At 45.8% G+C, this 72,089-nt stretch overlaps 2 protein-coding genes and 2 non-coding genes across 4 annotated transcripts; 1 reads left to right on the forward strand and 3 right to left on the reverse strand.

Annotated features, from left to right (window-relative positions):
• The first annotated feature begins 5,253 nt into the window (after window positions 1–5,253).
• On the forward strand, window positions 5,254–5,786 carry LOC123157000 (histone H4). Its single transcript, XM_044575248.1, has one exon. The coding sequence runs from the start codon at window positions 5,331–5,333 to the stop codon at window positions 5,640–5,642; it is 312 nt and encodes a 103-aa protein (XP_044431183.1). The 5' UTR covers window positions 5,254–5,330; the 3' UTR covers window positions 5,643–5,786.
• A 32,080-nt stretch (window positions 5,787–37,866) lies between these two features.
• TRNAG-GCC (transfer RNA glycine (anticodon GCC)) lies at window positions 37,867–37,937 on the reverse strand. The gene has a single exon. It is a non-coding gene; the product is annotated as a tRNA-Gly (tRNA).
• A 3,266-nt stretch (window positions 37,938–41,203) lies between these two features.
• Window positions 41,204–41,274, reverse strand: TRNAG-GCC (transfer RNA glycine (anticodon GCC)). Its single transcript has one exon. It is a non-coding gene; the product is annotated as a tRNA-Gly (tRNA).
• A 78-nt stretch (window positions 41,275–41,352) lies between these two features.
• On the reverse strand, window positions 41,353–42,266 carry LOC123059798 (UPF0098 protein CPn_0877/CP_0992/CPj0877/CpB0906). Its single transcript, XM_044482300.1, has 2 exons — window positions 41,696–42,266; window positions 41,353–41,603 (listed from the first exon to the last, which is right to left on the reverse strand). The coding sequence occupies exons 1-2, from the start codon at window positions 42,116–42,118 to the stop codon at window positions 41,529–41,531; spliced, it is 498 nt and encodes a 165-aa protein (XP_044338235.1). The 5' UTR covers window positions 42,119–42,266; the 3' UTR covers window positions 41,353–41,528.
• Window positions 42,267–72,089: the final 29,823 nt, after the last annotated feature.

Genomic DNA, 72,089 nt, shown 5'->3' on the forward strand with positions numbered 1-72,089 from the left:
TCAATATTAAACTTTTGTTTCGAATCTTATGGATCTGAATATTCTTGCCATAATAAAGAAGATTACATTGATAAATATGTTATGTAGCATTCCACATAAAAAATTCTGTTTTTATCATTTACCTACTCAAGGACGAGCAGGAATTAAGCTTGGGGATGCTTGATACGTCTCCAACGTATCTATAATTTTTTATTGTTCCATGCAATTATATTATCAATCTTGGATGTTTTATATGCATTTATATGCTATTTTATATGATTTTGGGACTAACCTATTAACCTGGAGCCCAGTGCCATTTTCTGTTTTTCCTTGTTTTTGAGTTTCACAGAAAAGGAATATCAAACGGAGTCCAAACAAGCTAAAAAATTACGATGATTTTTTATGGACCAGAAGAAGCCCCTGAAGCAAAAGAGTTGGGCCAAAAGAGCCACGAGGCCTCCACAAGGGTGGAGGCCGCACCCTCCGTCCTTATGGTTGACTCGTGTACCCCCCTGACTTGTTCTCGACGCCAAAAATTCTTATAAATATAGAAACCCCCAGAAATAAACCTAGATCGGGAGTTTCACCGCAACAAGCCTCTGTAGCCACCAAAAACCAATCGGGACCCTGTTCCGACACCTTACCGGAGGGGGAAATCATCACCGAGGCCATCTTCATCCTCCCGACGCTCTCCATGACGAGGAGGGAGTAGTTCACCCTCGGGGCTGAGGGTATGTACCAGTACCTATGTGTTTGATCTCTCTCTCTCTCTCATGTTATTGATTTGGCACGATCTTGATGTACCGTGAGCTTTGCTATTATAGTTGGATCTTATGATCTTTCTCCCCCTCTACCTTCTTGTAATGGATTGAGTTTTACCTTTGAAGTTATCTTATTGGATTGAGTCTTTAAGGATTTGAGAACACTTGATGTATGTCTTGCATGTGCTTATATGTGGTGACAATGGGATATTCACGTGATCTACTTGATATATGTTTTGATGATCAACTTGCGGGTTCTGTGACCATGTGAACTTATGTATAGGGGTTGGCACACGTTTTTGTCTTGACTCTCCGATAGAAACTTTAGGGCGCTCTTTGAAGTTCTTTGTGTTGGTTTGAATAAATGAATCTGAGATTGTGTGATGCATATCGTATAATCAAACCCGCAGATACTTGTGGTGACATTGGAGTATCTAGGTGACATTAGGGATTTGGTTGATGTGTGTCTTAAGGTGTTATTCTAGTATGAACTCTAGGGCTGTTTGTGACACTTATAGGAATACCCAATAGATCGGTCAAAAAGAATAACTTTTAGGTGGTTTCGTACCCTACAATAATCTCTTCGTTTGTTCTCCACTATTAGTGACTTTTGAGTGACTCTTTATTGCACGTTAAGGATTGTTATATAATCTAATTATGTTATCATTATTGAAAGAACTTGCACTGGTGAAAGTATGAACCCTAGGCCTTGTTTCGAATCATTGCAATATCGTTTTTGCTCACTTTTGTTACCATTACCTTGCTGTTTTTATATTTTCAGATTACAAAAACCTATATCTACTATCCATATTGCACTTGTATCACCATATCTTCACCGAACTAGTGCACCTATAAAATTTACCATTGTATTGGGTGTGCTGCGGATACAAGAGACTCTTTGTTATTTGGTTGCAGGGTTGTTTGAGAGAGATCATCTTCATCCTACGCCTCCCACGGATTGATAAACCTTAGTGAAGGAAATATGCCCTAGAGGCAATAATAAAGTTATTATTTATTTCCTTATTTCATGATAAATGTTTATTATTCATGCTAGAATTGTATTAACCGGAAACATAATACATGTGTGAATACATAGACAAACAGAGTGTCACTAGTATGCCTCTACTTGACTAGCTCGTTGATCAAAGATGGTTATGTTTCCTAGCCATAGATATGAGTTGTCATTTGATTAACGGGATCACATCATTAGGAGAATGATGTGATTGACTTGACCCATTCCGTTAGCATAGCACTTGATCGTTTAGTTTGTTGCTATTGCTTTCTTCATGACTTATACATGTTCCTATGACTATGAGATTATGCAACTCCCGTTTACCGGAGGAACACTTTGTGTTCTACCAAACGTCACAATGTAACTGGGTGATTATAAAGGTGCTCTACAGGTGTCTTCGAAGGTACTTGTTGGGTTGACGTATTTCGAGATTAGGATTTGTCACTCCGATTGTCGGAGAGGTATCTCTGGGCCCTCTCGGTAATGCACATCACTTAAGCCTTGCAAGCATTGCAACTAATGAGTGAGTTGCGAGAAGATGTATTACAGAACGAGTAAAGAGACTTGCCGGTAACGAGATTGAACTAGGTATTGAGATACCGACGATCGAATCTCAGGCAAGTAACATACCGATGACAAAGGGAACAACGTATGTTGTTATGCGGTCTGACTGATAAAGATCTTCGTAGAATATGTGGGAGCCAATATGAGCATCCAGGTTCCGCTATTGGTTATTGATCGGAGACGTGTCTCGGTCATGTCTACATTGTTATTGAACCCGTAGGGTCCGCACGCTTAAGGTTTCGATGACAGTTATATTATGAGTTTTGATGTACCAAAGGAGTTCGGAGTCCCGGATGAGATTGGGGACATGACGAGGAGTCTCGAAATGGTCAAGACGTAAAGATCGATATATTGGACGACTATATTCGGACATCGGAAAGGTTCCGAGTGATTCGGGTATTTTCGGAGGTACCGGATAGTTACGGGAATACGAGGAAGAAGCAATGGGCCTTAATGGGCCTTCGTGGGAAGGAGAAGTAGCAGCCAGGAGGTGGCGCGCGCCCCTCCCAAGCCCAGTCCGAATTGGAAAAGGGGTTTGGGGCGCGGCCCCTCTCCCCCTTCCTTCCCCTCTTCCCCCCTTTCCCCCCTTCTCCTAGTTGGATTAGGAAAGGAGGAAACCTACTCCAACTAGGAGTAGGAATCCTACCTCCTTGGCGCGCCCCAAGGGCCGGCCGGCCTCCCCCCTTTGCTCCTTTATATATAGGGGCAGGGGGGCACCTCTAGACACAACAATTGATCCTTGAGATCTCTTAGCCGTGTGCGGTGCCCCCCTCCACCATAATCCTTGATAATATTGTATCAGTGCTTAGGCGAAGCCCTGCGATGGTGGAACATCAAGATCGTCACCACGCCGTCGTGCTGACGGAACTCATCCCCGACACTTTGCTACATCGGAGTCCAGGGATCGTCATCGAGCTGAACGTGTGCAAGAACTCGGAGGTGACGTAGTTTCGGTGCTTGATCGGTCGGGCCGTGAAGACGTACGACTACATCAACCGCGTTGTTATAATGCTTTCGCTTTCGGTCTACGAGGGTACGTGGACAACACTCTCCCCTCTCGTTGCTATGCATCACCATGATCTTGCATGTGTGTAGGAAATTTTGAAATTACTACGTTCCCCAACACTTAGGTCATCCACTTGAGGGAAATTTGCTACTGTCCTACAAAACTCTGCACTTGGAGGCCCAACAACGTCTGCCAGGATAAAGTTGCGTAGTAGACATCAATGCGTTATATACTTGCACCTTCAAGCCCAACCTAGAGAGCCGAAGGACGAGCGGGCCGTTGGGAACGATCTTATGATGCCGGCGAAGTAGTCCCAACCCCTCCCGAGCGCATGGGGAGAAAGAGGAAACTAGCTCTTTCCCACTCACGACATGTGTTTTGATGTGATTTTCAGTGCCCGGACGTCTGAAACCTGATGCACACCTTTTTTCTAAATATTTATTTATTTTACTAAAAAACCGGTACACCTTAAAGACCAGGCAAGGCACATTCCTGGTTTTTTCAGTCAGACTGCCGGTCCGGTCCATTTTTAAAAACTATGGCTGAGAGAAGGGAAAATTGGTCATATGCCTCGCGATCCCTATGTTTTGATGTGATTTTCAGTGCCAATACCTCCGACACCTGATGCGGCGCCGCGAGAGACTTGGGATAGCAGGGCGCATCCCTAGCGCCGGATGTCCCACTAGCAGCTTGGGCGTCCGACACCTGATATGTTTGTGCAAAAAAGTTTGACTAGAAACTTTGGTCATAGCTCTAGCGGGCGGACGTCTGGCTTGCTGCCTAGACGTCCGGCACCTAAAACAGTTTGCTAGAATTTTGGCCCTTTCCCTCCTTATGACCAACACTGGAGCATCCCATATTTGCTTGCCGGAGTTGATGTTCCCTTTCTTATCATCACTGAGTGTGTAAGAGTTGAGTTGTTTGTTGCAACCCCCGTTGGAGTGAGATAATTGGTTTTGACGGGGTTGGATCCTAAGGATGCATGGACGTCGCCAGCTCCGCGTCGGCCGTGCCGCCACCGCCACCGCGGTTCACGCCCCAACGACATGATCATGAGGCCCTCACATCCACGTCCAGGAAGGCCACTACTACCCCCCCCCCCCTCCGACAGCTTCATTTTTCGGGACTCGCGGCCGTCTGGTGAGCTCGTTGGACATGGGGAAGACATGTCCTCGGAAAATAGGCGCTGCCGCAGCCGACGATCATTTAGACTAGGTTAAAAACTCTAGTCCGCTATAGTTCAGTTGTGTTGAAAATGTAACAATTTTGGCCTTTAGATGAAAATCATCCAGTTTACATGAAATTCGTTCGGTTTGTTTCGAATCCGGTTGGATGGCCGGCTCCCGGATCACTGTCCGACGTGTCCACGAACAAATACCGTTTCTGTTTTAGGGTTTTGCATCGGAGTTGCCCTTAGACTTACCAAACAAAATTGGTGGGTACTACGCGTCCCATCCGCTCCACCTCACAAATTTCATCATTTTTTCTCTCGATCTAAAGATTCACATGAAATAATTTTTTCAATGCCAATTTTTGCTTTTCATTTTCTTCAAATTTTCTTTCGTCCCTAGAACTAGGTTGCCTAGTTACGAAAACTTTATGGAATTACCTTGCTCAGAAAAACAATGTTTTTAATTTCAAAAAAAGAAACAATGTTTTCTCCACCAAAAGAGAAACAATAGTTCGCGCCATTGCGTACACCAGCGCGAAAACATCGCGCCCCGCCCACAGCCCAAAACTTTGGCGCCGGCAGCCACTCCTCTGACCCAGTCCGCCACTCCAGCAACCGGCGCCTCCCGCCAGGTCATCGATCCGCGGCGTCTCTCCCCCGGATCGCAATCTCAACCGTGCATTCCATCTGCATCGAACGGCAGCCACACGCCTCCTCCCACCTCTCGCCCACCATAAAAATCCCCTCCCCACCTCCGGCAAATCACAACACAATTCACAACCGCTCCTCGACCTCCTCCATCCGCCCGCAGCTCGAGCCAAGAAGAGATCGTCAGCCATGTCTGGCCGCGGCAAGGGAGGCAAGGGGCTCGGCAAGGGCGGCGCTAAGCGCCACAGGAAGGTGCTGCGCGACAACATCCAGGGCATCACCAAGCCCGCCATCCGCCGCCTGGCTCGGAGGGGCGGCGTGAAGCGCATCTCGGGGCTCATCTACGAGGAGACCCGTGGCGTGCTCAAGATCTTCCTCGAGAACGTCATCCGCGACGCCGTCACCTACACCGAGCACGCCCGCCGCAAGACCGTCACCGCCATGGACGTCGTCTACGCGCTCAAGCGCCAGGGCCGCACCCTCTACGGCTTCGGCGGCTAGGCTCTTCCTCGCCCCCCCTGCAGATCCCAAAAGTTGGATGACACCGCGACTTGTGTAGTTCTCTGTTTGCTCTGTAGTTCGAACTGTATCGTGGAACAAAGTGGTTCGCATGTGTTGCTGGAAATCAAACCTGTCCCAGTGAAATACCGTGTCTCTGATTTTGTCCTGCTGCATCTCTGTTTATGTGAAACTGTTATTTCTTCTGTGATGCGAAATTGTGTGTGCTTGCGAGTTGGATTGTTTTGCCATTCTTTTTCCTGGAGACCCTGCCAGATCGTTCTTGCTTGCTGAAAAATTTGTGTATGGCTGAATCAGGATCATCATTTGCTCGGACTGAGATCCAGTCTAACGGACAGCAGTGACCCGAAGCAAAAGAGGCCTGGGCATCCATCCAACACAGCTAAACAAAGAAAATGCTTCAGCCTTGGTTGTTCAATCACTAGTTAATACAATCAACAGTTTTCGTTCAGCTAACAATACGAATGTAACAGTACTAACAGCTTATATATGTACTGAATAAAAGAATATGGCAGAGATAAGATAACAGTTTTTTTTCAGAGATAAGCTACAGTTCCTTTTTTGCAGAGAATGAATCAGAAAGTTAGTAGAGATAAGCTACAGTTTTTGTAGAAATAAACTACAGTTTTTTTCAAAGAATGAATCTACTTAGAAGAGAGAATATGTTAGTACAGAAATAAGAAGAGATAAGCTACAGCTTTCACCTTGTGTACTTCTCACTCCCACACAGTACAGAAATTAGCAAAGATAACCTACAGTTTTTCTTTCACCTAGTGTACTTCTCACTCCCACATAGTACAGAAATTAACGAAGCTTAGCAGAGATAAACAATATGTGACTACTGTCCAGAGATTAGCATAGATAAGCTACATTTTTTGCAGAAAATTGAAGAGCAATAGTAAGCAATATTGCCATCCTTCCATACAACACGCCTTTCTTCAAATGTCTTAACAGACAACAAGCCACTTGTCATTGAAATTCATAAGATCTTGTACAATTTCGGAACCAAGTGGTACCACTTAAACAATGATCCAAGGGTAGAAATTGGCCATTTCACTTGTACAATTAGGCCACAAAATACTATGGTTAGCCCTAAAATAATATAGTTAACCATGTCCAAAATACGATCTAACGAACTTGCATGCTAGAACATATCAGCATCATCACAAGGTGTAGCCGACAAGACCTGCTGGGTGAAACTGATGATGCCATTCCATTCTTGAAGCTCCAAATATGTTCCTTTGTTGTTTTCATACCTCTTCACTTGTACTTGAGGCTGCACACCATCCTTTTTATTTGGAGCTTCTCCTTCCTTTTTCTTTTGTTGGACACCATCCTTTTTCTTTTGTTGCTGCCAATGAAAAGTATACTAATTAGTTTACAAATGAACAACACAACATAGCATGTACCGTTGGCAACATACCTTTGCTCCTTTTGTTGTTGGTGCAGTAGCTTTACTTGATTTGCGCTTCCTCTTGAGTAACTTATCGAGCCAAGTTTGTTTTCTCCTTAAGTTTGATGATTGAACCTCTTTTTTCTTCAGCCGTGCAGAACTAAGTATTTCCTGCACTTTTGGGTCAACATTTTCTTTGTCTTTATATGGTTCACTCATAGCACTAGTGGCTGCATTGAGTAAATCCTCTATGTGTGGAGCAACATCATCAAGTGCACTTTCCAGTAGCACACAACATTCCGGAGAGTTGGCTGATTTATGTGCCATATTGTGAAACTTATAAGACAGGTCCTTGTATCGAAGTTGAGCTTCCAATTTTGGATTTTCTATCACGTTCCTTCCTTGCCTATCTTGTATACTTCCATTGCGCGCTTCTCTAGTCCATCTCTTTAGAATATAATGCTTTCGCAATGTCTTTATATTCATCAAGTCAAGAACTTTTAGACCATGTCCACACAATATCCCTGTCCTATTAAACATTACACAACTACAAGAAACCGTTTGAGTCAAAGGATCACCTACAACTATGCGCTCCTCCTCAAACTCTAAATCACCGTGCAAACTCCCAATGGTAACAACAAATTTGTTATTTCGATCCAATACTCTACAACATGCAGCCATGGATCTTTCATACTCACCTTGGAAAGTTTCAAAAATAATTGGAGTGTACGCTTTGCTTGCTTGCACCAACATAGGGGTGCACATCTTAATTCTTGGCAACTTCTTCCTCGCCTCAAATTCCGAATCCAATTCCTTTGTTCTTTTGACTTCCACCTGAAGGAAATATGCCCTAGAGGCAATAATAAAGTTATTATTTATTTCCTTATATCATGATAAATGTTTATTATTCATGCTAGAATTGTATTAACCGGAAACATAATACATGTGTGAATACATAGACAAACAGAGTGTCACTAGTATGCCTCTACTTGACTAGCTCGTTAATCAAAGATGGTTATGTTTCCTAACCATGGACAAAGAGTTGTTATTTGATTAACGGGATCACATCATTAGTTGAATGATCTGATTGACATGACCCATTCCATTAGCTTAGCACCCGATCGTTTAGTATGTTCCTATTGCTTTCTTCATGACTTATACATGTTTCTATGACTATGAGATTATGCAACTCCCGTTTGCCGGAGGAACACTTTGTGTGCTACCAAACGTCACAACGTAACTGGGTGATTATAAAGGAGCTCTACATGTGTCTCCAAAGGTACATGTTGGGTTGGCGTATTTCGAGATTAGGATTTGTCACTCCGAATGTCGGAGAGGTATCTCTAGGCCCTCTCGGTAATGCACATCACTTAAGCCTTGCAAGCATTGCAACTAATGAGTTAGTTGCGGGATGATGTATTACGGAACGAGTAAAAAGACTTGCCAGTAACGAGATTGAACTAGGTATTGGATACCGACGATCGAATCCCAGGCAAGTAACATACCGATGACAAAGGGAACAACGTATGTTGTTATGCGGTCTGACCGATAAAGATCTTCGTAGAATATGTAGGAGCCAATATGGGCATCCAGGTCCCGCTATTGGTTATTGACCGGAGACGTGTCTCGGTCATGTCTACATTGTTCTCGAACTGTAGGGTCCGCACGCTTAATGTTTCGATGACAGTTATATTATGAGTTTATGAGTTTTGATGTACCGAAGGAGTTCGGAGTCCCGTATGAGATCGGGGACATGACGAGGAGTCTCGAAATGATCGAGACGTAAAGATCGATATATTGGACGACTATATTCAGACATCGGAAAGGTTCCGAGTGATTCGGGTATTTTTCGAAGTACCGGGGAGTTACGGGAATACGGGGGTTTGGGCCTTATTGGGCCATACGGGAAAGAGAGAGGGGCTGCCTAGGCCAGGCCCCCCCCCCCCAAGGCCTAGTCCGAATTGGACTAGGGGGAGGGGCTGCGCCCCCTCCTTCCTTCCCTTCTCCCTTCCCTTTCCTTGTCTCCTACTCCTAATACTTGGAAGGACTCCTAGTTGGACTAGGAAAAGGGGGAATCCTACTCCCGGTGGGAGTAGGACTCCCCTAGGGCGCGCCATAGAGAGGGCCGGCCCTCCCCTCCTCCACTCCTTTATATACGGGGGCAGGGGGCACCCCATAGACACACAAGTTGATCTCCGTGATCGTTCCTTAGCCGTGTGCGGTGCCCCCCTCCACCATATTCCACCTCGGTCATATTGTTGCAGTGCTTAGGTGAAGCCCTGCGACGGTAGAACATCAAGATCGTCACCACGCCATCGTGCTGACGGAACTCCTCCCCGACGCTTTGCTGGATCGGAGCCCGGGGATCGTCATCGAGCTGAACGTGTGCTAGAACTCGGAGGTGCCGGAGTAACGGTGCTTGGATCGGTCGGATCGGGAAGACGTACGACTACTTCCTCTATGTTGCGTCAACGTTTCTGCTACGGTCTACGAGGGTACATAGACAACACTCTCCCCTCTCGTTGCTATGCATCGCCATGATCTTGCGTGTGCGTAGGAATTTTTTTTGAAATTACTACGTTCCCCAACAGTGGCATCCGAGCCTAGGTTTTATGTGTTGATGTTATATGCACGAGTAGAACACAAGTGAGTTGTGGGCGATATAAGTCATACTGCTTACCAGCATGTCATACTTTGGTTCGGCGGTATTGTTGGATGAAGCGGCCCGGACCGACATTACGCGTACGCTTACACGAGACTGGTTCTACCGACGTGCTTTGCACACAGGTGGCTGGCGGGTGTCAGTTTCTCCAACTTTAGTTGAACCGAGTGTGGCTATGCCCGGTCCTTGCGAAGGTTAAAATAGCACCAACTTGACAAACTATCATTGTGGTTTTGATGCGTAGGTAAGAACGGTTCTTGCTAAGCCCAGTAGCAGCCACGTAAAACTTGCAACAACAAAGTAGAGGACGTCTAACTTGTTTTTGCAGGGCATGTTGTGATGTGATATGGTCAAGACGTGATGAGATATAAGTTGTTGTATGAGATGATCATGTTTTGTTGAAGTTATCGGCAACTGGCAAAAGCCTTATGGTTGTCTGTCTATTGCATAAGATGCAAGCGCCAAATAATTGCTTTACTTTATCGCTATGCGATAGCAATAGTTGCAAGAGCAATTGTTGATGAGACGACCATGTGACGACACATTGATATAGATCAAGATGATGGAGATCATGGTGTCATGCCGGTGATGATGGAGATCATGATGATGCTTTGGAGATGGAGATCAAAGGCACAAGATGATGATGGCCATATCATGTCACATATTTTGATTGTATGTGATGTTTATCTTTTATGCATCTTATTTTGCTTTGATTGACGGTAGCATTATAAGATGATTCCTCACTAAATTTCAAGATAAAAGTGTTCTCCCTGAGTATGCACCGTTGCCAAAGTTCATCGTGCCCAGACACCACGTGATGATCGGGTGTGATAAGCTCTACGTCCATCTACAACGGGTGCAAACCAGTTTTGCACACACAGAATACTCAGGTTAAACTTGACGAGCCTAGCATATGCAGATATGGCCTCGGAACACTAAGACCGAAAGGTCGAGCGTGAATCATATAGTAGATATGATCAACATAGTGATGTTCACCATTGAAAACTACTCCATTTCACGTGATGATCGGTTATGGTTTAGTTGATTTAGATCACGTGATCACTTAGAGGATTAGAGGGATGTCTATCTAAGTGGGAGTTCTTAAGTAATATGATTAATTGAACTTTAATTTATCATGAACTTAGTCCTGGTAGTATTAGCATATCTATGTTGTAGATCAATAGCTCGCGTTGTTGCTTTCATATGATTATTTTGATATGTTCCTAGAGAAAAATTGTGTTGAAAGATGTTAGTAGCAATGATGCGGATTGGATCCGTGATCTGAGGTTTATCCTCATTGCTGCACAGAAGAATTATGTCCTTGATGCACCGCTAGGTGACAGACCTATTGCAGGAGCAGATGCAGACGTTATGAACGTTTGGCTAGCTCAATATGATGACTACTTGATAGTTTAGTGCATCATGCTTAACGGCTTAGAATCGGGACTTCAAAGACGTTTTGAACGTCATGGACCATATGAGATGTTCCAGGAGTTGAAGTTAATATTTCAAGCAAATACCCGAGTTGAGAAATATGAAGTCTCCAACAAGTTCTATAGCTAAAAGATGGAGGAGAATAGCTCAAGCAGTGAGCATGTGCTCAGATTGTCTGGGTACTACAATCACTTGAATCAAGTGGGAGTTAATCTTCCAGATAAAATAGTGATTGACAGAATTGTCTAGTCACCATCACCAAGTTAGTAGAACTTCGTGATGAACTATAATATGCAAGGGATAACGGAAACAATTCCCAAGCTCTTCGTGATGCTGAAATCGACGAAGGTAGAAATCAAGAAAAACATCAAGTGTTGATGGTTAACAAGACCACTAGTTTCAAGAAAAGGGCAAAGGGAAGAAGGGGAACTTCAAGAAGAACAACAAGCAAGTTGCTGCTCAAGTGAAGAAGCCCAAGTCTGGTCCTAAGCCTAAGACTAAGTGCTTCTACTGCAAAGGGACTGGTCACTGGAAGCGGAACTACCCCAAGTGATTGGCGGATAAGAAGGATGGCAAAGTGAACATAAGTATATTTGATATACATGTTATTGATGTGTACTTTACTAGTGTTTATAGCAAACCCTCAGTATTTGATACTAGTTCAGTTGCTAAGATTAGTAACTCAAAATGGGAGTTGCAGAATAAACAGAGACTAGTTAAGGGTGAAGTGACGATGTGTGTTGGAAGTGGTTCCAAGATTGATATGATCATCACCGCACACTCCCTATAATTTTGGGATTAGTGTTGAACCTAAATAAGTGTTATTTGGTGTTTGCGTTGAGCATGAATATGATTTGATCATGTTTATTGTAATACGGTTATTCATTTAAGTAAGAGAATAAATTGTTGTTCTGTTTACATGAATAAAACCTTATATGGTTACACACCCAATGAAAATAGTTTGTTGGGTCTCGATGGTAGTGATACACATAATCATAATATTGAAACCAAAAGATGCAAAGTTAATAATGATAGTGCAACTTATTTGTAGCACTGCCGTTTAGGTCATATTGGTGTAAAGCGCATGAAGAAACTCCATGCTGATGGGCTTTTGGAATCACTTGATTATGAATCAGTTGATGCTTGCGAACCATGCCTCATGGGCAAGATGACTAAGACTCTATTCTTCGGAACAATGGAGCAAGCAACGGATTTGTTGGAAATCATACATACTGATGTATGTGGTCCGATGAATATTGAGGCTCGCGACAGGTATCATTATTTTCTGATCTTCACAGATGATTTGAGCAGATATGAGTATATCTACTTGATGAAACATAAGTCTGAAACATTTGAAAAGTTCAAAGAATTTCAGAGTGAAGTGAAAAATCATCGTAACAAGAAAATAAAGTTTCTACGATCTGATCGTAGAGAAGAGTATTTGAGTTACGAGTTTGGCCTTTAGTTAAAAACAATGTGAAATAGTTTCACTACTCATGCCACCTGGAACACCACAATGTAATGGTGTGTCCGAACGTCATAACCGTACTTTATTAGATATGGTGCGATCTATGATGTCTCTTACCGATCTACCACTATCGTTTTGGGGTTATGCATTAGAGACAGCTGCATTCACGTTAAATAGGGCACCATCTAAATCCGTTGAGACGACACCGTATGAACTATGGTTTGGCAAGAAACCGAAAGCTGTCGTTTCTTAAAGTTTGAGGTTGCAATGCTTATGTGAAAAAATTTCAACCTGATAAGCTCAAACCCAAATCGGTGAAGTGCGTATTCATAGGATACCCAAAAGAAAATGTTGGGTACACCTTCTATCACAGATCCAAAGGCAAGACATTCGTTGCTAAGAATGGATCCTTTCTAGAGAAGGAGTTTCTCTCGAAAGAAGTGAGTGGGAGGAAAGTAGAAAACTTGATAAGGTAATTGTACCATCTCCCTTATTGGAAAATAGTTCATCACAGAAATCTGTTCCTGTGACTACTACACCAATTAGTGAGGAAGCTAATGATGATGATCATGTAACTTCAGATCAAGTTACTACCGAATCTCGTAGGTAAACCAGAGTGAGATCCGCACCAGAGTGGTACGGTAATCGTATTCTGGAGGTCATGTTACTTGACCATGACGAACCTACGAACTATGAGGAAGCGATGATGAGCCCAGATTCCGATAAATGGCTTGAGGCCATGAAATCTGAGATATGATCCATGTATGAGAACAAAGTGTGGACTTTGGTGGACTTGCCCGAGGATCGGCAAGCCATTGATAATAAATGGATCTTCAAGAGGAAGACGGACACGGATAGTAGTGTTACTATCTACAAAGCTAGAATTGTCGCAGAAGGTTTTCGACAAGTTCAAGGTGTTGACTACGATGAGAGTTTCTCACTCGTATCTATGCTTAAGTCTGTCCGAATCATGTTAGCAATTGCCGCATTTTATGAAATCTGGCCAATGGATAAACAAAACTGCATTCCTTAATGGATTTATTAAAGAAGAGTTGTATGTGATGCAACAAGATGGTTTTGTCAATCCTAAAGGTGCTAACAAAATATGCAAGCTCCAGCGATCCATTTATGGACTGGTGCAAGCATCTCGGAGTTGGAATATACACTTTGATAAGTTGATCAAAGCATATAGTTTTATACAGACTTGCGGTGAAGCCTGTATTTACAAGAAAGTGAGTGGGAGCACTACAACATTTTTGATAAGTATATGTGAATGACATATTGTTGATCGGAAATAATGTAGAATTATTCTGCAAAGCATAAAGGAGTGTTTGAAAGGAGTTTTTCAAAGAAAGACCTCGGTGAAGCTGCTTACATATTGAGTATCAAGATCTATAGAGATAGATCAAGACGCTTGATAAGTTTTTTCAATGAGTACATACCTTGACAAGATTTTGAAGTAGTTCAAACTGGAACAGTCAAAGAAAAAGTTTCTTGCCTGTGTTACAAGGTGTGAAGTTGAGTAAGACTCAAAGCCCGACCACGGCAGAAGATAGAAAGAGAATGAAAGTCATTCCCTATGCCTCAGTCATAGGTTCTATAAAGTATGCCATGCTGTGTACCAGATCTATTGTATACCATAGACTGTGTTAAGAGAGGGAGTACAATAGTGATCTAGGAGTAGATCAATGGACATCGGTCAAAATTATCCTTACTGGAATAAGGATATGTTTCTCGATTACGAAGGTGACAAAAGGTTCGTCGTAAAGAGTTACGTCGATGCAAGTTTTGACACTGATCCAGATGACTCTAAGTCTCAATCTGGATACATATTGAAAGTGGGAGAAATTAGCTAGAGTAGCTCCATGCAGAGCATTGTTGACATAGAAATTTGCAAAATACATGCGGATCTGAATGTGGCAGACCCGTTGACTAAACTTCTCTCACAAGCAAAACACGATCAATTTTTGGGTCTTAATCACATAGCGATGTGAACTAGATTATTGAATCTAGTAAACCCTTTGGGTGTTAGTCACATGAAGATGTGAACCAATCACATATAGATGTGAACTATTGATGTTAAATCACATGGCGATGTGATCTAGATTATTGACTCTAGTGCAAGTGGGAGACTGAAGGAAATATGCCCTAGAGGCAATAATAAAGTTATTATTTATTTCCTTATATCATGATAAATGTTTATTATTCATGCTAGAATTGTATTAACCGGAAACATAATACATGCGTGAATACATAGACAAACAGAGTGTCACTAGTATGCCTCTACTTGACTAGCTCGTTAATCAAAGATGGTTATGTTTCCTAACCATGGACAAAGAGTTGTTATTTGATTAACGGGATCACATCATTAGTTGAATGATCTGATTGACATGACCCATTCCATTAGCTTAGCACCCGATCGTTTAGTATGTTGCTATTGCTTTCTTCATGACTTATACATGTTCCTATGACTATGAGATTATGCAACTCCCGTTTGCCGGAGGAACACTTTGTGTGCTACCAAACGTCACAACGTAACTGGGTGATTATAAAGGAGCTCTACAGGTGTCTCCAAAGGTACATGTTGGGTTGGCGTATTTCGAGATTAGGATTTGTGACTCCGAATGTCGGAGAGGTATCTCTGGGCCCTCTCGGTAATGCACATCACTTAAGCCTTGCAAGCATTGCAACTAATGAGTTAGTTGCGGGATGATGTATTACGGAACGAGTAAAGAGACTTGCCGGTAACGAGATTGAACTAGGTATTGGATACCGACGATCGAATCTCAGGCAAGTAACATACCGATGACAAAGGGAACAACGTATGTTGTTATGCGGTCTGACCGATAAAGATCTTCGTAGAATATGTAGGAGCCAATATGGGCATCCAGGTCCCGCTATTGGTTATTGACCGGAGACGTGTCTCGGTCATGTCTACATTTTTCTCGAACCGTAGGGTCCGCACGCTTAAGGTTTCGATGACAGTTATATTATGAGTTTATGAATTTTGATGTACCGAAGGAGTTCGGAGTCCCGGATGAGATCGGGGACATGATGAGGAGTCTCGAAATGGTCGAGACGTAAAGATCGATATATTGGACGACTATATTCGGACATCGGAAAGGTTCCGAGTGATTCGGGTATTTTTCGGAGTACCGGGGAGTTACGGGAATACGGGGGGAGAAGTATTGGGCCTTATTGGGCCATACGGGAAAGAGAGAGGGGCTGCCTAGGTCAGGCCGCGCGCCCCCCAAGGCCTAGTCCGAATTGGACTAGGAGGAGGGGCTGCGCCCCCTCCTTCCTTCCCTTCTCCCTTCCCTTTCCTTGTCTCCTACTCCTAATACTTGGAAGGACTCCTAGTTGGACTAGGAAAAGGGGGAATCCTACTCCCGATGGGAGTAGGACTCCCCTAGGGCGCGCCATAGAGAGGGCCGGCCCTCCCCTCCTCTACTCCTTTATATACGGGGGCAGGGGGCACCCCATAGACACACAAGTTGATCTTCGTGATCGTTCCTTAGCCGTGTGCGGTGCCCCCCTCCACCATATTCCACCTCGGTCATATTGTTGCAGTGCTTAGGCGAAGCCCTGCGATGGTAGAACATCAAGATCGTCACCACGCCGTCGTGCTGACGGAACTCCTTCCCGATGCTTTGCTGGATCGGAGCCCGGGGATCGTCATTGAGCTGAACGTGTGCTAAGAACTCGGAGGTGCCGGAGTAACGGTGCTTGGATCGGTCGGATCGGGAAGACGTACGACTACTTCCTCTACGTTGCGTCAACGCTTCCGCTTCGGTCTACGAGGGTACATAGACAACACTCTCCCCTCTCGTTGCTATGCATCACCATGATCTTGCTTGTGCGTAGGAATTTTTTTTGAAATTACTACGTTCACCAACACCACCGTCCTCTCAAAATGCATCAAGAATCGAACAATATGAAAATCTGATTTCAAATGATTCTTCAACGCATTGTTGAAGCTCTCACTTAATTGTGTACTTCTCACTCCCAAACTAAATACATCTCTCATATAACATTCAGCCCATTTTTCTTTCACCTTGTAGATACTATCCAACCAAGTTTGCTTATGCACTTTTAGCCTCATATTGTCAAACGCTTCTTGAAACGCTGCCTTGTCCTCATAGCCATACATACAAGCACTAAAATCAGTGAGAATATGAGACTCTTCTTCTTCTTCTTCCACTTCATCTCTCTCTTCAACTTCATCTTCCTCTTCGCCCTTCACTGGAGATAAATGTTTGCAAGCATTTTGCATTATGTGGAAGGTGCACAATCCATGATATGATTCCGTGAAGACTCTCTCTATGGCTTTCCCCATTGTTATATCTTGATCTGTATAAATAGTCTTAGGTTGCCTTCAATTGTGCGCGGCTAGAAATGTCTCGAAGAGCCATATAAATGAGTCACGTGTTTCATCAAACATCAATGCAGCACCAAAAATGGTTGTTTCTCTAAACTGGTTGAGCCCAAGAAAAATATCAAATGGCCTATACTCTTTGTTTGTGCCAAATGTGGTGTCAAATGTGACAACATCACCAAAGTGTGCATAGTCAAGTAGCATTTTAGCATCAATCAGAATATGTTGGCTATATTCTCCTCACAATCCAACTGCAAAGCATATTGGAATGATGGATTCTCGGCTATTTTGTCATGGAAAAACTTCAACATACTACCGGCTTGCCCATAAGCCAACTCTCTCTGCCGCTTGCTTCGCAAATGATTCTTTTGGTCACGGCAAGTGTAACCAAGGTTCAGCGGCCCACCAACTTTACGACAAGCAAACTCATGTGAAGCTTTTGGCATAATTCCAGAATCATCAGTTGTTTCTATCTCGAAGGCTTGTTGTTCTGAAATCTTTCTTTGTGATGCCAACAAGTGGCGGGTTTGTGGCAATTGAAGGTAGTGGTTGTGTTCCAGCTCTACGTCGGTAACTTCATAATTTTCTGCAGCTCGATCCAATATAATAACCATCTGAACTCTACAATTAGTTCTTGTTTCAGCTCTGAAACGTTTTGGCTCACGATCAGTTTGCCCTTTCCGTCTAATGCCCTCATTGGAACAAACAAATCTGCATGAAGTCGCCTTTCCATCAAATTTGCTTTTGTTGGTGCATCTTTTCCTCACATCAAAACCTATGTGACCCCCATATTCTAGCCAAAACACCCAAGCCTCATGTGAATCTCTGAATCTCATACCAACTTGAGGTGTCCTTTTGCTAATTTCTGTCATTGCACAAACCAAATTCTGCCAAAATTCAAGAATACATGTACAATTAGTGGCGGACCGATCTGGTGACTAAACAATGCAGAAGACAACCACATATGCAAAAAATGGTTGTTATTCACAGTACATATACAGGATTTGGTTGTTATGCACAGTACATGTCAATTTCCATCAGAGAAATTTAAAAGCTACTTCACATTGCTACTTGTAAATTTCCATCAATACATAATTTAGATTTGGTACTTGCCAATGTCAATTTCCATGCTTTCACGGTACTTGTCATTGAAATTCAAAACAATACACAGTACATGTCAATTTCCATTAGTATAATTCAAAAACTACTTGTCATTACAAAGAAGCATCAAACAATATTCACATGCTTTCACTGTACAGTTTTCTTCAGATCTTATATTAAGAGATAACAAGCACAGTACTGAATTTCAATGAAAAAAATTCTTAGTACAGTTCAATTTAAGGGAATCTACTCAAATCCACTATCTGCACAATCGGTGGCGCTCCAGAAGAACCACGCCGTCGAGGAATTGCTGGTGGGAGGAGATGGGGTTGGGGTAGGGTCGCCTCACTCACCTGGTAGCTAGAGGGCCGGCGTCGGGGAGGGGCGGGCGGGTCCGAGCGACGTGAGCAAGGAGGTCGGCCGGCGCAGCTGATCTACGGCGGCGCTCCTCCCTGGCCTGCGCGGGCGGCATTCCTCCTCAATCTGCGGCGGCGCTCCTCCTCGATCTGCGGAGGACCTCCTCCCCGGCCGCGCGGCGCTTTCAGCAGCAGCTTCCCGGGCTGTCGGGGCACTCCTCCCTGGCCCTCACGGCCGCGCGGCGCTGCCTACCCTCCGCGGTGACGGCGCTCGGCTGCTCCGAGCCCGCTCTTCGCGCCAAAGCCGTCCTTGTCCTCCTTTTCCCCACCACAAACCCGTGCTGGATGGGTGCCTGGACATAAGATCCAACACGGGTTTGTGGCGGGGAAAAGGAGGACAAGGACGACTTTGGCGCGAAGAGCCGGCTCGGAGCAGCCGAGCGCCGTCGCCGCGGAGGGTAGGCAGCGCCGCGCGGCCGTGAGGGCCAGGGAGGAGTGCCCCGACAGGCCGGGAAGCTGCTGCTGCAAGCGCCGCGCGGGCCGGGGAGGAGGTCCGCCGCAGATCGAGGAGGAGCGCCGCCGCAGATTGAGGAGGAGTGCCGCCCGCGCAGGCCAGGGAGGAGCGCCGCCGTAGATCAGCTGCGCCGGCCGACCTCCTTGCTCACGTCGCTCAGACCCGCCCGCCCCTCCCCGACGCCGACCCTCTAGCTACCAGGTGAGTGAGGCGACCCTACCCCAACCCCATCTCCTCCCACCAGCAATTCCCCGATGGCGTGGTTCTTCTGGAGCGCCACCGATTGTGCAGATAGTGGATTTGAGTAGATTCCCTTAAATTGAACTGTACTAAGAATTTTTTTTCATTGAAATTTAGTACTGTGCTTGTTATCTCTTAATATAAGATCTGAAGAAAACTGTACTGTGAAAGCATGTGAATATTGTTTGATTCTTCTCTGCAATGACAAGTAGTTTTTGAATTATACTGACAGAAATTGACATGTACTGTGTATTGTTTTGAATTTCAATGACAAGTACCGTGAAAGCATGGAAATTGACATTGGCAAGTACCAAATCTAAATTATGTATTGATGGAAATTTACAAGTAGCAATGTGAAGTAGCTTTTAAATTTCTCTGATGGAAATTGACATGTACTGTGCATAACAACCAAATCCTGTATATGTACTGTGAATAACAACCATTTTTTTTGCATATGTGGTTGTCTTCTGCATTGTTTAGTCACCGGATCGGTCCGCCACTAATTGTACATGTATTCTTGAATTTTGGCAGAATTTGGTTTGTGCAATGACAGAAATTAGCAAAAGGACACCTCAAGTTGGTATGAGATTCAGAGATTCACATGAGGCTTGGGTGTTTTGGCTAGAATATGGGGGTCACATAGGTTTTGATGTGAGGAAAAGATGCACCAACAAAAGCAAATTTGATGGAAAGGCGACTTCATGCAGATTTGTTTGTTCCAATGAGGGCATTAGACGGAAAGGGCAAACTGATCGTGAGCCAAAATGTTTCAGAGCTGAAACAAGAACTAACTGTAGAGTTCAGATGGTTACTAGATTGGATCGAGCTGCAGAAAATTATGAAGTTACCGACGTAGAGCTGGAACACAACCACTACCTTCAATTGCCACAAACCCGCCACTTGTTGGCATCGCAAAGGAAGATTTCAGAACAACAAGCCTTCAAGATAGAAACAGCTGATGATTCTGGAATTATGCCAAAAGCTTCACATGAGTTTGCTTGTCGTAAAGTTGGTGGGCCGCTGAACTTTGGTTACACTTGCCGTGACCAAAATAATCATTTGCGAAGCAAGCGGCAGAGAGAGTTGGCTTATGGGAAAGCCGGTAGTATGTTGAAGTTTTTCCATGACAAAATAGCCGAGAATCCATCATTCCAATATGCTTTGCAGTTGGATTGTGAGGAGAATATAGCCAACATATTCTGGGTTGATGCTAAAATGCTACTTGACTATGCACACTTTGGTGATGTTGTCACATTTGACACCACATTTGGCACAAACAAAGAGTATAGGCCATTTGGTATTTTTCTTGGGCTCAACCAGTTTAGAGAAACAACCATTTTTGGTGCTGCATTGATGTTTGATGAAACACGTGACTCATTTATATGGCTCTTCGAGACATTTCTAGCCGCGCACAATGGAAGGCAACCTAAGACTATTTATACAGATCAAGATATAGCAATGGGGAAAGCCATAGAGAGAGTCTTAACGGAATCATATCATGGATTGTGCACCTTCCACATAATGCAAAATGCTTGCAAACATTTATCTCCAGTGAAGGGCGAAGAGGAAGATGAAGTTGAAGAGAGAGATGAAGTGGAAGAAGAAGAAGAAGAGTCTCATATTCTCACTGATTTTAGTGCTTGTATGTATGGCTATGAGGACAAGGCAGCGTTTCAAGAAGCGTTTGACAATATGAGGCTAAAAGTGCATAAGCAAACTTGGTTGGATAGTATCTACAAGGTGAAAGAAAAATAGGCTGAATGTTATATGAGAGATGTATTTAGTTTGGGAGTGAGAAGTACACAATCAAGTGAGAGCTTCAACAATGCGTTGAAAAATCATTTGAAATCAGATTTTCATATTGTTCGATTCTTGATGCATTTTGAGAGGACGGTGGAAGTCAAAAGAACAAAGGAATTGTATTCGGAATTTGAGGCGAGGAAGAAGTTGCCAAGAATTAAGATGTGCACCCCTATGTTGGTGCAAGCAAGCAAAGTGTACACTCCAATTATTTTTGAAGCTTTCCAAGGTGAGTATGAAAGATCCATGGCTGCATGTTGTAGAGTATTGGATGGAAATAACAAATTTGCTGTTGCCATTGGGAGTTTGCACGGTGATTTAGAGTTTGAGGAGGAGCGCATAGTTGTAGGTGATCCTTTGACTCAAACGGTTTCTTGTAGTTGTGCAATGTTCAATAGGACAGGGATATTGTGTGGACATGGTCTAAAAGTTCTTGACTTGATGAATATAAAGACGTTGCCAAAGCATTATATTCTAAAGAGATGGACTAGAGAAGCGCGCAATGGAAGTATACAAGATAGGCAAGGAAGGAACGTGATAGAAAATCCAAAATTGGAAGCTCAACTTCGATACAAGGACCTGTCTTATAAGTTTCACAATATGGCACATAAATCAGCCAACTCTCCGGAATGTTGTGTGCTACTGGAAAGTGCACTTGATGGTGTTGCTCCACACATAGAGGATTTACTCAATGTAGCCACTAGTGCTATGAGTGAACCATATAAAGACAAAGAAAATGTTGACCCAAAAGTGCAGGAAATACTTAGTTCTGCACGGCTGGAGAAAAAAGAGGTTCAATCATCAAACTTAAGGAGAAAACAAACTTGGCTCGATAAGTTACTCAAGAGGAAGCGCAAATCAAGTAAAGCTACTGCACCAACAACAAAAGGAGCAAAGGTATGTTGCCAACGGTACATGCTATGTTGTGTTGTTCATTTGTAAACTAATTAGTATACTTTTCATTGGCAGCAACAAAAGAAAAAGGATGGTGTCCAACAAAAGAAAAATGATGGTGTCCAACAAAAGAAAAAGGAAGGAGAAGCTCCAAATAAAAAGGATGGTGTGCAGCCTCAAGTACAAGTGAAGAGGTATGAAAACAACAAAGGAACAGATTTGGAGCTTCAAGAATGGAATGGCATCATCAGTTTCACCCAGCAGGTCTTGTCGGCTACACCTTGTGATGATGCTGATATGTTCTAGCATGCAAGTTCGTTAGATCGTATTTTGGACATGGTTAACTATATTATTTTAGGGCTAACCATAGTATTTTGTGGCCTAATTGTACAAGTGAAATGGCCAATTTCTACCCTTGGATCATTGTTTCAGTGGTACCACTTGGTTCCGAAATTGTACAAGATCTTATGAATTTCAATGACAAGTGGCTTGTTGTCTGTTAAGACATTTGAAGAAAGGTGTGTTGTATGGAAGGATGGCAATATTGCTTACTATTGCTCTTCAATTTTCTGCAAAAAATGTAGCTTATCTATGCTAATTTCTGGACAGTAGTCACATATTGTTTATCTCTGCTAAGCTTCGTTAATTTCTGTACTATGTGGGAGTGAGAAGTACACTAGGTGAAAGAAAAACTGTAGGTTATCTTTGCTAATTTCTGTACTGTGTGGGAGTGAGAAGTACACAAGGTGAAAGCTGTAGCTTATCTCTTCTTATTTCTGTACTAACATATTCTCTCTTCTAAGTAGATTCATTCTTTGAAAAAAACTGTAGTTTATTTCTACAAAAACTGTAGCTTATCTCTACTAACTTTCTGATTCATTCTCTGCAAAAAAGGAACTGTAGCTTATCTCTGAAAAAAAACTGTTATCTTATCTCTGCCATATTCTTTTATTCAGTACATATATAAGCTGTTAGTACTGTTACATTCGTATTGTTAGCTGAATGAAAACTGTTGATTGTATTATCTAGTGACTGAACGACCAAGGCTGAAGCATTTTCTTTGTTTAGCTGTGTTGGATGGATGCCCAGGCCTCTTTTGCTTCGGGTCACTGCTGTCCGTTAGATGTTGTTTGGAGGGCTGATGAGAGGGAGCCAGTTACAACGTGACTTGCTAGAGGCAAGTCACTGGATCTCAGTCCATCTCAGTCCCATTTGCTCCGTTTCTGCTATTTAATCTGACGCATTAGTACCGGGCACCATTTATGATCCTTCTATGTGCAACAATGTGTATTGAGATTGGGATTAGCCTGCATTTCATACATCGATTTCTAGATTAATTTGCCATGCCACTTGCTCTGTGCAAATCATCATGTGATTCTTGTTAATCAGAAGTGTCACTTGCTCTATTTCTGCTGTTTTTTATGTTACCGCAGTAATACTCTGGTCCTTTTTAGTTTGCATATAAGTTTTCTCCGAAGTCAAACTATCTCTACTTTGACCAAACTTATAGGAAAAAGTATCAACATTCACAATGCCAAATCAATATTGTTAGATTCATTATGAAATGCAGTTTCATAGTGCATATAGTTGGTATTGTAGATGTTGGTATTTTTGAACATAAATTTGGTCAAATTTTGCAAAGTTTGACTTGACACAAATCTAATACGCAGAGTAAAAAGGACCGGAGGGAGTACTTCATCTGTTGCATGGCAGCAACAACTTAATCCTTCAGTTTATATTAACTAGCTTATCAACATAATTCTCCATCTTCATTTTCCTAATATCATATGATGCCCTAGATTAGGGGAGTTTAGTGACAGAATAATTTATCTTAAAACCTGGGAAGATCAGTTCTTACTTGATGTGTTTACTGTATTAGCAGGAATGAAAAACAGTCAGAGAGCAGTGACACGTGAATGCTAAAATCCTACAGAAGTAAACGCCCGAGCAATGAAAAATGAGAATAGTAGTGGTGCATTGCATTGGGTCAAGTTTCTTATAGATTATCTTCATTTCTCAAAAACAGTTCAGATGAAGGAATGATATTCTGTCCTTGAAGACATTTTACAGCAATGCAGCAAGTTTTTTCTATCTTGAAGGAGCAAGTTTATCCAAGTTGAGATTGATATCCACAGTGAATTAGTAGTGACTGAGGATGTATGTTCCTTGCAGAATAACCGAAGACAACCATTGTCATTTTCATAGACAAAAATTCCACCCACACATTACAGTATCTCAATACACTCTTCCTTTGATACCTACAGGCGTGGACAACCTCCCACATGAACAATTTCAGGAACACCTATTACGAAACTGAATACTTGATACACACAAGTTAGAAGTACACAACAAAAGGACCCTCTAATTCTGTAACACATATATACTGGCAGAGAAAAGAAAAGAAAAAACACTATCATGTGTGGGCAATAAACATGACTGAAATTTCACAGGTGGAGAAAATGGAAGTATCAAGTCCTTGGTGTTGTATTTACTCGATTCAGAGAACCACAATCTGGTAACAAGTAGCACAACCATACTTTTCAAGGTGTACACATCACAGCAGTTCAGAACTTTAGATTGCTGTCATACAGCAAAAGGAATACACTTGCTTGCAGCCAGCGCCCTTTCTATGTGATCTATGAGATGTCTGATCCGGCGCTGAATAGAATGCGTCCGGCCCATGTGCTTAGCTGAGGAAAAAAATATTTATAGGATTCTTTCTTTTTCATGGATAAAGTTGTTAATTTCACAAATACAATTAAATAAAATATTTGAAAAATATATCACGAAAATAATTCGCATATTCAAAAAACAATGTTTTTTCTAATAATTGTCGCTCAAAATTTGAAATATATTGCATATTTCAAAAAATACTCATGGTTTTTTAAAGACATGTTTAGAATATTTAAAATGTGTACAAGTTTTAGAAATACCCTCACATTTCTTAAAATTTCCTGGAATTAAAAAACCATAGTATATTTTTGAAATTGTGAATTTAAAATGTGCTCACAATGTTTTTTAAAAATGCTGAACAATTCTCATAAAATTTCACGGACTTTAATAATATTCATGAAATTTGAAAAATATAATAAAAATATAAATAGGGACGCTCACAAAAACAAATGATACACGAAAAATGGTGAAGCAAAAGCAAAAAAGGAAACAGAGGAAAAAATATCTGAAGAAGTAAATGATGGAGACTAAAAAAAGATTTAAGATGGCACTGTCCACGGAGAAACCACCCCAAAGCCATGTCATTGGTATCAGCCGCACCCGAATTGGGCCGTCTGAATAGTGTCGCGAAGGCTGCGTGTTTGCTTCGATCGACTTACACACGCAATGTGTATGATTTTTTTTTCAAAATATGTATGATGTGTATGAAAAAAGTAGACATCAAAACATGTATTTGAGTTTTTAAAATATGTATGAAAGTGTTAAATGTGTATAGAAAAATGTTTTAATGTATACAAATAATGTACAACATGTATGAAAAAAGTACACATCAAAACATAGTATATGAAAAGAAACGTAGAAAGGAGGCGCAAAGTATCTTACTGTATGCCACAGAGCTGGGCACATGAGATCGCCCTAGCCAGCCGCCGCCTACCCAAAAAGTTAGGGTTTCTCTGCCTCCTGCCGGCGCTGTTGCCGGTCCGCCCCGTCTCCTGTGTCCTTAGTGTCATGGGGGTGGAGTGGATCCCGACCCTTAGCTGGTGGGAGGGCTCCGTTTTTAGATTTTTTTTGAGATTTGTTAGGGTTTGTGCCCTATTCAGAAAGACGAGACGACGGTGGCTCCCTGAAGATGGAATAAAGGTCTCCTCTCTTAGCCCATGTTTCGGTGATGCGTCTAGCATCGTCGGTGGGTGTGTGGAGGTGTGTCTCCGGTGGATCTGTCTTTGGTGGATTTGCTCGGGTCGGTTCGTCGTTCGTCTCTGTTCGTGCGTCTTCAGGTTGGATCCTTCTTATCTCCAATGTTCATCGGCGACGGTTACTGTTCTGGTGCGTTGGTTCTATAGGGCCTTAGCACGACGACTTCCGACTGTCTACTACAACAATGTTTGTCCGGCTCTGACGAGGGAGGGGCGATGACAGCGATGCGCCTTCGGCTCGCTTCAGTGCTTGTAGTCGTCGCTAGGTGGTCTACAGATCTAGATGTAAATTCTAGTGTTCGTTGTATTAGCATGATTGAAGATGAATTGATTGGAAGTTTATCCCACAAAAAAAACATAGTATATGAAAAAAATGTTAAGCATCTATTTAATTTTTTAAAAACATGTGTACAAAAATGTACCTGATGTATACGAAAAATGTACAATGTGTATGATAAACTAGACATCAAAAACATATATTTTACCAAAATTTTAATCATGTATTTGAAAAATCTTAACCTTGTGTAAAAATAATGTTCCAAATGTGAACAGAAAATGTACAATGTCTACAACAAGTAGGCATAAAAACATATATATGATAAAATGTTAAACATATATTTTAGAAATTGTTGAACATGTGTAAAAAATGTTAGTTATGTATATGGAAAATTTACCATTTATATAAAAAAGTAAATATTGAACCCATATATTTGACGAAAAAACTAATGCAATATTTTAGAAATTCAACATGTACAAATATATGTTTTAGATGTATAGAAAAACTATTCATGTATTTGAAATATATTAATCACATATTAAGAAAATGTTCAACGTGTACAAAAAAAATTCCCCATTCTATATGAAAAGAGAAAGCAAAAAACTGATGAAAACCGTCACATAAACAAAGAGAACTCGTAAACCAAAAAAAATATAATAAAAGAAACCCCCCATAGAAAACCATTGCAAAAGAGTGGAAACAGTGAAACCAACATGGAAAAATAATAACAATGAAAATTAAAAAGAAACAGATAAAACCAAAGAAAAAAAGAAAAGGAAAAACCAAAGAAAACCGATGCAAATGAATGAAAACAGTGAAAAATCAATGAAAACAAAGAAAGAAACAACGAAAAAACATAGAAAGAAAGAGAGAAAAGAAACAACCTTTGGAACTAGAAAAGGTAGTAGAGAAAATCAGGGGAAAAAATAAAGAAATAAAATCCAATAAAAACCAAACTATTCCAACCAATAAACTGACACAAGAAAGAAAAAAAAACCGACAGAACTTACGTCGAGCGAGCGTCATCCCCCCAAGCATGCAAGGGGAAAAAAATGTCCAGGCCGCCCCAGTATCTACGCTTGAAATAAAAAATATTCAGGCGAGAGCTACCTAATCTCACTAGAAGCGAGATATAGCTCTCACACAATATGATTCACCGTGATTTATCTACTCAGAGTCCCTATATAGGGGCAACTCTAAACAACTTTTAGAAACAGTGAGTCCAACAAAGGGTGTTTTGTTTGGGTCACAACTCCTTTTTTTGAGGTTTGGGAGGGGGGGGGGGGGGGGGGGGCAGCACACGCGCCGTTCTCCAAACCCCAACAACATGCATGAATGGCATTATCTGTACCCCCCAATAACGACAATGCCGCCCCTAGTGCGCCATCGCCGCCCACCATTACTCTTCCATCACGCAAGATATGTGATTAGAAACCCCACACATCCCCTAGGTTAATATTGCAATAAAAGATGGTGAGTATCCATGCCACAATCCTCGTCCAGTTCCCATCGTGGAGATGCCACCTTGCAGTGTTCGAACGTCGGGATCATGGATCTGCCGTTCCCGAGCTCGTCCTCCGCCTACCCTAACGCAGAGGAGTCAGTGGTGGGGAGGATGCTCGCGAATGGCGCATAAGCAGAGCTTGAGCCGCACGAGCTCGTCGAGATGGAGATCGAGTAGGAAAAGACCAAGCTCGATGAGGAGGTGCATGAGCTCACCCTATCACACTTCTTTCAGATGGCTTGCGATGAGGAGTTATAATCCTCAAGGGCAAATAATTGCCATAGCACTTTTCAATGCGGAGATGGTAGTGTGGAGTAGTGATGATAGGTGTCGCGGAACTGTCCCTGGCAATTGGCTACAATACTAGACCAATTTTTCAGTTGTATATGTGGGAGATGCCTATGCCAACCTCCAATTCCCATTTGTCTTGAACGTCCCGTCGCTTCGACCCCGGCTTCGGATCGTTTTCGTCCGAGGCCTCGCCATTGTCCCCCCGCCTCGCGGCCCTCATCATGGCGAGGTTGTCTTTCGCCTTGGCGCTAACATAAAAATCGACTTACCCTTCCGAATTTTTCAGGGATGTGAGAATTAGCAAATGTAAACAGAAGATAGTGGATAACATTGCTAAATGAAATGAGGGCCAAATCCAAGACGCATGGAGCCATCACATTCCCGCTTTCCCAGAGGGGTGGAGATTACAATACGGGATGATGCCATCGGACATAATTTAAGGATCACAAATGTCTCCAAACGCGACCGGTACATAGTAGTGGAGGGACACAGCTTCAGTGACTTTATGAAGCTAAGTCTCAACGTAACTTAGCCCCCTCTGCCAGCCATCCATTCAAGATCCGACGGACCAGATTGATCCATATTTTGAATAATTTTTTTAAAAGTGTTCAGAAAAATTTGAAAAATTCCAATAAATCATAAATGTTTCGTTTAGTATTTTGTGAAAGTCTCAACCCATCTGGATGTATGGTTTGTGCTTAAATAACTTTTTGAGCTCAAATAAATAAAAAAATGTGTATTCGCAAACTATACATCCAAATGGATTGAAATTTTCACAGAATACTAAAGGAAATATTTATGATTTATTGGAATTTTTTCAAATTTTTCTGAACATTTAAAAAAAATTATTCCGATTATGGAACAATCTGGTTAGTCGAATGTTGAATGGATGATTGGTAGAGGGGGTTAAGTTACTATGAGACTTAGCTTCACGAAGTCACTGAAACTGTGTCCGGAGTGGACGGAGTGGGGGTTTGGTGCTACGGATAGCTACCTTTGGACCGGAGGTGCCTTTTGGCAGGAGAGCAAGCGCAGTTTCGCTCGACACCAATCAGATCCCGGCCCGATATCACAAGAGATGGCCGGTGGCCGGATCGATGCAGCCGCCCGTCCTCGCACACGCACCCACGGTCTTCGAATCCCTCCGGCGGAATAACGCCGTATGCGTACCAAGTCTTCAACCTGCGCAAGAACTTTTCAGAGCTCTAGAGAAGCGGCATATATTTGTCCGTGCCTGCACAGCAACGATCGATTAATTCGATCCAGTAGAACCTCTCGATCGGTCCGCGATGAAGTCTGGAAGGCATGGCAAGAAGAGGCAGCAGCAGCAGTCGGGGAGGGCCGTGCTCGTGACCTTCTACGTGGCGAGGCCGAGGAGGAAAGACGGCGGCGCCGCGTCGGCGGGCTCGTCGCGGCACGTTCATCACCACCACCACCACGATGTTCACCATCACCACCACCACCATCTTCACCGCGGAAGCGACGAGGCGCGACGGCGGGGATCGGAGAACCGCAGGTCGTACGACCGCCGGGCCGAGCTGCTGGAGTACTCGCGCCAGATGAGGGCCTCGGCTGCCGCGGCGACAGCGAGGCCGGCGCGCCCAGAGGAGCCCCTCCCCCCACGTCGCGACGCCGAAGCGGTGAGTGCGTGCGTGCGTCCGGTACCGTGTCCATCTTTGTCAGCTCACGCATACTGCACGGCGCGCGCCTGACCTGTTTAGAATCCCTCGTCGCAGGCCGGCGCAGGGCGTTACCCGGCCCACCCGCCGCCGGCGTCCGATCCCCGTTTTATCTACATAGCCGGACTGATCGAGTCCCTGTCGGGCGGTGCGGTGCGTCTTGCCGGCCACCCGCCCGCGGCGGGCGACGACCGTAGGCAGGCGGAACGGCTGGAGCGCGCGGAGAGCCCGCAGCAGGTGAGGGAGCGGGTGGCCGACGACCGTAGGCTGGTGGAACGACGGCGGCTGGAGCGTGCGGAGAGCCAGCAGCAGGTGAGGCAGAGATGCCTGGGGATGGGAGGCGACTGGAGCTGGAAGAGGGTGCTCCGGCTCGTGCTGCCCTGCCAGAGCAGCACCGGCCGGCCGTCTACGAGGTCAAGGACAAGAGGCGGAGACGAGGACGATGGCAAGGCGTCCAGGGCGTGGCCGGCTGCAGTACAGCTGGTCAGCAAGTTGAAGGTACTACCTACGTAGCCTGTTCCCTGTTGTTATTCGTGAACTGCGCTGCATGGATGTTTTTCTCGAATACTGCACTGCATGGATGTTTTCAGTCAGCAAGATGCATTGCTGTCTATTGTCGGAGGCAAGCAGAGTCTGATAGATTTTGGTGCTGCAGGTTAATCGTACGAGTAGGAGAACCGGCGACGGCGGCGACGAGGGGTTGCTGAAGAAGCTCGTTTCGACGTTCCAACGGCAACGGTCGCGGCCGGGTCGCTGACACCATCAGTAGTGAGAGTACATGCAGAGTCAGGAACCGGATGTGCCTGCTGAAGAACCAAATCGATCTTGGCCTCATCTCGTGCTGTAGTGACATAAGGATTTCTGTATTTCGAGGTAGTAGCAGGGGCCTGTAGAATTTTGCCAAGGTTTTGATATTGATCCAATGCAAGCTCATCCGCGGAGGCAGGATAGAACGAGTTCAAAAATCTTGATCCTTGAATCAACTACTCTACTTTGGCTATCTGGTTCGTGTTCAGTCCTGTAAGACAATAGGCTTTGGGGGGAACCGGCACAACCCTCTAGGGGTGGCCTATCACATATATATATATAATGAGGTGGTATACAACGTTACAATATACACATGTAAATACAGTCTAACACCCTCCCTCAATCTTAGCCACTTTCTAATGAATCTAGAAGGGTAAGATTGCGCCTGCAAGTCTCAAACTGTGGCAAAGGCAATGGCTTGGTGAAGATGTCAGCAAGTTGATCCTTGGAAGAAATAAACTTGATCTGTAGTTGCTTCTGAGAGACACGTTCACGCACAAAGTGATAGTCAACTTCAATGTGTTTCGTTCGGGCATGGAATACCGGATTTGCAGAAAGGTATGTAGCACCGATGTTATCACACCAAAGAACAGGAGGCTGTGATTGGGGTATACTTAACTCCTGAAGCAAGGACTGTACCCAGATGATCTCTGATGTGGCATTGGCCACAGCCTTATACTCAGCCTCAGTACTGCTACGCGAGACAGTAGCCTGTTTCCGAGCACTCCAGGCAATCAGGTTAGAGCCAAAGAAGACAGCATAACCCCCCGTGGATCGCCTGTCATCCGGATTGCCAGCCCAGTCTGCATCAGAATATGCTGAAAGACAACCAGAGTCAGACGGCCGAATATGCAAACCATGAGCCACCGTGAAACGAATATAGCGCAAAATCCGCTTAACAGCAGACCAATGAGTGTCACGGGGTGACTGCAGATACTGGCAGACTCGGTTAACAGCATAGGAAATGTCTGGTCGCGTGATCGTCAAGTACTGGAGCCCACCAACAATACTCCTGTACTCTGTCGCATCAGAAGAAGAAAGAAGCACACCATCAACAGCATTGAGCTTATCAGTGGTAGACATGGGTGTAGTCGTCGGTTTGCACTTAAGCATCCCAGCTCGCTGCAACAAATCCAGAGAGTACTTCTTCTGCGTCATAACAAGGCCAGCATCACGAGAAGTAACCTCCACACCAAGAAAGTAATGAAGCTTCCCAAGGTCCTTGACCGCAAAATCAGCACCAAGTGAGCGAACAAGCGCAGTAGCAGCCGACTGAGAGGAGCTGACCAAAATGATATCATCTACATAGACCAACAAGTACATAGTAACCTCAGGCCTTTGAAGAAGAAACAATGAGGAGTCAGCAGTTGATGATGCAAAACCATGAGCACGAAGAGCCATTGCAAGACGAGCATGCCAAGCACGAGGAGCCTGCTTCAGACCATAAATTGCCTTGGACAGACGACAGAGATGATCAGGGCGATCCGGATCAGAGAAACCCGGAGGCTGGCGCATGTAAACCTCCTCCGCCAAGACACCATGAAGAAAAGCATTTTGAACATCAAGCTGACGAAGAAACCAACCTCGAGTAACAGCCAGAGAGAGAAGAAGTCTGATGGTAGTAGGCTTGACCACTGGACTGAAGGTGTCTTCATAGTCAAGTCCAAAACGCTGTCGAAAACCACGAGCAACCAGACGAGCCTTATAGCGCTCAATGGACCCATCAGAATGCCTCTTCACTTTGAAAACCCATTTGGAATCAATGACATTTACCCGTGATTGTGGAGGAACAAGAGTCCATGTCTGATTGCGAAGAAGCGCTTGATACTCCTGCTCCATGGCCTCTCTCCAATGAGGAATGCGCATAGCAGCTTGATACGTGCGTGGCTCAGAGGATGGATCTGCGAGAGCAGCAGACATGCACGCCGCTAACCAAGCAACTGTGCCATCGTGACGTTGCTTAGGCTGAAAAATGCCACTCCGACTGCGCGTATGTGGACGTAGAGCAGCAGCAGGAGCCGGCGGAGGCGAAGGTGACGGAGACGTGACGGTCGCCGGAGATGCAGGAATCACCTCAGGCGAGCTCGGGACAGACGACTCCGGGCTGCATGGCGAAGACTGGCCCGACGACAGGGGCTCAGAGGCCATGGGCGAACCGAGAGTGGGCGAGGCCAGCTCCGGTGACACCGGCCCAGACGGCCTTGGCGAGGCGAGAGCAGGCGAGGCCGGCCCTGGTGAGAAGGGCCCAGACACCCTGGGCGAGGCAGGGGCGGGCGAGGCCAGGCCTGGTGATGACTGCCCCGACGCCCTGGGCGAGACGGGGACCGAGGAGGCCGGCCCAGTCGGCGGGGTTGCAGGGCGCGACGATGGCGAAGGCAGCCCAGAAGCCAGAGGCGACCGGGCCAGGACGTCGATCGGCCGTGCATGAGCACGGAAACCGAGGCCATGCAGGGGCGCCATGTGCTCCTCATGCACAACAGAAGGTGCCGAGGATGAAGGCGATGGCGACGAAGAGGAAGATGGCACTTCCAGAATCTCCAAACGAGCCCCACGACCAGTGCCTGCACCATGGTTAGGCAACAATAGAGGAGAATATGCAACATCATCAAATTGGTCAGAAGCAACAGAGGATGAATGCATGACAGGTGGCTCGGTAGTGGACACAGGGAGTTTGGCAAAGGGAAAAACATGCTCATCAAACACAACATCCCGAGAGATGTAGACACGATTAGTGGGCACATGAAGACATTTGTATCCTTTATGAAGAGAGCTATAACCAAGAAAAACACACTTCTTGGAACGAAACTCGAGCTTACGCTTGTTATATGGACGGAGATGGGGCCAGCAAGCACACCCAAACACCTTGAGAAAGGTGTAGTCCGGTTGTTCATTAAGGAGAACTTCAATGGGAGTCTTCATATTCAAAACACGAGTGGGAGTACGATTGATGAGAAAACATGCAGTGGTGAAAGCATCACTCCAAAAACGAAACGGAACAGATGCATGGGCCAAAAGAGTCAGACCAGCTTCAACAATGTGACGATGCTTACGTTCTACTGAACCATTCTGCTGATGTGTATGTGGACATGCTAAACGGTGAGTGATCCCAAGCGACTGAAAGAAGGAGTTGAGGTTGCGATACTCGCCACCCCAGTCCGACTGAACATGAACAATTTTGTGCTTGAGAAGGCGTTCAACATGTTTTTGGAACTGAACAAAAATGTCAAACACATCAGATTTACGTTTGATAAGATAAAGCCAGGTAAAGCGGCTGTAAGCATCAACAAAACTGATATAGTAATTATGACCACTAACAGAAGTCTGAGCAGGACCCCATACATCTGAAAACACAAGTTCTAAAGGATGTTTCACCTCACGACTGGACTCCGAAAAAGGAAGTTGATGACTCTTCCCCTGCTGACAAGCATCACACACTGCTACATCTTTATTACTAGACACACTAGGAAGCTCATGACGACGCAAAACATGCCGGACAATAGGTGTGGCCGGGTGACCAAGACGAGCATGCCACTGTGACGGAGATACCCGAACTCCACTGAAGACGCGAGCGACGCCAGGATGCTCCAGACGATAGAGACCTTGGCAGAGCCGCCCACTAAGAAGAATGTCCCTCGTGCCCCGATCCTTAATAAAAAGATCAAAAGGATGAAATTCACAAAGCACATTATTATCACGAGTGAGTTTAGGAACTGAAAGAAGATTACGTGTCACAGATGGAACTCGAAGAACATTGCGAAGTTGAAGACTCCTATTGGCATGTCTAGTGAGAAGTGATGCTTGACCAATATGAGAGATGTGCATACCTGCTCCATTGGCGGTGTGGATCTTGTCGGAGCCATGGTAGGGTTCACGAGTGTGAAGCTTCCCCATCTCACTGGTCAGGTGCTCTGTCGCCCCAGAGTCCATGTACCAGTGGGGATCAATGGAGTAGGACTGAGTGTGTCCCTGTGGCTTCTGCGGCGGCGGACGATCAGCCATGGCGACCTGACGAGCAAAGTTGCGTGTATCCTTCCCGTCATTGCCGAGACCAAGAAAACCCCGCTGGAAGCGCTTGTGACACTTCGAGGCCCAGTGCCCATCGCGACCACAAAGCTGGCACACACGTGGACCGCCAGCCCCTGGTAGCGTCGCAGTAGGAGGAGGGGCCGAGGCGGGTGGTGGTGACTGCCCCGAAGGAGCCCTGGATGAAGCAGAGGAGCGACCACCCTTGGTGGCGGCGTTTGCCGAGAGGGCGCCGTTGCCCCTGGATCGGCGCGTCTCGACTCGTTGCTCAGTAAGCAGGAGGCGTGAAAAGACCTCGTGTGCTGGCATGGGCGTGGAGTTGCCCCTCTCATTGATGATCTCGACTAGGGCGTCATACTCCTCATCAAGACCATTGACAATAAACGAGTTGAACTCGGAGTCGGTGAGGGGCTGTCCAATGGAGGCCAGCGTGTCGGCGAGACTCTTGACTTTGTTGTAGAACTCAGTGGCGGTGGAGTCAAGCTTCTGACACTCCCCAAGTTGGCGACGGAGCCCAGATACACGAGCCTGCGACTGTGCCGCAAACGAGCGCTCAAGAATAGTCCATGCCTCGTGGGACGTCTTGGCGAAGACAACAAGCCCAGCAACGGCCGGAGAGAGCGACCCCTGGATGGAGGAGAGGTTCGCCTGATCCTGCCCTGTCCAGACACGGTGAGCCGGATTATAGACCGGACCGTGCACGCTGTCAACCAGCGCAGGAGGGCAAGGGAGAGAGCCGTCGACATAGCCAAGCAGATAGTGACTCCCAAGAAGCGGAAGAACCTGCGCGCGCCAGAAGATGTAATTGTCCGACGACAACTTGATGGTGATGAGATGGCCGAAGTGAAACGGCGGCGGCGGCTGCGATCCCATCGAGGAGACTGGCTGAGGTGAGACCACCGTGGAGACAGTCAGAGGGGCAGCCGGCGCGGTGACAGAGGGCGCGATGGCCGCGGTTGACGCCGCGAAGCCTGCCAGCGCGACGTCCTCCGCCACCAGCGGCGCAGTGGCCGAGGGCGCGACAGCCGCGGTTGACGGGGCGGCGGCGGTGTGGGCCACAAGCGCCTGCCCGGGCGAAGTAGCAGCCGGCGGGAGCGCGAAGAGGGAGCCGACGCTCCGTGTCCCGATCGGCGCCTGAAGGGAGGCGGCATCCAGCGGCCTCGAGAGAAGTGCCGCGAGGGAGGCCGGCAGAAAACCGGTGGCGGTGGAGCCGGACGCAGCGGCGGACGTCATAGCAGTCGGGCGACGGCGACGGCGGGCGCGGCGGCGGCGGCGGTGGCGGCGGCGGCGGCGGCGGCGGTTTAGGGTTTTTAGGCGGAAGCGGACGTAACCTAGCGTGATACCATGTAAGACAATAGGCTTTGGGGGGGAACCGGCACAACCCTCTAGGGGTGGCCTATCACATATATATATATATAATGAGGTGGTATACAACGTTACAATATACACATGTAAATACAGTCTAACAAGTCCCACTGAGAAGCAAAAAGATTTGCACCAGCCGAGAATCAAACCCAGGTCTGTACCGTAGCAGGGTACTATTCTACCACTAGACCACTGGTGCTTCATGATAGAAATGGTATTTCATGATAGAAATGGTATTTACTTCATGTTAGAAATGGTATTTACCTCATAGTATTTACCTCATTGTAGCCGGATATGCAAAGTATTGTAACTGAATTTGCATTATTGACAATGTTTTATTTTATAGCCTTTTTGTGCGTGTAGTGTGTTCAAGTTGATGAAGAAAAATTTCACTTCAAAAAAAGAAGAAGATGATGAAGAAAATTCACCATCATGCATTGTTGGTTGAAGTTGAATGAACCCAAATAAAAAATTATACATTGCTATCATCGCCCAAGACACCGAGGAAGAAACCAATGACCGAACCGATCCAACAAATCAATCGCTCAAGAAGGTTAGAAGAGGAATCCGAAAAAAGGAAATGGAAGAGAAAGTGAAACAAGAAGGTACAGCTAAGATGACGAAGGAGAATGAATACCTCTCAAGGACTTTGACATCAAAGAGGGGAAAAATTAAAGGAGACGAGGTTTGACTTGTTGATAAAAAAAGCTCAAGCTCGAAGATAAGAGGGTCATGATCGAGGAGAAAAAGACGATGCTCGAATGATGCCACTTCGAAGGACGCAAAGAGGCTTAAGGGCGGAGTTGGATGATGCTTAAGGGCGGAGTTGGATGATGACGCAAGAATGATTGTGCAAACCGTCCATTTCAAGATGCTGAAGTAGTGAAGTAGCAGAAGGATGAGCCAAGAGCAACTCTAGCAGATCCCGTATCCGGCGCAAACCCGCATAATTCCGGTGATTATACGTGCTCGGTCCATTTTTCTGGCCAGACCAGAGCCCGTATCGGTGTTCGGCCCGTAAATATTATTTTTTGCCGCAGCCCGCAAACGTGACCCCCGAGCCACTATAACTGGGGGTTTTCGGAGCAGATGCGGGGCGAAACCCTATCCCCCCGCAGCCGTGTTTCCCTCCAATTCCCCACCGCGCCGCTCGATTTCTCGCTGTCGGCGAGCCTTGAACCACCATGGCCGACTCGGGGGATAAGACGGAGCGCCGCCGCCGCGCCAGATCTGACGCCACGCGCAAGCGGGGGGCGCGTCGGTGGCTCAACCACGATGCCCGGCCGTCGCCGGCATTCAACCGCCGTGCCTCCTTCGGCAACTGATCCGCGGGAAGCTTATCCGGCCACGGTTCCACGGGAAGCTTATCCGGCCACGGTTCCGCGGGATGCTCATCCGCGGGCGCATCGAGCTCGCGGCTCGTTCCGGTGAAGAGGGAGCCGGAGGAGGCCGTGCCCGATGCGCCGCCGCGTCGAGGCATCATCGGACCCGAGGACTACCTCCCACCAGGGCAGGAGGAGCTCCTCGAGCACGTCGTCCTCGAGCGGTCGGCGAGGGATCAACAGGAAACGGAAGAGCGCATCCGACGCGAGCTCGAGGACGAGCGGCTCTTCCTCGAGACGGGCCTCACGGCATCGCATGCGCACGCATCGAAGGAGACTGACCTGCGCGTGATGAAGGCGGAGCAGACGAAGCTCTATCCGACTGATCGTCGTCGGTGGGCAGCTACCGCAGAAGCTCCGATGAGCTCAATTTTGTTGTAGTGGTGCAGTAGCGTAGGTCCTGTCTAGCATATCTAACATTTATGCATGTATGTGGCATGTACAAACTTATTATGCGAAGAAGAACCATCTATGCGAGCGAGCTGCTGCTTAAATTACGAACAACATTTTTTAAAAATTAGAAGTTTGTTTGCGGTTTTTAGTCTGTCATTGCAAATTTCGGCCTGCATAACCACCCCGTGCGACAAACACGGTTACATGTCGGCAAAATACGGGATCTAGACAAACACGATTTACATGTCGGCAAAATACTACTAGAATTGCTCTAAAAAGGGCAGAGCAAGAGACGGCGAGTGTCGGATTGCACAAACAGCTGGACTGATAGACATGTTTCAGCGTTGGAGATGCCAAAACCAATTAGCAAAAATATATTTGCACCAGCCGGGAATCGAACCCGGGTCTGTACCGTGGCAGGGTACTATTCTACCACTAGACCACTGGTGCTCGACGTAACAAATGGTATTTGCCAGATTTCATTCCATTTCATTCCTTTCCACAGCAGTGAAAATGGATTGCACTCACAAAGATCTGTGGTGCAACAGTACCCACCTGAGAGCATCTCCAACAGGTGCTGCAAAAGACGCGCCCGCGCGGTAAAATTTGGGTTTAGCGCGCGCCGGCTGGTTCCCCGCACTCCAGCGGTGGGGGGAAGTTACCGCGCGGGGGAAGCGTTTGCGCACGCGCGGGAGAAAGCGGCACGCGGCGCGGTAGATTTGGTGTGCCGCTTCGCGCGCGCCTATAAAATGCCGCGCTCACCACGCGCACAAACACAACCGCGCGCCCTCCCTTCGCAACCTCGCCGCTTCGCCGCGCCACCACCGCGCCACCATGCCGCCGCGCCACCGGGGTTCGTCGGGCTACCGCGGCGTCCGCGAGCGCCCCAACGGCTGGTACTCCGCCGAGATCCGGTCCGGCGACGTCCGGCTCGGCCTCGGGTCGTTCCGGAGCACGTACGACGCGGCGGCGTGGCGGTTGGATAGGCCCCGGACGTAGATGAACTTCTGGGACGTCTTCACGCGCGAGCAGGTGCAGCGCGTCGCCCCTCCGCCGCGTCTCATCACCGACATGGACCGTGCCGACCACGCTCGGTGCTGCCGCCGCCTCCTCATCGCCGAGGAGGACGAGCGAGCCATGGCGGAGTGGCGCCGTCGCCACCCGAAGGACGTCGCCGACGAGCGTGCCTATTGGGCGGAGAGGACGGCAAGGTGCCGTGCGGAATGGGCGGACCGGCGTCGGCGGAAGGCATTGGCGAATGCGCAGTGCGACATTGTTTCAGCAGGTGGGAGGTCGATCTTCACGTCAGACGATGAACGTTGGGACGACATTTGGCTCGATACCTCGGACAACACCGACGAGGATGATGATGGTGATGATGGTGGTAGCGATTTGGAGTAGTTTCTATCTAGTATGCCGTAGTAGTTTCTATCTAGTTGCACCATAGTTCTATCTATTTATGTTTTCGAACTATCTATCGTTGCACCGATGTAAAATACCTTTGTATCGTTTTTTTATCTATGCAATTTATCTTTATTTTTTATCTATGCAATTTATCTTTATTTTTATGCTTCTGAAAATGTTGTCGCGCGCGCTGCATTTTAGCGCGGCTGCTGGAGCCAGCGCTGCGCGCCGTGCCAAATCAGGCGATGCGCGCGCGGCAAATCTGTTTTTTACGCGCGGCGCGTCCGTCGCCTGTTGGAAATGCTCTGATAAGAAGTCACTTCATTTATTGGATCAAAATTACAAAGGCTGCTCGTTGCCATGCGTATACAGGCACGCTACAGAACAGACCACACACGATTGGCAAAAAGAAGTAACAAGCAGGTCAGACACACACACGCAGAGCCAGGCGTCAAAATCCACCGTACTCCTTAGAAGACGGCCGTGATCTCGGCCTCCCCGAGCACGTGCCCCTCGATGGCCTCCATGACCTTAAGAGGCAGCAGCAGCAGTCGGGGAGGGCCGTGCTCGTGACCTTCTACGTGGCGAGGCCAAGGAGGAAAGACGGCGGCGGGCTCGTCGCGGCATGTTCACCACCACCACCACCACCACCTTCATCACGGAAGCGACGAGGCGCGACGGCGGGGTTCGGAGAACCGCAGGTCCTACGACCGCCGGGCCGAGCTGCTGGAGTACTCGCGGCAGATGAGGGCCTCGGCTGCCGCGGCGACGGCGAGGCCGGTGCGCCCGGAGGAGCCCCTCCCCCCACGTCGCGACGTCGAAGCGGTGAGTGCGTGCGTCCGGTACGGCGTCCATCTTTGTCGGCTCACACATGCTGCAGGGCGCGCCCCTGACCTGTCATCTCTAGTCGCAGGCCGGCGCGGGGCGTTACCCGGCCCACCCGCCGCCGTCGGCCGATCCCCGTTTTATTTACATAGCCGGACTGATCGAGTCCCTGTCGGGCGGTGCGGTGCGTCTTGCCGGCCACCCGCCCGCGGCGGGCGACGACCGTACGCTGGTGGAACGACGACGGCTGGAGCGCGCGGAGAGCGAGCAGCAGGTGAGGGGGCGGGTGGCCGATGACCGCAGGCTGGTGGAACGACGGCGGCTGGAGCGCGCGGAGAGCCAGCAGCAGGTGAGGCAGAGGTGCCTGGGGATGGGAGGCGACTGGAGCTGGAAGAGGGTGCTCCGGCTCGTGCTGCCCTGCCAGAGCAGCACCGGCCGGCCGTCTACGAGGTCAAGGACAAGAGGCGGAGATGACGACGACGGCAAGGAGGATGGCAAGGCGGCCCGGGCGTGTCCGGCTGCAGTACAGCTGGTCAGCAAGTTGAAGGTATATACCTACGTAGCCTGTTGTTCTTCGTGAACTGCACTGCATGTGTGTTTTCAGTCAGCAAGATGCATTGCTGTCTACTGTCGGAGGGCGGAGGCGGCGACGAGGGGTTGCTGAAGGATTTTTTTTCAAAATTGTGATGTTTTTTATAGCAAATTCGGAATCTATACATTCTCACACATTAAAATCAAAACTAGCATCCCGTCGGCCTCCAGTTGGCCGAAGAGGGGCTCTTCGGCCTACGGTTGATCGAAGTGGGGCTCTTCAGCCTCCCGTTGGCCGAAGAGTGCCCCAACTGTGCCGAAAAAGACTCTTTGGTCTGTCATAGGCCGAAGAGCACTCTTTGGCCGAAGTACGAAGAGTCCTTTGGCCCCGATTTTTCGCGTTAACGGGAGACCGAAACTGCATGGCTGCGCTCTTCTGCCTATACTAGGCCTTGGGCCCCAAAGAGTACTCTTCGGCCTACGGTTGATCAAAGAGTATTCTTCGGCCTACGGTTGATCAAAAAGTCCTTTTCGGCCCAGACGGAGTGCTAGTTTTGATTTTCTTGCGTAGGTTACGCACGTATAGATTCCGAATTTGCTATAAAAATCATCACAATTTTGAGAAAAAATCTTGCTGAAGAAGCTCTTCTCGACGTTCCAACGGCAACTGTCGCGGCGGGGCCGCTGAAACCATCAGGAGTGGAGCACATGCAGAGTCAGAAACCGGTGGCCTGCTGAAGAACCAAATGGCCTCATCGTGTTGTGGTGACAGAAAACGATTTCTGTATTCGAGGTGGTAGCAGGTCAGGGCCTGTAGAATTTTGCCGAGGTTTGATTTTGATCCAACGCAAGCTCATCTGCGGAGGCAAGGACGCAACGAGTTCAAAAGATCTTGATTCTTGGTTTTGGACCAAACCACGTCTAGTTTTGGCATTCAACAAAGCAAAAAAAAGATATGCACCAGCCGGGAATCGAACCCGGGTCTGTACCGTGGCAGGGTACTATTCTACCACTAGACCACTGGTGCTTCATGTCACTAATGGTATTTGCCAGTTTCCATTCCTTCCCACCGCAGTTATTAAAACGGATTGCAATCACAAAGATCTTTAGTGCAACAGTACCCAGCTCATAAGAGGTTACTTCACTTATTGGATCAAAATTACAAAGGCTGGTCGTTGCCATGCGTATACAGGCACGCTACAGAACAGACCACACACGATTGGCAAGGAGAAGTAACAAGGTCAGACACACAGAGCCGAGTGCCAAAATCCACAGAGCTCCTTAGAACACAGCCGTGATCTCGGCCTCCCCCAGCACGTGCCCCTCGATGGCCTCCATGACCTTGTCCACTGTCACCTGCAAAATCCAGCACCACGAATCAGTACTCGCTCACACGTTAAAAAGCTCAGAGCAGAGTCTCTACGACTGAAGTTTGTAGGTGCACTTGCCTTGTTGCCGAGGCTGAGCAGGTCGTCGAGCGCGTAGAGACGGAACTGGATGCGGTGGCCGTGGGAGTCGGGGACGGGGCCGCGCCACCCGGGCTGCTTCCAGTCGTTGACCCCCTCCTGGACGCCGCCGTCGCCCCCGCCGGCGTTGGCGTTGCCCCCGGCGCCGGAGAAGCCCTCGGGCAGGCCCTTCTCCTCGGGCGAGATGTTGACGACCACCCAGTGCGTCCAGGGCACCCGCTCGTCCGCGTCCACGTCCTGCACCACCACCGCCAGCGACCGCGTGCCGTCGGGCACCCCGTACCACTCCAGCGGCGGCGAGATGTCCTTCTTCGCGCCCTGCCCCTCCAGCGTGTACTGCCGCGGCAGCCGCCCCTCGTGCGCCGACACCGGCGGGCACACCAGCCTCAGGCTCTCCTGCGCCATCTCGCTTCTCGCCGGCCGGCCCCTCTGCCCGCCTCTCTCTTCTCCTCCCCCCCGGCTGCTGCTGATGCTCGTGCGATGAGTTTGCTGGATTGTTCTGGTTGCTGTGAGGCTGTGTGTGAGTGAGTGACCATGCGCTTGACGTGGTCGGGTTTATAACGGGGAGGGTGGCACGCGGCGGGGGGATTCCGCGGGACGCGTGGCCGGCGGTGCGGGGTACGTGTAGGTGTAGTCGGCTGGAGGCGTGGCGTGGGTTCCTGGAGGGTCGGCGTCGTCGGGGACCCCGCGATGAGAAGAAAATCTGGGAGACTGCAGATTTGCGATAGTGTTTTTGAAACGAGGATCAGATTTGCGATAGTTAATCCGTCGTGCTCGCTTCCTGCTTTGGCCAGGTGTCCCGTGCCGTGCCTGTCTCTTTTGGGCACGAGGAAGGCCATGAAAGATTTGCTTTCGCTTACTAGTGGTACTCTTTTTGTTTTTCCTTTTTGATTGAAATGGTGATTTCTTTTCCAGTCTGCTATTCGTGGATTAAGAGGGTGTTGGAATGGGTGTGTTTTTACTTGTGAATTAACTAAGATTTGTTCCTATTTCTTTTCCCTAGCTGTAATGGCCTGTCCGGACAAAGATAAGGACTGAGAATCGTACAAGTGTCCATCCCAATGGCATTACATCAGGAAAATCATTATGGCCCTCAATTGTGCATATATAATTCAAATCAGACGACGAAGGTTCTAGATAGCTCACAATGTTGCATAGTTGTCTTTTTTTTTTCTTGAGACAATGTTGCATAGCTGTCATTTGTCAACATAAATGAAAGAAAATGGATGAGCTATTGAATTGCATAGTTGCCAAGTGATCTACGTGCGTGGTTTGCTTGGATTCGGAGAGGAGGAACGAGGGACGTGGGCGGGCAAATGAGGCTCAGTCAACTGTTGTCCACGGACAAATGGAGGGTGGGGGGCACACATTTGATGTTTATGGTTGGAAATGCTCTAACTGGCTGTGCATGCTTGCAGTGCACGTGTACCATCAGAATCATGTTTACTTTGATCATGAAGAATGTTCTCATATAGACTTAGCCTAACATTTTCATTTGATACTAGAGTTTTTCCTCATAATTTCTTTCAAACAATTTGCATTAATTATCCCTTCATGCTTTCTATTTGGAAATCTTGCTAGTTTCAGTTTGTATCTCTTTGTGATAGTATTGGGCGAGAGTTTCCCCTAATTTGTGAAGGCTTTGTCAGCCATTAGATGATTCGTCGTCGACATAACTCTCTGAAATAGTTAGACTCGACACCGTACAATGTATTGTTCATCAAATGCAAATAATAACAATGGAGTCCCTTTTGAAAGATTTTTTATTATACGACTAGCCTTGAGGTATTCCCTAATTTTTTCAGACGGTACAACAATGAGCACAGTGTCATAAGTCACAATAGCTACAGAAACTACCTACTCGGCAACAATGCCAAACTGTGTAGACGCTGCAGCATTGGCAAGCATATGCATTCACAGCACAAATCCAACATTCCTTCACTGTACATGCTAATGTCGACACAAAAAATTGCTATTAATTATTACGCTGTTATATATGGCCACATGCCTTGAAATAAGGAGATATTTTGGTTCTCTAGAAAACAAGCATCACAAGTCCTTCTTTTCTCCAAATACATAATTTGTGATTCCACATTGGCAGCTTGTATTCCCTGGAGATAAGCTTGGGAAAAGAATTCTATGAGACCAGGTCTCACGCGAGACCCTGATGGATGACACGTGGCATTCACAAATCACAAAGCATCCCCCATTTAAAATCAGAGGGTGGGGGAGGGGGGGGGGGGGGGGAGATTAGATGCTTTGTGATTTGTGAATGCCACGTGTCATCCATCAGGACGGGTCTCACTTGCTACCCGTAAGACCTGGTCTCATATAATTTTTTTTCATAAGCTTGTCACATATCACATATGACTGCGCCACTGCGGCTATATCAGCTTACAAGTGTTCTCTGAAGCCCTAGAACTTCACCATACATCGACCGCCTTTTGCACTTTGAGGGCCTATGGCATCCCTCATTTTGTTCTTTCAGAAACCATGTGGGGCTGAATACAACCACCGGATTCGTTGTCCGGTGACAGGACGCAACGCAAACTGATCTTTGCAAATTTGCGGCATTTTACGATGGTTGCCGCTGATTTGATACCCACCCACAATTATGATTGCAGAACCTTGATTCTGTTCCAAGTCCTTCTAGCTGAATATGATAACATTCCCAGGGATATGCAACATAACTCTCATTGTCACTTGATTGTCTTGGCCAACTTGTTGGGACAACCTCGCAGGGGTGGCTACTTGCAGGCTTGCTGGATACTGAAGCAACGGCGTGTGGCACATTGCTGACTCAAGTCCTCAGTTTTGATTTCTCAGCTCGAATTTCATATCAACAAAACTTGCTATGATTTGCCGGCTGGAGACTCTTCTCTGGTTGGGGCTTCCTACGAAGTTTTTACAAGGTCAGAAGAAAAGAAAACAGTATGTTGAGGCCAATCAGGGCTACACAAATTTTGCTTTGCAGAAACTTGTATCGACATCACAATGACATGGCAGAATGGCACTATCCTCTTTTATTTTTGATGAAATTTCCGTTTATTTTCCTTTCACGAGGCATGAATTTGTTCTTGGTGAATCAACAGGAATGTGGGAATAAAATGGGGTTTTACTCTTGTGATGATGAAAAACCGACATTTTTTTATTAAAGACATACTACTAGGAAAGAAAAATGAAAGGCACAATAATTGTTAGATTAACACGTTACAAAAAATTCCATTTGCAACTTCCAACAGAGGTGATCATTGATATCCCAGGATTTGTCGTAGAAAACTAACATACCAAAGTTTATCATCCGGTTTGTTTATGCATTTTTACAATATTTATATGTTGCAATTCTATACTTAAAAATACAAATTTATGTAAAAATAAAATAATATACGCAGCAAAGTGCATGCTTTACACTATTTATACAGTATTGTCCCTACGGGTTGTTGTTGTTGTTGTTGTTGTTGTTGTTGTTGTTTGTGACGACGATGTCTCATTGTTGTTTGTGTCTATTTTTTGCAAATGGAGTCAGATCATGGTTTCTTGAGCATAACCAACTCATAGTTGAATGGGTAGTTATAACATATTACTAAAATATAGGAGAGAGAATGTAGATAATATGTATATTGACTATCTGCTGAAAAATTGTGAGATTTTGAGAGGGGATCTTTTTAGACCGATAAAGATGCTCTGAGAATTCCTCGGGAAGAGAACCCTATTATCCTTCCTTTTTTCTTAAAAAAAGGTGGGGTTCTTGTTGGTGACCTTATCATGGGAGAAGAGGAATGTTGCCGTTGGGTAAGGCGTTGACTCCACATATAACTGAAGCCCGTCCTTGTTGTTGGTACCGAGGCTTACACCCGGAATGTCGAACGCTTGGGCCACCATGCAATTTCGGAGTCAAACACAAATTACTGAGTAGAAGGTGGGTCTGGTTGATTTTTTTCGTTTCATATGTAAATTTGCAGAGTATATGAAAAAGTTTCTCACACACGGAGGGGGAGGAGGAGGGGTGGGGGGGGGGGGGCATGTGTTGGGGATATGACTACTGGAGGTAAACCGGCTAGGAATGACCGGGTTAACTCCATGAATATAGAAGCTCATGAAGACGTGAGGATGGTGGCGCTTTACAAAGGCCCAAGGCCCAAAGGCGAGTTAAATCCTGTAGATGTAAACCGACTCTTTCATGTAACTTGTATTGTAAGTTAGAAAGAATAGAGACTGAGCCGGCCACGTTTATGATCCGGCCTTGGGACTCTCTAAACCGGCGGACGTCAACCTATGTATATAAAGGGACGACCCGACGGCGGTTTAGGGACAACAGACAACAACTCGAAAGCCAGGCAAAGCGGATTCGCTCCCTGGTCATCGAAACCCCATCAATACCAATCACAACTAGACGTAGGCTTTTACCTTCATCGAAGGGGCCAAACTAGTATAAAATCCCTCGTGTCCCTTGTCCGGTTTAACCCCTTCAAGATAACCTATAGCGATGGCTCCACGAATAAGTCCTTTCACAAGGACATCTGCCGTGACAAACCCACGACAGTTGGCGCCCACCGTGGGGCTATCGCACGATGGTTTCGAGTTCTTGATGGGCAACTTCGAATGACTCAAGGGATACACTGTGGGCCGGATGACAAAGAGTCGTCGCGGCAAGCTCTACATCGACGATGCAGGATGGGGTCTTGAGGCCGGTTCAATCGAATATGGGTACCAGGTCCCCTTTGGTGGGATTCACGTCTTCATCGGCAAGATCGGCGAACCGGGCCCTGAGCCGGACACCTGCACCGACATCATCGAGACGGCTCAGCATGCGAGCCCTACCCCGGTTCAGCCCGCAGCAAGGCATGTTTTCGTAGGTGTCATCCATGGAGCGGAGTATGAGGATGGATCGGCATCTGGTGGAGAAACCGTTGTTTGTTCTGATGACGAGTCTTCGACTGGAGAGACCGAGTCGCTGTATCAGCTGCAGGACGGCCGGATTAGTGGAGGTTCCGATGGCAATAGTATTCTAGACCCCCTCGATCTGCCAAACCGGGTCGCTGTCTTCATGGCCGGAACACAACCAGCGCAGCACTCTTCTACCGCCGCGGCGATGTTCTCCGATGCAACAACAACAACGCCAGCAGGAGCAGGGGGCTCTGCGCCGCCTCCTGCTCAGGTTTTGTCTGATTTGTTCGACGCTTTGGCAACATTGATGGCCACGGAGGTGGATGCGGCAGCCCGAGATCAGCACAACACGGAGATTGCAAAGGTGAAAGATCAGATAACTCAGGCTAAAGTGGATCTGGCAGCAAAGAACGCCAGGATGGCTACAGAACGGGCCGAGTTGGAAGCTCAGGCCTACTGCCTTAGGTTGGACCAGAATGCCTAAGATGAGGTCATGAGAAGAAGATACCGGTCGCACCTCCCACCGGGTTATGAGCCAAGAAATCTCTTCAACACGCCAGGAGCCGGAACCAGTAACCAACCAGTGGTAAACCAGACGGAGGCGCCGGGAACAGGAGCGTCGGTTCAGCCGCGCACAATGGACCCGCCTCGTCAGAACAACGTTGTACCGCAGTATGTTCCAACGCCCCCGGGGCATTACTCCAACCCATTAGACAACATTGTGGCCGCCGTTTCATGATTAGCAGCACTCCCAGCTGACGGCGAGTCATCAGTGGCGATTGAGACACGACGTGCCAGAGAGCTCCTTCAAACAGCTTTAAACCAGCAATAGGCTTATTCGCATAGTTGCGAGAGGATTCATTCCACCCCCCGTCCGATTCGGAGCTATAGCAGGCATGTTGAGGATGAACCGGCTGTATCAAGCAGTGCACGCCACCGTAACTCACCGCGAGGGCACAACCCGACAAGTGGAAGTGTTAATGCGCAGGATGTGGTTGATCATGGTCGTGCACATCGAGAAGTCGAGTTAGCAGCTCTGCATGCAGCTCGTCAACCTACTCCGGTTTGCCCTACCGCTTCAGTGGAGCCAGGCGTGGTCTTCAGTTCTTTAGAGGTGCCGTGTCTTACCCCTGCTTTGCATAATGTGCGACTGCCCAAGGATTTTAAGGGACCTCGTAAGGTGCCCAATTACACCGCCGATTTGCAACCGGAGTCATGGGTGGAGAGTTATGAGATGGCGATGGAGATGCTGGACGTGGATGAAGCAGTGTGTGCTAAATACTTCACCATGATGTTGGAGGGGACAACTCGAACCTGGTTAAAGAGCTTACCAGCTAACTCTGTCGGGTCATGGGCTGAGCTAAAGCACCGGTTTATCCAGAATTTCAAAGATACATGTAAGCAGCCTATGTCAATTGTGGACCTAGCCGCTTGTGTTCAAGAGGAGGGGGAGTCTACTACGCATTGGGTGAAGCGAGTCTTAGCTATTTTGCATTCATCAGACCGCATTAATCCAGATACAACAGTTTTGACGTTGGAGGGCAACTGCCGGTTTATGCCATTAAAGTTGAAGCTAGGGAGGCTCAACCGTCACTGCAATGACATGTCAAACCTTATGGCCGCTTTGGTGAAATACGCCGATTTAGATAGTACCAAGGACCCTGAGTCAGAGGAGGACAAACCGGGAAAAGGGAAGAAGAACGGCAACACCAAGGGACAACAGCATAACCCGGCAGGTCATGGGAACAATGGTAAGCGCAAAGCAGATAATAGTTTGGACTTTGTGGCTAACACCAATACTCAGGATAACGGTCAGCGTCGTAAAGGCAAACAACCCCAGAGGGGCGGAGGGTCAGGCCCCAATCTGGAGTGCCTGTTAACTCAGCCTTGTCCAAAGCATGGATCGAAGGAGAGGCCAGCTTCACATCTTTGGAAGGATTGTTACATCATGCGAGAGTTCAAGAACTCCAATATGTTTCAATACGACAATGGCCTGCCTGGCGGTTCAGGAGGTGGCTTTCATGGGCCGGGTTATGGAGGCAGCAGCTCCGGTTCAGGATTTCAAGGCAATCAAACCGGACATAGCAATCAAGGGAACCAGGGCAACCGGGGAGGTTATAACCATCAAGGGAATCAGCAGCAGCAACATTCGGTTTATCAGAGCAATCCAAAATAGTTGAATAGTGGGCAGTATCATGTCTTCACCACTAGCTTGTGCAAGCGTGATCAGAAGCTTCACAAGAGGGCTGTGAACTCTGTTGAACCGGCAGTGCCTCAGTATTTGCGCTGGTCTGAGCAACCCATTTTATGGAGTAGAGAGGATCACCCACCTCGGGTTGATAATCCGGGTCATCTGGCCCTAGTGGTGGCACCTCAGGTTGGGGGGGGGGGTATAAGTTCACCAAGGTGCTTATGGATGGGAGAAGCAGTATCAATATTCTTTACTATGATACCTTCCACCGCGGGGTTGACAGATAAGAATCTTAAACCGCCGAACACCGTTTTTCATGGCGTGGTGCCCGGTAAGTCTACGTATCCAATGGGCAAGATAGCCCTAGAGGTGGCCTTTGGAGATGACCATGATTCGAGGTCAGAAACATTGACTTTTGAGGTGGTGAAAATCAAGAGTCCGTATCACGCCCTGTTTGGACGACCGGCTTATGCCAAGTTCATGGCAAGGCCGTGTTATGTTTACCTGCAGCTTAAGATGGCAGGTCATAAGGGGACCATCACAGTGCACGGGAGTAGGAAGATCGCTTTGGAATGTGAGGAAGGCGATGCAGCTTACGCTGAGTCGGTTTATGCCACAGAAGAGCTGAAGTTTTATAAAGACAAGGTTGATTCGACAGACATGACTTCTTTGAAAAAGCCAACTACGGAGAACGATTCGGCGTTGAAGTTTAAATCGGCCACAGACACTAAGATGGTTGATTTTGTTCCTGGCGATTCGTCCAAACAGTTCAGCATTAGCGCCAACCTGGATCCCAAATAAAAAAGCGCGCTCATCGAGTTCATCCGTGAGAACCGGGACATCTTTGCATGGAAGCCTTCTGACATGCCAGGTGTACCGAGGGAACTCTATAACACCCTGGTAGTTAAGCTACATTAACCACACACTAATGGTGCCATGTCATTGCAATTAAATTTCTAAACCTCACTTGGATCCAAACCGAATTCAAATTCAAATTAAAAAGAGTCAAATTTTTATTTCTTCAAACGGTAAAACAAAAATGTCCGCTGGGTTGCCAAAATTCACTAACAATTTTCCTGAAAGAAACCAACATTTTATGAGAAATTAAAATGCCCTTAAACTAATTAAAATTGGACCAACAACTTTTAATTGATCCTTTTCAATTTCAATAAGTATTTGCACATTTCAAAATAACTTGCAACTTGCCGTGCTAGCTCATAGCATTACATAGTATTTATGTGTCAAGTACCTTGTTGAACCAAAAATCCTTTGCCTTTAATAGAAATAGCAAAACAATAGCTAAAAATAAAACAAAATTAAAAGAAAAGGAAACAAAGCCCCCCTGCTGGGCCGTGGCCCAGCTGTCCACCAGGCCACAACCGGCCGGCCCAGTCGCGCCCCACCCGACTCTCCATAACCCCCTAGGAAACCCTAGCTCGACCCCACGATCCCCACTCCCCCCCTTATCCGCCGCCGCCCACAGGGGCGCTCGCGCGTACGCATGAGTCCTCGAGGGAGAGGAGCTCCCTCGTGCTCGACGACCGCGCCCAGACGCTGACTCCCCAGCTCGTCGCCGCCTCGCCATCCTCCTCGCTGGAGCCACCCCGCCGGCCTACTCCTCTCCATCACGCCGTCCCCGTCTCCCTCCCCGAGCCCCGCTGCCTTGACCCCACGACCGCCGGTGAGGCCCCCGACCACTTCTCTCCTCCCCCCGCGCACACGTTGACCGCGCCCGCCTGCCGCCGCCCATGGTCGTCGCGGCCACTACTGCTTCACCACGCCAACGCCCGCTCCCTCCTGTCTGCGCACGTGCACCCACCCGCTCGCCCATCTCGGCTGGCTGCCGCTGCTGCTTCTACCTGCTGCCGCTGTGCTACCCGCTAGCGCGGCTGCTCACCTCGCCGTGGCTCCGCTCCCCTGCATGGCTGCGTCGACGCGCCCGCCGTGACGCCCTGTCTCGTCCCAAGGGCCACGCTCGTCGCCCCCTGCTGCCTTGCCCTGTCCGCGCCGGCCAACACTCACCCCCTCGCCGCTGCTCCCGCACGCCTGCTCCCAGCTACCCCAACCGCGTGCCTAGCCCCGCATCGCCGCCGGCGCCCTGACACCCTCCGTCGGCAGCCTCACCCGCCTCCGTCGGCAGCCTCGCCGACGCCAGTGGTCGGGCGCCCGCAGTGCCCATTCGAGCGGCGCCCGTGCCCTGCGCCCGCTTCCCGTTCCGCCCGCCCTGGTTGGGCTGGGACCTTGACTGGTGGGGCCAGCCCCAGTTTAGAACGAAAAAAGAGATTTAAAAGAATTAAACATAAAATAAAATATTAATTAATTAATTAATTAACAGATTAATTAACTTAATTAATCTTAGTTAGGTTGACCTAATTACTAATGAAACTAATTAACCTGTTTAATTAGTTTTAGTCAATGATAGTGCGAACCACCCCTAATTAGTCCTGATTAGGTAATTAATATGTTTAATAAATATGTGTCACTGACCAGTGGGACCCATTGGTCAGGTTGACCAGTCAACCCCTGTTGACTGTTGACGTCAGCATGACACCATGCTGATGTCATAAACCCAATTTTGAATTAAATTAAAGAATTAATTAAATTCCAAAAATTAATAAATTCTTTTCAAAATCATATCTTTTAATTCGTAACTCGGATGGAAAAACTTTGTATATGAAAGTTGCTCAGAACGACGAGACGAGTCCAGATACGCAGCCCGTTCGTCCGCCACGCGTCCCTAGCATAGTGAACACGCAACTTTCCCCCTCCGGTTCATCTGCTCGAAAATGCGAAACACTGGGAATACTTTCTCGGATGTTTTCCCCCTTCACCGGTATCGCCTATCCCTATGTTAGGTCACCCCCAGCACAACGTATTGCCGCGTCTTGCTTTATGTTACATTTGATTGCTTTGTTATTTATTGTGTTCCCCCTTCGTTACTCCTTTCCGGTAGACTCAGAGACCGCTGCCGATGTCCGTGTGTTCGACTACATCGGAGATGACCCCTCCTTCTTGCCAGAGAAACCAGGCAAGCCCCCCCTTGATCACCAGATATCACCTACTCTTCTCTCTACTGCTTGCATTAGAGTAGTGTAGCATGTTACTGCTTTCCGTTAAACCTATTCTGATGCATAGCCTGTCATTGTTGCTACAACTGTTGATACCTTACCTGCAATCCTAAATGCTTAGTATAGGATGCTAGATTATCATCAGTGGCCCTACATTCTTGTCCGTCTGCCATGCTATACTATCGGGCCGTGATCACTCGGGAGGTGATCACGGGTATATACTTATACATATATACATGCTATACAGGTGGTGACTAAAGTCGGGTCGACTCGTTGAGTACCCGCAAGTGATTCTGATGTGGGGGCTGAAGGGGCAGGTGGCTCCATCCAGGTAGTGATGGGCCTAAGTTCCCGACGGCCCCTGACTGTTACTTTGAGGCGGAGCGACAGGGCAGGTTGAGACCACCTAGGAGAGAGGTGGGCCTGGCCCTGGTCGGCGTTCGCGGTTATTTCAAGATAACACGTTTAACGAGATCTTGGTATTTGATCTGAGTCTAGCCACTGGCCTATACGCACTAACCATGACAGTTATGGGCACTCGACGTCGTGGTATCAGCCAAAGCCTTCGTGACGTCAGCGACTAAGCGGCGCACGCCAGATTGGACCGTAAGCCTGCTCCTGTATTAAGGGGGCTAGTTCTGCTTCTGGCCGCGTTCACAACATGCAGGTGTGCAAAGGGCGATGGGCCCAGACCCCTGCGCCATAGGATTTAGACCGGCGTGCTGGCCTCTCTATTGTGCCTAGGTAGGGCTACGACGTGTTGATCTTTCCGAGGCCAGGCATGACCCAGAAAAGTGTGTCCGGACAAAGGGGATCGAGCGTGTTGGGAAATGTGGTGCACCCCTGCAGGGAAGTTAATCTATTCGAATAGCCGTGATCTTCGGTAACAGGACGACTTGGAGTTGTACCTTGACCTTATGACAACTAGAACCAAATACTTAATAAAACACACCCTTCCAAGTGCCAGATACAACCCGGTGATCGCTCTCTAACAGGGCGACGAGGAGAGGATCACCGAGTAGGATTATGCTACACGATGCTACTTGGTGAACTTACTATCAACTCTCTTCTTCTGCTGCAAGATGGAAGTTACCAGAAGCGTAGTCTTCGAAAGTACTAGCTATCCCCCTCTTATTCCGGCATTCTGCAGTTCAGTCCACATATGATACCCCCTTTTCCATTTAATACCAATGCATACATATGTAGTGTAGCTCCTTGCTTGCGAGTACTTTGGATGAGTACTCACGGTTGATTTGCTTCCTCTTTCCCCCCTTTCTATATCCGATTGATGCGACCAGACTATGGAGTCCAGGAGTCAGACGCCACTGTCGATGATGACTACTACTACTTGGGAGGTGCCTACTACTACGTGCAGCCCGCTGACGACGACCAGGAGTAGTTTAGGAGGATCCCAGGCAGGAGGCCTGCGTCTCTTTCGATCTGTATCCCAGTTTGTGCTAGCCTTCTTAAGGCAAACTTGTTTAACTTATGTCTGTACTCAGATATTGTTGCTTCCGCTGACTCGTCTATGATCGAGCTCTTGTAATCGAGCCCTCGATGCCCCTGGCTTGTAATATGATGCTTGTATGACTTATTTTATTTGTAGAGTTGTGTTATGATATTTTCCCGTGAGTCCCTGATCTTGATCGTACACGTTTGCGTGTATGATTAGTGTACGATCAAATTGGGGGTGTCACAAGTTGGTATCAGAGCCGACTGCCTGTAGGAATCCCCCTTCCACACTCCTTGGCCGAAGTTGAGTCTAGACATTGCAAAAACTTTTACTAACATGGCTGTGTGCCTTACGGGCCCACGTCGCCATTGGGTGGTATTAGGATCTTTTACTCCTTGTCTATACTCTGGGACTCTGATCTCTCTTCTATTCGGGTTAAATGAATTTTGCTAAATCTAACATTAGGATCTCGTTATCACTTTCACCCGGAGAGCCCCTTATTACTGATGATCGTCTGCTGCACGTGAAGACCCTGAAGATACTCTCCGCTGTTAACCCGAGAACTTGTGTTCATCGCATTTGCAATTCCCCTTCCACCGTCAACCCTTATGGATAACTACTTGCAGTTGTTATTCTTACATTCATCCCCAGTTGGTCTTGTTATTACAAGATACCCCAAAATATTCGTCGTTGTTTTGATAATCCTTTGAGCTTACTGCCTTGTTGTTCTTTGTCACCTGAATACCCCTATGGATAATTCTCGCACTTATAGAGTATCCGCTCATCCCCTAGTTGTTCATGTGTTTCACAATGGTCTTCGAAATACTATTCGATCCTCCAAAAATCCTTAGTAGCTTATTGCTCTGCAATACTTGTCTGCTTGCATTATGGATGCTTTCCATATGTCTGGCAATATTCGTTAGTATCCTTAGACACCGTCATTTTGATCCTATTGATTCAACATGAGTGCGGATGCACGCAATCATCAGTTGATCCTTTTAAATTATCTTTCTGGCTCAGACGTCATTTTTGAACATGAGCTTGTTCTCGACCAATCTGTTTGCCGTCAATTGTACCCTTAGGTCTAATTAAACTTATCCACCCTTGATCAGAGCGTCTACTTCTGATCCTTCTATTTGGAAATCATAATTGCTTTGATATCTAAGCATCGAATCATTTAGGTGTTCTATAATCTGATGCCCTTGCATCCTTTCTTCAACTGATTGTGTGCCGATGCTCACATCAGCTCCGCTATGGACGTCAGATCCTTTATTGGATTATTATTCGACAGTGTCCTCCTTGTTCAATAACCTTGTGAGCCTTTCCTCGGATACATAATGCTTTTGGTAAATTGTATCCTCTGTTTTCTCAACCATGCTCTGTTTTCGAGCTGGTGGTATTTACGATTGAAGCTTGTGGTATATGTTTCCATGATACCCTGACGGGTTGAACCTATGCCTTTCTTAATCTGTGTGAACCCGAAAGTTTTCACGGGTCATACTCCTCTGGTAATTCACCAGGTAGGTTTTGACACTTAAATCATTTTTATCTAGAGCAGTGAATGAAAGGTTATACATTGAAGAAGTGGGAGTCGACCTTGAACTTTGTATTCATGCCCATGGACACGATGTAGATCTTATCATTAAAGCTTCTCTTAAATTAAAATTTTCCCTTGGTATAAGTTCTTATATCTGGGATCCGGCCTTTTGCAATCATGGTTTCGACCATATGTTCTTCTTTGACCCCATTTCATAGGCAAGTTTAAGCACTTGTCTTCTGTGGATCAATACACCAGTCCAACCTTTACTTTGATCTTCCATCGAGTATTACACCATGGTACCTCGATAATATCAAGTACTACATAACCTCTTATGAGTTCTTCATCAAGTACTACATTCTCACTGATTCCAATTTTTCACGGGCTCTGAGTTATTAAACACTCAAAGACCGATAACTGAACCGAGTCCACACTACGGTTCAACAACTATTATAAATCTTCTTTGCTTACGAGTTTGTACCTGATCACATCCTTCCTACCCTATTTGGCTATAACATTATTGTGATGATTTTAACTTTGCTACCTGGTCCTTATTCCCGGAGCACAACTTTTGACGATGAGCTAAGCTTACGTCGATCTTCCTCATCATACCATTTTGCCTTAAACAACGAGCTTGGTTTCGAGTTTGTGTCATACCCTTGGGTTCAATAACCTTTCGCTTCATCATTACTTTGGCTTGATGTCATCGCCAATCGATTACATCTTCATGAAATCTCTCGACAAATGTGTCGTGATCATCATCAGCATTATGAGCTCTTCCAGCATAACAATTGAATTCATGATGAGAAATACCATCCTTGCCCTCGATGATTTGTGTTATCATTGACCACTTTACTGCCTTCCCTCAAACACAAACTTGTTCGTGTTCTAGGTTATACCGTGAGTTCCTTGCTATCCAACATTTGTTCTTCTTTATCTTGGAGTATTACCATCTTTTATGACAAGAATGTCGTGAGGATTACTCCACCTCTTAAAAATTCTTGGTATAGTGATACTTCTCACAAACACCATTTTTCTTGGTCCCTGTGTTGATTCTAACCGGGATACCAACAAGTGAACGATGCTGCTTGGATTCTATACTTCTAGCTAACCTATTGCTTGGAAGTTAGTGGTCGACATTTCATTCTCAGACCATTGATTATCGAATCACCATTTTAACATTGATCGTGCTACCTAAGCCCATATCTCGGGTGCACCTTTCAACCAATTATCAGTTGTGTATGCTTTCCTCGAGCATACATCATTATATTACTTGATCTGACAAATGTTATCTCCTTGTTCACCTAATTGTGGAGATCCATCTTTTGGAAATCTCAATGAATTGTCGCTAAGTTCATCAGCCACCTCCTCCTCCTCTCCTTGGCTTAATGACGAACTCTTGTTTCAGAACTCACTTCCATAGTTCATTTCCTGAGAATCTTACAATGTCATCTCGTCAATTTAAGTTGCACCTTTTCTTCTAAGGCATCCTGAGTTTGGGGTATCCTGACACCAATCGAACCTGAATCTCGGCCAGATACGATGGTTGGAACATATTCCCAAGAATTATAACATTCGTCTTTAACCCAATAAGGTGCTGTCATCCTAACACACCTGCCCGGAGGGCCTATTATTATAGTTTTCTTTTTAGCAAGGTTAGCCATTCTTCCATGAGGAAATTGTAAGACTTATTAATAGGTTTATCCTGATGGATCCTTCGTGTATCCGAAGTCCGACCTTTGCTTGAAGACCATGTCAATGCTATCTCGAAGCATGTCTGTGGTACTCCGATTTTCAAGAAGAACATTTGAAGCCCATTGCTAAATGTTTCTTGCTCAATTATCCAGACACCGTTGTATGGGTAATGTCATGAAATTTCTCTCCCTTACCTAAAGAGTTTTCTACATTATATCCTGTCATGGATATCATGCTCTGCTTGTCCTTCCAAAGGATATACCCTTGAAATATGTGTTTAAACACATTTTCCTTTCCATTGTTCTGTTTAATCTGATAATCATATTTTCCTTTCCATTTTTTGGGTTAACATTTCTAGTGATCTATATGAGCTAAGCAGTAACAACTCACTGCTTATGGAAACACCTCGGTGTACAACTCTGTCAGTGAGACCCTGTTTCTACCGTTGATGACTTTTCGGTAACCGCCGATGGACGAGAACTTTGCCTATTGGTCCGCCTCGTTCAACGAGCAGGAAAATGGTTCTCTTCGTCCCTCGCCCTTGGTACCGACGTTGTTGCCGACATAATCAACATGCTACCCTCTGACATGCTATGTTCTGACATGCCTTGCTTACAGTATCATGCAAGACATCGTCGCCCTTCCTACTTTTAATCCACATGGTGGGCCCATAACCCATAGTTCCACAGGATCGAAACCTGACTCTCATGTACACCCCCTGTTTCCAAGGTTCCTCACGCGTGGCCTCGTATGTAATTCATGAGCCACCTTCAGGTCTGATATCAGACACAATACTTATTCCCGTTGCTTTGACCCTTTCATGCCCTATAACAGGCATCGAACGACTGCCTGCCCGCTCGAAACTTCCCAGGTTACCTCCTTACTTTGCTCTCGATATTTTCTTAAGTTTCGATTCGAGAGTTACTTTCCGCCACCTTCCTCGATGTTGTCGACCCGATAGTCAACCTTGTCGAGGTCCGTTCTCCCAGAATGCCCACCCTTTATTCTTTCATAAGTACGATGGCATTCCCGAAGAAAGGATGACGACTTCATCATGATGACCTGAAGCAGAGAAATGAAGATATCCACGTAATGGATCAACCTCTTCGAGAAGAGCAACTAATACCGAGAACACTCGTTAGAACTTCGTAACCAGAACTTTCCCTTACTTCCCCTCTTAAATCTCGGGACGAGATTTCTTGTAGTGGAGGAGATTTGTAACACCCCAGTAGTTAAGCTACAGTAACCACACACTAATGGTGCCATGTCATCGCAATTAAATTTCTAAACCTCACTTGGATCCAAACCGAATTCAAATTCAAATTGAAAAGAGTTAAATTTTTATTTCTTCAAATGGTAAAACAAAACTGTCCGCCGGGTTGCCAAAATTCACTAACAATTTTCTTGAAAGAAACCAACATTTTATGAGAAATTAAAATGCCCTTAAACTAATTAAAATTGGACCAACAACTTTTAATTGATCCTTTTCAATTTCAATAAGTATTTGCACATTTCAAAATAACTTGGAACTTGCCGTGCTAGCTCATAGCATTACATAGTATTTATGTGTCAAGTACCTTGTTGAACCAAAAATCCTTTGCCTTTAATAGAAATAGCAAAACAATAGCTAAAAATAAAACAAAATTAAAAGAAAAGGAAACAACGCCCCCCTGCTGGGCCGTGGCCCAGCTGGCCACCAGGCCACAACCGGCCAGCCCAGTCGCGCCCCACCCCACTCTCCATAACCCCCTGGGAAACCCTAGCCCGACCCCACGATCCCCACTCCCCCCTTATCCGCCGCCACCCACAGGGGTTCTCGCGCATACGCATGAGTCCTCGAGGGAGAGGTGCTCCCTCGTGCCCGACGACCGCGCCCCGACGCCGGTTCCCCACCTCGTCACCGCCTCGCCGTCACTACAAAAAAATACACTTCCGTGATGATACGTGTTTGTCACAGTAGGTCGCTTTTTTTGTCATGCATGTACATCCATGAAAAATTTATGACAGAATCAAGATAGTCATACCTGTGCTGTCGTAGATGTGTTCCATGACATTACCAAAATTATCATCACGGAAGTGTCCACTTCCATGACGATAAATCGCGCGTCGCAGAAGTGCTTTTGTCAAGGGTGACCGACACGTGGCATCCACCGTAACGGAACGCCGTTAAGCTATCGGGTCGGGTTTTGGATCCGATAACCCGTTAACAGCCACGACCAATGGGGATTTTCCACGTGTAAAATCATCATTGGCTGGAGGAAACACGTGTCGGCTCATCATTGGGACAGATGTCAACAACTCATTGGATGGAAGGCGCCTATGATACGTCGACACGTGGCACGACCCAACAGAGGCCCATTCCTGTGAAAAGGCCGGCCCGTTTGACTTGGTCAAAAGCTGGCGCGCCGACCCATGGAAAGCTTGTTAACGGCCTGTTCGAATATAGCCCATTTACAGACCGCTAACCCAAGGCCCGTTACACCCTATCCGAATTAGGCCTAGTAGAGTCATCTGGGCTATCCAATATGATTCCAGCTCGTTTTCACTTCTGGCCCATGTATGGCCCATGACGTCTTTCGGCCCATATGAGGCCCTATGTAACTCTTGGCCTACTAACGTCCCGTGGTGAAACTGGGCCGTAATGAACAGTGTATCACTTTACACCCATTAATGGCCCGTGGTGAAACTGGCCCGTAATGAACAGTGTATCACTTTATACCCATTAACGACCTGTTATTCCGTTGGGCCATTTCCAGCCCATGTTATCTTTTGGCCTTCTCAAAGCCCATTTATTCTTGGGCTCATTTCCAGCATTCGTTTACTTACGGCCCGTTACTGTCATTTTCTGCTTGTGGGCCAAATTCAGCCCGTGGTTACAGTCGGCCCGTTTGTGGTCCGTTAATACGTTGGGCCGATTTCATAGCATCATCAAATACAGCCTATTAATGATGGCCCATTATGGTCGGCCCATGAACGGACGATTCCAACTCTAGCCCGTTTACGACCATAATGCGGTCTGTTTGGCCCATGTTTGGCCAATCGATTATACGGCCCGTATAAGGCCAAGTGATAATACGGCCCGCAGAAGGCCCATTGTTTCTATGGCCCGTAGAAGGCCCATTATTTCTACGGCCCGTAGAAGGCCCACTGTTTCTACGACCAGTAGGAGGCCCAGTGTCACTACAGTAAATATCAGCCCATGGTTATTGTGGCCTAGTTTTAAAAAATAGGTTATTGCAACCACTAGCTAACCGCGGAAAAAGAACTGCAATGACTACAAGCAAACAAATAAACAAGACAACAAGGAAATAAATAAGCAAGCAACTAACGCTAGGCTATCACGGCTATTACACATATTACATCCACTGGGCACCAAAGTTCGCCACCAGTGCAAATATAGGGAACAAAGCAGCATATCATATACACTGGTTGTCAAAGTTGGCAACCAGCGAAAATAAACGCCGCAGCAAAACAAATCCAGAACTGAAACCACTTCAGAAGATCTCAAGAAACAATATCCTGGGTACCCATAATGCTGGCAAGATGCTTAGCAAGCTTATTAACTTTCTCTTGTTTGGCGCTTAAATCCTCCAGCGATTCCTGTTGCACCAGAAAATATGCATCTGAATTCTGTAGGGACTTCCTTAGTCCTTCGGCTTCCTGTCGCAGCACATCTGATCGATGTCTTTCAACTTGAAGTTGAGACTCAAGAAGACAAACTGATTCAGGCAGCGAGTTCGAAGAGCTTATGCCAGCAGTAGTGGCCAGTAACTCGAACACTACATCAAGACAGGACTTTTGGGTTCCCTCACTGTCGTCAAGATAGTTTTTATCAGTTTTCTTGGAGACCAACAGGGATGTCTCACTATCTTGAACCTTATCTGCATTACTTCCTTTACCATTGGATAACGCGGTACTGTTCTCCAATGTTTTGTCCGCATTCTAAAAGAGAAACAAGCAGACACATCACATGTTTACCATGTTGTATATGAAACTCATTTTGGTAAATGAGTTCAGTAGTAAAGTGGACAGGATAACAACATGAAACTGAAGGAAATATGCCCTAGAGGCAATAATAAAGTTATTATTTATTTCCTTATATCATGATAAATGTTTATTATTCATGCTAGAATTGTATTAACCGAAAACATAATACATGTGTGAATACATAGACAAACAGAGTGTCACTAGTATGCCTCTACTTGACTAGCTCGTTGATCAAAGATGGTTATGTTTCCTAACCATAGACATGAGTTGTCATTTGATTAACGGGATCACATCATTAGGAGAATGATGTGATTGACTTGACCCATTCCGTTAGCATATCACTTGATTGTTTAGTTTGTTGCTATTGCTTTCTTCATGACTTATACATGTTCCTATGACTATGAGATTATGCAACTCCCATTTACCGGAGGAACACTTTGTGTGCCACCAAACGTCACAACATAACTGGGTGATTATAAAGGTGCTCTACAGGTGTCTCCGAAGGTACTTGTTGGGTTGGCGTATTTCGAGCTTAGGATTTGTCAGTCCGATTGTCGGAGAGGTATCTCTGGGCCCTCTCGGTAATGCACATCACTTAAGCTTTACGGAACAAGTAAAGAGACTTGCCGGTAATGAGATTGAACTAGTTATTAAGATACCAACGATCGAATCTCGGGCAAGTAACATACCGATGACAAAGGGAACAACGTATGTTGTTATGCGGTCTGACCGATAAAGATCTTCGTAGAATATGTAGGAGCCAATATGAGAATCCAGGTTCCGCTATTGGTTATTGACCGGAGACGTGTCTCGGTCATGTCTACATTGTTCTCGAACCCGTAGGGTCCGCACGCTTAACGTTACGATGACAGTTTCATTATGACTTTATATATTTTGATGTATTGAAGGTTGTTCGGAGTCCCGGATGTGATCACGGACTTGACGAGGAGTCTCGAAATGGCCGAGACATAAAGATCGATATGTTGGACGACTATATTTGGACACCAGGAAGGTTTCGGGTGATATTGGGACAATACCGGATCACCGGGAGGTTTTCGAAACCCCCCGGGAGGTATATGGGCCTTATTGGGCCTTAGTGGAAAGGAGGGGAAAGGAGCAAGGGAGGGGGCGCCCCACCCAAGCCCAATCCGAATTGGGAGGGGGGCCGGCCCCCCTTTCCTTCCTCCCTCCTTCCTCTTCCTTCCCTTTCCTACTCCTAATAGGAAAAAGGGGAGTCCTACTCCCAGTGGGAGTTGGACTCCCCCCCTTGGGCGCGCCACCCTCCTTGGCCGGCCCCCTCCTCCACTCCTTTATATACGGGGGCAGGGGGGCACCCCATAGAGATAACAATTGATCCTTTGGATCTCTTAGCCGTGTGCGGTGCCCCCTTCCACCATAATCCTCGATAATATTGTAGCGGTGCTTAGGCGAAGCCCTGCGACGGTAGAACATCAAGATCGTCACCACGCCGTCGTGCTGACAGAACTCTTCCCCGACATTCTGCTGGATCGGAGTCCAGGGATCATCATCGAGCTGAACGTGTGCTAGAACTCGGAGGTGCCGTAGTTTCAGTGCTTGATTGGTCGGGCCGTGAAGACGTACGACTACATCAACCGCGTTGTGCTAACGCTTCCGCTTCCGGTCTACGAGGGTACGTAGACAACACTCTCCCCTCTCATTACTATGCATCACCATGATCTTGCGTGTGCGTAGGAATTTTTTTGAAATTACTACGTTCCCCAACAGTGGCATCCGAGCCTAGGTTTTATGCGTTGATGTTGTGCACGAGTAGAACACAAGTGAGTTGTGGGCGATATAAGTCATACTGCTTACCAGCATGTCATACTTTGGTTCGGCGGTATTGTTGGATGAAGCGGCCCAGACCGACATTACGCGTACGCTTACGTGAGACTGGTTCTACCGACGTGCTTTGCACACAGGTGGCTGGTGGGTGTTAGTTTCTCCAACTTTAGTTGAACCAAGTGTGGCTACGCCCGGTCCTTGCGAAGGTTAAAACAGCACCAACTTGACAAACTATCATTGTGGTTTTGATGCGTAGGTAAGAACGGTTCTTGCTAAAACCCGTAGCAGCCACATAAAACTTGCAACAACAAAGTAGAGGACGTCTAACTTGTTTTTGCAGGGCATGTTGTGATGTGATATGGTCAAGACATGATGCTAAATTTTATTGTATGAGATGATCATGTTTTGTAACCGAGTTATCGGCAACTGGCAGGAGCCATATGGTTGTCGCTTTATTGTATGCAATGCAATTGCGCTGTAATGCTTTACTTTATCACTAAGCGGTAGCGATAGTCATAGAAGCATAAGATTGGCGAGACGACAACGATGCTACGATGGTGATCAAGGTGTCGCGCCGGTGATGATGGTGATCATGACGGTGCTTCGGAGATGGAGATCATAAGCACAAGATGATGATGGCCATATCATATCACTTATATTGATTGCATGTGATGTTTATCTTTTATGCATCTTATCTTGCTTTGATTGACGGTAGCATTATAAGATGATCTCTCACTAAATTTCAAGATAAAAGTGTTCTCCCTGAGTATGCACCGTTGCCAAAGTTCGTCGTGCCCAGACACCACGTGATGATCGGGTGTGATAAGCTCTACGTCCATCTACAACGGGTGCAAGCCAATTTTGCACATGCAGAATACTCAGGTTAAACTTGACGAGCCTAGCATATGCAGATATGGCCTCGGAACACTGAGACCGAAAGGTCGAGCGTGAATCATATAGTAGATATGATCAACATATTGATGTTCACCATTGAAAGCTACTCCATTTCACATGATGATCGGTTATGGTTTAGTTGATTTGGATCACGTGATCACTTAGAATATTAGAGGGATGTCTTTCTAAGTGGGAGTTCTTAAGTAATATGATTACTTGAACTTTAATTTATCATGAACTTAGTCCTGGTAGTATTAGCATATCTATGTTGTAGATCAATAGCTCGCCTTTAGCTCCCCTGTTTTATTTTTGATATGTTCCTAGAGAAAACTAAGTTGAAAGATGTTAGTAGCAATGATGCGGATTAGATCCATGATATGAGGTTTATCCTCATTGCTGCACAGAAGAATTATGTCTTTGATGCACCGCTAGGTGACAAACCTATTGCAGGAGCAGATGCAGATGTTATGAACATTTAGCTAGCTCAATATGATGACTACTTGATAGTTTAGTGCACCATGCTTAAACGGCTTAGAATCGGGACTTCAAAGACGTTTTGAATGTCATGGACCATATGAGATGTTCCAGGAGTTGAAGTTAATATTTCAAGCAAATACCCGAGTTGAGAGATATGAAGTCTCCAACAAGTTCCATAGCTAAAAGATGGAGGAGAATAGCTCAAGCAGTGAGCATGTGCTCAGATTGTCTGGGTACTACAATCGCTTGAATCAAGTGGGAGTTAATATTCCAGATAAAATAGTGATTGACAGAATTCTCTAGTCACAATCACCAAGTTAGTAGAACTTCATGATGAACTATGATATGCAAGGGATGATGAAAACGATTCCCGAGCTTTTCATGATGATGAAATCGATGAAGGTAGAAATCAAGAAAGAGCATCAACACATCAAGTGTTGATGATTAACAAGACCACTAGTTTCAAGAAAAGGGCAAAGGGAAAGAAAGGGAACTTCAAGAAGAACGACAAGCAAGGTGCTGCTCAAGTGAAGAAGCCCAAGTCTAGTCCTAAGCCTGAGACTAAGTGCTTCTACTACAAAGGGACTGGTCACTGGAAGCACAACTGCCCCAAGTATTTGGCAGATAAGAAGGATGGCAAAGTGAACAAAGGTATATTTGATATACAGATTATTGATGTGTATTTTACTAGTGTTCGTAGCAACCCCTCGGTATTTGATACTGGTTCAGTTGCTAAGAGTAGTTACTCAAAACGGGAGTTGCAGAATGAACAAAGACTAGTTAAGGGTGAAGTGACGATGTGTGTTGGAAGTGGTTCCAAGATTGATATGATCATCATCGCACACTCCCTATACTTTCGGGATTAGTGTTGAACCTAAATAAGTGTTATTTGGTGTTTGCGTTGAGCATGAATATGATTTGATCATGTTTATTGCAATACGGTTATTCATTTAAGTAAGAGAATAAATTGTTGTTCTGTTTACATTAATAAAACCTTCTATGGTCATACACCCAATGAAAATGGTTTGTTGGATCTCGATCATGGTGATACACATTCTCATAATATTGAAGCCAAAAGATGCAAAGTTAATAATGATAGTGCAACTTATTTGTGGCACTGCCGTTTAGGTCATATTGGTGTAAAGCGCATGAAGAAAATCCATGCTGATGGGCTTTTGGAATCACTTGATGCTTGCGAACCATGCCTCATGGGCAAGATGACTAAGACTCCGTTCTCCGGAACAATGCAGCAAGCAACAAATTTGTTGGAAATCATGCATACTGATGTATGTGGTCTGATGAATATTGAAGCTCGCGGCAGGTATCATTATTTTCTGATCTTCATAGATGATTTGAGCAGATATGAGTATATCTACTTGATGAAACACAAGTCTGAAACATTTGAAAAGTTCAAAGAATTTCAGAGTGAAGTGGAGAATCATCGTAACAAAGTAAAAGTTTCTACGATATGATCGCAGAAGTAAAACATTTGAGTTACGAGTTTGGCCTTCAGTTAAAACAATGTGAAATAGTTTCACTACTCACGCCACCTGGAACACCACAGCATAATGGTGTGTCTGAACGTCATAACCGTACTATTATTGGAGATAGTGCAATCTATGATGTTTCTTACCGATTAACCACTATAGTTTTGACGTTATGCATTAGAGACAGCTACATTCACGTTAAATAGGGCACCATCTAAACCCGTTGAGACAACACCGTATGAACTATGGTTTGGCAAGAAACCTAAGCTGTTGTTTCTTAAAGTTTGAGGTTGCAATGCTTATGTGAAAAAGTTTCAACCTGATAAGCTCAAACCCAAATCGGAGAAGTGTGTCTTCATAGGATACCCAAAAGAAAAAGTTGGGTACACCTTCTATCACAGATCCGAAGGCAAGATATTCATTGCTGAGAATGGATCCTTTCTAGAGAAGGAGTTTCTCTCGAAAGAAGTGAGTGGGAGGAAAGTAGAACTTGATGAGGTAACTGTACCTGCTCCCTTATTGGAAAGTAGTTCATCACAGAAATCTGTTCCTGTGACTACTACACCAATTAGTGAGGAACCTAATGATGATGATCATGTAACTTCAGATCAAGTTACTACCGAACCTCGTAGGTAAACCAGAGTGAGATTCGCACCAGCGTGGTACAGTAATCCTGTTCTGGAGGTCATGTTACTTGACCATGACGAGCCTATGAACGATGAGGAAGCGATGATGAGCCCAGATTCCGTGAAATGGCTTGAGGCCATGAAATCTGAGATGAGATCCATGTATGAGAACAAAGTATGGACTTTGATTGACTTGCCCATTGATCGACGAGCCATTGAGATTAAATGGATCTTCAAGAGGAAGATGGATGCTGATAGTAGTGTTACTATCTACAAAGCTAGAATTGTCGCAAAAAGGTTTTCGACAAGTTCAAGGTGTTGACTACGATGAGAGTTTCTCACTCGTATCTATGCTTAAGTCTGTCTGAATCATGTTAGCAATTGCCGCATTTTATGAAATCTAGCAAATGGATAAAAAAAACTGCATTCTTTAATGGATTTATTAAAGAAGAATTGTATATGATGCAACCAGAAGGTTTTGTCAATCCTAAAGGTACTAACAAAATATGCAAGCTCTAGCGATCCATCTATGGACTGGTGCAAGCATCTCGGAGTTGGAATATACGCTTTGATAAGTTGATCAAAGCATATAGTTTTATACAGACTTGCAGTGAAGCCTGTATTTACAAGAAAGTGAGTGGGAGCACTACAACATTTCTGATAAGTATATGTATGACATATTGTTGATTGGAGATGATGTAGAATTATTCTGCAAAGCATAAAGGAATGTTTGAAAGGAGTTTTTTCAAAGAAAGACCTCGGTGAAGCTGCTTACATATTGAGCATCAAGATCTATAGAGATAGATCAAGACGCTTGATAAGTTTTTCAATAAGTACATACCTTGACAAGATTTTGAAGTAATTCAAAATGGAACAGTCAAAGAAGGAGTTCTTGCCTGTGTTACAAGGTGTGAAGTTGAGTAAGACTCAAAACCCGACCACGGCAGAAGATAGAGAGAGAATGAAAGTCATTCCTGCCTCAGCCATAGGTTCTATAAAGTATGCCATGCTGTGTACCAGACCTATTGTATACCCTGCCCTGAGTTTGGCAAGGGAGTACAATAGTGATCTAGGAGTAGATCACTGGACATTGGTCAAAATTATCCTTAGTGGAATAAGGATATGTTTCTCGATTATGGAGGTAACAAAAGGTTCGTCGTAAAAGGTTACGTCGATGCAAGTTTTGACACTGATCCAGATGACTCTAAGTCTCAATCTGGATACATATTGAAAGTGGGAGCAATTAGCTAGAGTAGCTCCATGCAGGGCATTGTTGACATAGAAATTTGCAAAATACTTACGAATCTGAATGTGGCAGACCCGTTGACTAAACTTCTCTCACAAGCAAAACATGATCACACCTCAGTACTCTTTGGGTGTTAATCACATAGCGATGTGAACTAGATTATTGACTCTAGTAAACCCTTTGGGTGTTGGTCACATGTCGATGTGAACTATGGGTGTTAATCACATGGTGATGTGAACTATTGATGTTAAATCACATGGCGATGTGAACTAGATTATTGACTCTAGTGCAAGTGGGAGACTGAAGGAAATATGCCCTAGAGGCAATAATAAAGTTATTATTTATTTCCTTATATCATGATAAATGTTTATTATTCATGCTAGACTTGTATTAATCGAAAACATAATACATGTGTGAATACATAGACAAATAGAGTGTCACTAGTATGCCTCTACTTGACTAGCTCATTGATCAAAGATGGTTATGTTTCCTAACCATAGACATGAGTTGTCATTTGATTAACGGGATCACATCATTAGGAGAATGATGTGATTGACTTGACCCATTTCGTTAGCATAGCACTTGATCGTTTAGTTTGTTGCTATTGCTTTCTTCATGACTTATACATGTTCCTATGACTATGAGATTATGCAACTCCCGTTTACCGGAGGAACACTTTGTGTGCCACCAAATGTCACAACGTAACTGGGTGATTATAAAGGTGCTCTATAGGTGTCTCCGAAGGTACTTGTTGGGTTGGCGTATTTCGAGATTAGGATTTGTCACTCCGATTGTCAGAGAGGTATCTCTGCGCCCTCTCGGTAATGCACATCACTTAAGCCTTGCAAGCATTGCAACTAATGAGTTAGTTGCAGGATGATGTATTACAGAACGAGTAAAGAGACTTGCCAGTAACGAGATTGAACTAGGTATTGAGATACCGATGATCGAATCTCGGGCAAGTAACATACCGATGACAAAGGGAACAACGTATATTGTTATGCGGTCTGACCGATAAAGATCTTCGTAGAATATGTAGGAGCCAATATGAGCATCTAGGTTCCGCTATTGGTTATTGACCGGAGACGTGTCTCGGTCATGTCTACATTGTTCTCGAACCCGTAGGGTCCGCACGCTTAACGTTACGATGACAATTTCATTATGAGTTTATATATTTTGATGTAGCAAAGGTTGTTTGGAGTCCTGGATGTGATCACGGACTTGACGAGGAGTCTCGAAATGGTCGAGACATAAAGATCGATATATTGGACGACTATATTTGGACACCGAAAAGGTTCTGGGTGAGATTGGGACAATACTGGATCACCGGGAGGTTTTCGGAACCCCCCGGGAGGTATATGGGCCTTATTGGGCCTTAGTGGAAAGGAGGGGAAAGGAGCAAGGGAGGGGGCGCGCCCCCCAAGCCCAATCCGAATTGGGAGGGGGGCCGGCCCCCCTTTCCTTCCTCCCTCCTTCCTCTTCCTTCCCTCTCCTACTCCTAATAGGAAAAAGGGGAGTCCTACTCCCGGTGGGAGTTGGACTCCCCCCCTTGGGCGCGCCACCCTCCTTGGCCGGCCCCCTCCTCCACTCCTTTATATACGGGGGCAGGGGGCACCCCATAGAGACAACAATTGATCCTTTGGATCTCTTAGCCGTGTGCGGTGCCCCCTTCCACCATAATCCTCGATAATATTGTAGCGGTGCTTAGGCGAAGCCCTGCGACGGTAGAACATCAAGATCGTCACCACGCCGTCGTGCTGACCGAACTCTTCCCCGACATTCTGCTAGATCGGAGTCCGGGGATCATCATCGAGCTGAACGTGTGCTAGAACTCGGAGGTGCCGTAGTTTCGGTGCTTGATCGGTCGGGCCGTGAAGACGTACGACTACATCAACTGCGTTGTGCTAACGCTTCCGCTTCCGGTCTACGAGGGTACGTAGACAACACTCTCCCCTCTCATTGCTATGCATCACCATGATCTTGCGTGTGCGTAGGATTTTTTTTGAAATTACTACGTTCCCCAACAGAAACAAACATATATCTATGTACCATGGTCACTTTATGGTCTATACCATTCTAGTTTTTGTTGCCAAATCAAGATAGAGACACAGTTCAAATAATATTTGTTCAAGACAAGGCAGATTAGACAGAATATAAGTGTGGGTAACTATAGAGTAATAACAACACTAGTAATGTGCATGACATGAGAACATAACTGTTTATTCAATTGAAACTGAAATCAACATAGAGAAGGTTACGCCAGCAAACCAGTTAAAGAAACAGGTTTAAAACATACCTGTTGTGCCATTGGAGTTTCAATTCTATCCTTCAAATTTGAAAATAGTTGGTATGAGTAAATACAGTCATGCAAGAGCAAAGGAGTATGAACCATAGCTACAGAGCCTGACTTGAGAACAAATCTTCTTCTCCTTTAAGCGTTGAGTTGGGATTCGGAGTGGTGGTCCTTGTGCTTTGGGCACTGCAGTTCCCTTACTAACTGCTCGTGTTTGGGTGCTCTGTGGTGGAGACTGTGCTGTGTCAACTGGAACTGGGTTACTATCTGCTGGGGTTGGGGTTAGAAGGGGTGTAGCTGGTTCTCTGTCCAACTGGGTAGGGGTACAATCTCCGAGAGTCTGGGTTATGTGTGGTGGATCTGGCCCTTGGGCAAGTACAACCGTGGTTCTATCTGCATCAACTGGTAGCACTATCTTTTCTGAAGACCGTGTTGTTACTCCCTTAGATACTGCCATCACACTCTCCAATTCAAATGGCTGATAAACAAGAAAAGTAATTGAAAGTATAGACATTGTATGATAGACAGGTGCAATGGATAGTGGGGAATAAAAGAGGGCATGAAATAATTCATATTTATGTTGTCTAACCAAACAAGATAGCATGACACAATTTCACATATATGATGGCTAACTAAATAGGATAGCATGACATAATTTCACATTATGATGGCTAACTAAAAAATATGGAAAGACATAGTTCAAAATATGAGACTATGTAAACAGGATGACATGACATAACTATATAATGTGTTTATTAAATAGGTTGGCATGCCATAATTCACATACATTCATGGATAGAATGCCATAATTCAAAATATGATGACTGTAAACACTAAACATGATGAGATGATATAACTATATGATGTCTTTATTAAATGGGTTGCCATGCCATAATTTAGATAGATGATGTGTATGTACTATGTAAACATGATGGCATGATATAATTCAAATATATGATTTATATAGTAAGAAAGTAAGCAGATGGCAATCCATATATGATGTAAAAACTAAGCAATGCAAGACAACATGCATGACATGGGTAATATAACCCTGCCAAGTTTGAGCATAGACCTCAGGGCGAAAATAGGACTGGTCATCAGTCTCTGAATCCTCCTCAGAGGAGCTCTTTGTAATCAGCAAGATGTCTGCTTTAGCAGGTAGCATTGTCTGCTCTGAATACCTTGTTTTCATTCCAGATACTTCCATCACCGCTTCAAATGGCTGATGCACAGGAAGAGTAGTTGGATATACAAATGTTGTCGCCAAATGGAACACGTAATACAAAAAAATGATAACATGATATAATTCACATACATGATGATTGGCTAAACAGCATGGCATTGCATAATTCACATATATAATGTCTTGTAACAAGATGGCAATGTATAATTCACATATATAATGTCTTGCAACAAGATGGCAATGCATAATTCACATATATGGTAATTAGACACTGAACATGTGGCATTCACACAAAGCATGTCTAAACTAATCAAATGACATAGCAATGCGAGACACCATACGCACGATATGAGCAACATAACCCTGCCAAGTTAGAGCATACACCTCGGGGGGGGATAGGACTGGTCATCTATCTCTGAATCCTCCTCTGAGGAGCTATCTGTAACCAGCGAGATATGCGCTTCGTCAGATAGCATAGTCTGCTCTGAAGACCTTGTTTTCACTCCAGAATTTTCCATCACCGTGTCAAATGGTTGATGCACATGAAGAGCAGTTGAATGTAATAACATTGTTGACAAATGTAATATGTAACAAAAAAAGGATGGCCTGATATAATTTACATATAAGATGACTGGCTAAGCAGGATGGCATTGCAAAATTCACATATATGATGCCTGGCTAAACAAGATGGCGTTGCATAATTCACATAAACGATGAATACACTAAACAGATGGCATTCACACAAAGGATGTCTAAACTAAGCAGATGACATATTTGATGTATAAAGTAAGCAATGCAAGACACCATATGCATAATATAACCAACATCAGCATGCCAAGTTAGAGCGAAGACCTCAGGGGGTAAATAGGAGTTGTCTTCTCCTTCTGAATCCCCCTCAGAATAGATATCTTCCTCTCGATTACAATCCGAAATGCGTGGAGGGGGGGCTGCCTTTGCGCCTACCATGGAGCGACGTCTGCATGAAATTTTATTGCCACACAAGGCTCGTCTCTTTTGCTCTACATGTTCAGTTCCATTGTTTACAATAACTGTCATGCATAGGAATAAAACATAGTGAGATTATGTAAGGAGTGCATGCAGAAATCCAGAGTGATGGTAGCAACCTGTGGATAGACCCAAAACCAATAATAGCAGGCAGATAATGGCTTCAGTTAAAAATACAGATAATGGCTTCTTTACTGTTTATTTCCCACCCAACATGAAACTCATAGTAGACACCGGAGATTAACCATATAGTAGATAGATACTATTGATAGCGGCCCCGATATGTACCCCACAACCATTTAAAAACTCAACTTTGACCATTAGTTTGGAGCTGACTCAGAGTCTAATCGGTGAACAGGACAATAAAGTAGCATGTAATATTAAGCGATGCATAACGTAAGCAGACACGAAAGAGTGCGACCTCTCTTGCGGACCCGTGTAGTCCTCAAGGTCATCTGCTCGGTTGATGATGGTAGTGCAGTTTTCATGGCTGCCAGCGGCGAGGAAGAAGATCTGAGGCGGCGAAAGACAGTTTGGAGGCCGG

Source organism: Triticum aestivum, chromosome 1A, assembly GCF_018294505.1.
Source record: "Triticum aestivum cultivar Chinese Spring chromosome 1A, IWGSC CS RefSeq v2.1, whole genome shotgun sequence".
Lineage (NCBI taxonomy): Eukaryota > Viridiplantae > Streptophyta > Magnoliopsida > Poales > Poaceae > Triticum > Triticum aestivum.

Excerpts from the sequence above, each read along its gene's own strand:
- LOC123157000 (XM_044575248.1), top strand. The coding sequence starts at position 5,331 with ATGTCTGGCCGCGGCAAGGGAGGCAAGGGGCTCGGCAAGGGCGGCGCT.
- LOC123059798 (XM_044482300.1), bottom strand. The coding sequence starts at position 42,118 with ATGGCGCAGGAGAGCCTGAGGCTGGTGTGCCCGCCGGTGTCGGCGCAC. Across the intron at positions 41,604-41,695 it reads TGCTCAGCCTCGGCAACAAG|GTGACAGTGGACAAGGTCAT; the intron begins GCAAGTGCACCT and ends TGGATTTTGCAG.